Consider the following 60,948-nt stretch of genomic DNA (forward strand, 5'->3'; position numbering starts at 1 on the left):
CACTTAGGCCCACTTGCACCATCCCACTAACCCGCGGTTAACCGGTTAAACCGCGGCTCAGCGTCAAATCGTACTGGTAACCATGGTAACTCCAGCTATTATTATAAATTTATAATCTGTGATTGGACCCGGGTATGTCCTTAAACTACGTCCAAGACCACCGGTGGACGGGCAGCAGCGTCCCTCAAATTCGGTGTACTCGACTCCGATCGCCAACCCACCTGCCAAGCGTGGCGATTATGGCATTCACCCCCCAAAAAGGGGGAGGCCTATGTTCAGCAGTGGACGTCTTATGGCTGAGATGATGATGATGATGAATCTGTGACTCCAGGTTTAACCGGTTAACTCCGAGATAGTGAAATGGTTAGGTATCCGATTTCCGATCCAAAATTGATTGCTTGGGCTTGTAACGAACTTGTAACATGAACAACTGACTAAGCAGTATAAAGGTTCTTGAATGGCGACCACACATTACGCGTGGGCTGCCCGCGAGACTGACGATATGATTAAGGTCGTTTAGCCGGTAGAACCAGAAGGCCTACGACCTACGACCATATTGTTGATCAGAGCAGTGAACTTTTTTGTATAACAAACTGCTTTTGCCTTTTGGTTAACAGACTAGGGATTTATTTGTAATCTCCGTAAAAATCGTGTCCGTAGAAGTTTATAGGTCCTTTGAAGGCTTTAGTAATACTTGAAGGCGCCTGTTATAGTACCTATTCTAGAAGGAAAGTAGCTATCAGACAAAAATAGAGGTACCGTACAGCATATAATATAATTATCAGCCTCACGGTGAGTTAGCCGTCCATTGAGGTAACATTCGAATTGCAACCGCATTATTGGTGTTGGGGCATTACTGCTGCAGCCTTATGCAGCTGCTGGAACTGTCAATTTCCTTGAAAAAAGGAGTGACAGTCGTATTACTACCAAGATAAGAACGTAAATAAACTTATGTACGTTACTCAGTGCTCCACCATAAAACGTTTCGCTGCTACATTTCACGCTACTTATTGACTTTACGTACATTTAAATGATTATTTAACCTACATACTTAATACGGAAGTCCTTGGCGATGTTTGCTATCGACCCCCAAACGCATGCGCGAAGGCCAATGTTCACCTGACTTGATAATCCACAAAACATCTTAACCACAACTTTTTGCGCAAAGAAACGTCGACTCTACGATGAACTTTGTAAGATTCAAATTTATACGTCATAAAATGTGTCCATAGAACTTTTCGCTTGTCGCTTTTGACATTATTTAACTACTGTCTTTACGCAGTCGATATAAAGTTGGTTTTCGCGAATTGCATATTGATATCTCGACACTGAATAACGTATTAACATTTGTTTTGGTAGCTAATCTTAATTTAATTCAGGGACCGTTACCGGTATTCTGACTACAGGTTATTATTGAGGTATAACCGGTGTAATTTGAATTTAGGTATTTATATCACTTAAGCTCCGAATAGAGGTATTCGAATACCGGTATTCAATAGTGTTATCGGTTTAGCCAATTGACAACAAATACCACTATTTGATAGTTTACTCCTAAAGCTATTACCGGTAATAAGTAAGTCCCAATACCGGTTGTAGTAGTACCACGATTCGTTCCTTCGCTACTCGTCAAGGACGTTGTCCGGCCCGCTTGTAAAGTTGTAAATACTTAAGATTCGGATCTTAGAATGCCCGTTTTCATGTTGCTGATGAAATTAGCTGTTAGGTGATGATTTTGATGGATATATAATAGCGTTCATTTGATTCTTTGAATTGTTTTTTTATTGTTGATTTAATTGTATTTTACTATGTATGTAGTTTATAATCTCAAAGATATGAGCGCCGATTAGACATGCGCGCCGCCGCCATAAGGAGTCCGCGCGCCGCCGCCGCCGCCGGTAGTTTAAAATTCGCGCCGAATATTTTTTTATAAGACAGTATTATGCAGCGTTAAAATATGTAATAGGTTATAGTCCGATAAGAAATAGTTAAAATTATTGCGGGCGCCACTTCCTACGTAAATCTCACATTTTTGACGTAAAATACTTACTTAAAATGGCAATAATTACGTACTTACGGAATTTTTCTGGTTATATAATTGAATTTCTACTATTTTATGTCGCACCAACACCATACTAAGTCATTATTTGTAGTATTACAACGTAATGAACCAAATAGATAAAAATATTATTACGGATTTTTTTTCCTGTGCGTTCATCAAGACATCAAGAGACAGACCCGATTTCATTTAAGAAATTTCTTACGAAAATATTGATAAAATTACATGCATTATTGTATACCATTGTTCAGATGTTGCTGCATCCTACGATACCCCGCTAAGTTTGATTTAATGTTAATAAAATGACGCCAATGACTGGTAAAATTTTACCACCTACGAGCTATAAACTTTTTGGAAAAATATAAAAATAATAGGTTTTACTTTAGTTCATACGTTGACATTATCAGTAAGTGTATTTATAATTAAAATTCAATTATTCTATATTAATAAAAAAAAAACATGATATTGACAAAAAAAAACCTTATGCATATAAAGTACTGTATATTCGGCAACGTCCAAAATACTAGACGTCTTTTCATTATGCGGCGTATCTTTTTATTTACACCGAACCTGGCAACATCCAACATATTTGTCATACCTATGTTTTTTTCGAAACTATTATAAATAGATTTTTTTCATGATTTTTCTACAATAAACAACCACATACCTAATAAGATAATAACACCAAAAAATATACTAACACAGTTTTTAAGATATTTTTTTCCCTTGTCGATTTAAGGGTTAAGCATGACTTTTCATTATACGTCTTAATATTGAAAAGTTGAAAAATTCCACGCCGCCGCCGTGGATTTTTTGGTGGCGCGCCGTTGCCCAATTATTTTCGACCGGCGCGCACGTCTAGCGCCGCCCTATAGGCATTTAGCCGGCGACGGTTCGCCGGTCAAAATTGGTTGGCGGTGGCGGCGAATCGGCGGCGTAGCCTTGAAAACTTGGTTTATGCGAAGAGAATTTAAACCTTTTAATTTCAAGGATTATTTATTGAATTATGGTAGGAAAAAAGTTTTTCATGCCATGAACTGTAGATAAGCAGCACAATGAACATCTTTATATTGTGAGGTTACTGTTAATTGAATCTATCACTAATTCACTACACCTTATAAAACAAAGTCCCCCGCCGCGTCTGTCTGTAACTATATGAATGTATGTTCACGATGAACTCAAAACCTACTCAACTGATTTTCATGCGGATTTCAGCTATCAATAGAAAGATTTTTGAGGCAGCTTTAGTTTAGGTGTACAATTTGTTAAGGTTTTGTGTTATCCGTGCGAAGTCAGTGCGGGTAGCTATAGTCAAATATAATAGTTATTTAGGGTTATGTACGTATCGCCAGGAGAGGTGAATGATTACACACACTGCTCGCACAGAGTACCTACTAATCGCAAAAATAGTATGAATGAATCAATGAGTGAATGCGACTTAAACGTACGATATTAAAAGCCTATAAAAAAAACCTTCAAGAAACTTTTTTACAGTTGATATCAACTTGATATTGGTACGAAATACGGAAGCCTAAAAAGAATATTAATTTCAAAATCTCACTGTCATTACATGATTTTGTTGTTGTGTGCGTGACTTCAACTATCGTGCTCATACCTTTACATACAATTGTTGAGGATATATTCTGAAATAGACGTATTAGGTTAGACTCCATATCACCTATTTCTTATTCATTGACATTGCCTGGCCACCGAATCGCTAACTACTGCCACATGTTTAGCTTAAGCATAGACAAGAGAAAGCATGCAGTCTAATATATATTAGCCAAAAAATGTATATATCCGAACTTAATATAAGGTGCTAACAAATTAGCTACCAATATTTTTACAGCTGATAATACTCGACTCCTGGAATATATTAAAGTATGAAACATTTAGGTTTTATGTTTTTTTGAGAAAATTGGAAAACAAATTTGCTACGTAAAAACACCCTGTTAATGAGATAATTAAATGAGACCTCTTTTTAACTGGCCACTTCACGTTGATAAATGAAATGACACGTTGATTATAATGACATTTAACACAAACAATTGTTGACAAAACAGAAAGTGTTAAACATCTTGTCAGTTAAATCATAGACAAATATAGTAAGCATAGAGTGCTCACTCCGTACATCAGTTTTGGAGCAAAAAGACTATTATTTTCGTAGTTGACATTTAGCATCGAGTAGCGGAATTATCTGCCGCTACTTGATACTAGATGTCTCAAATCTCGCGACTCACGAAAATTGTATTGAACAACTATTTACAACTAATATTAAAGCAGAAGGAGTTGAAAATAAGTTCCAGTTAATCCTTGTTTAATATTCGCTGAAAGTTGTTGAGCATTAGACATTTCGGTCGGTGCAACATCTATTGTCAAATAGCAGTACTGATAATTCCGTTACTCGATACTAGATGTTGACTACGAAAAGAATAGTATTTTTGGTACCAAAACTGATGTATGGAGTGAGCATGAGCACTCTATGTATTTTTTCTTTATGTGGTTAAATGCACGTAATGATTATTTTTAATTAATTTTTTTAATATAATTTTAATTTATTTTTTTGTTCGGTAAATAAAACAAAAATATGATATGAAAAGTTTTCTTGATTTCTATTTAAAGTTAATTGTTTTTATATAATAAAGTACCATCTCTTAAAATATCGGTACCTAATTTGTTAGCACCTTATATAAAAGCAATAAATTCCCGATCAAACTAATCTGCATAGCATTTGCAACGACAACGTGTGTAAATATCATCGTTAATGTCAAATTTCTATGAAAATATGACGTTTATATTATAATAACACTCCCTCACTTTGTTCTGTTCAAATCGGTGCAAAGTTAGCTTAGACAGACTCTAGTATCTAACAAGGTCACGCCGATGCCACGGCGATAGCGCAGTGTCGGCAGCGGCGACGCGAAAATTTTGGCGGCGGCGGCGGCGCGAAAATTTTGATGGCGGCGGCGGCGCGCCGACGCGGCGCTCATATTTCATATGGAAATGTTTTCTGGGGTTAATTCTTTTCATTAATTCATTCATTAACCTCGTGCTTTGAAACGGTCGCAATTTCGAACCACTTGCTACGCTCATGATTAAATTACATATGAAATATTTCGCTTGTACAGCGATCAATATTAGCATGAGGACTTAACAAAAACTTTAACCTCTTGTCGCAAAGTTTTTGGTTACTCTTTGATCAAGTGCAATGAATACCGGTATTAAATACGATAACCATTACCGGTATACTGAATACCTGTTATTATTGAGGTATTAATGAATACCGGTATTTCATTATGTCAATTAGTGTAGTTTAGCGATAAAGACAAAAACGGAATGACAGCAATACCTCTAATTCGAATATAGGTATAACATTTTAACCGGTATTCGTTTGACAGTTTATATACAGGTATTTAATAAAACCGGTTATACGGTCCCTGATTTAATTTCGCTTTAGACTTTTGTGCATTTAATGAAGGCTTAACAGCTGTTATTGAGTTTGGTTATTTGGTTTCGTAAATTGAATTTAAAATGTATTGAATAAGACTATTAGGTAGAGTCCGTTTAATACAGCTCTACACCGACACCGACTATGTATTTTAATTTAAAAACGTTTAACCAAATTTTGTAAACGGTTTCAATAATATTACTTAAGTCTTTTTTTTACAGTTTTTGAGCCAAGATTTAAAAAAAATACAATATTTACAATATTAAAAAAAACTATACCAAGTGCTGTTTATTATTATTAGGTATTTTTTGACGATACTATTATGCAGAGAGTCCATGGATGATGTTTATATATCAACTGTTATTTAGTAGTTATTTATGTGTTTTAGATAATGTTCAATCATCTTTACCCATAGTGACCAATCAATAAAAGATGTATGTTATAAGTACATAGCATATGGCAAGCGGTCGGCCCTGGCGCCGGTTCTGACCCACATACACATGCGTGTGTTAGACCGGCTTAGGGTTTATATATTGTCTAATTTGTCATTATTAACCTGTTTTAGGGTTCCGTTCTGCCATTTTGTTTTGTCTACGGAACCCTGTCCGTCCGTGTGTATGACAAAAATACAGTCACAGAAATATGAGCGAATCACTACACCTTATAAAACAAAGTCCCCCGCCGCATCTGTCTGTCTGTTCGCGATAAACTCGTAAACTACTGAACGGATTTTCATGCGGTTTTCATCTATCTATAGAGTGATTCTTGAGGAAGGTTTAAGTGTATAATTTGTTAAGGTTTTGTGTAACCCGTGCGATGCCGGGACGTTTGCCTCCTAAATCACCTCAAAACCTAGTTTTATTCTGGTCTCTCCTACATAATACCAGTACCGGCATCTCACGGTAATGAGGAACATCGTAAATGGAGTAATGGATCGTTTCTGGTCTAATCTTAAAGGTAATTGAAATCAAATTATCATAGCTTTCACAGTGCTGTATTGCACTGCTAGCTATAACTGCTATACTTAGTTATCTGGTTTTATACTTAAAAGACAGCTGGATGGCGTAATTGGCGTAGAATCTACGCCGTAGATTATGAAGTGAAACGGCAAATGAAACTGTCAATTTAGTTCTACTTAGAATATTAAAAGCGGGAAAAATGGAAATGCTAAAGAGCATTTGTTTGCAAAAACTAAATTTTCGCACGCTAGTCACAGTATGTACGAGTACAGTCACAGAATTTGAAGGTTTGTCAGTTTTGAACCTTAACGCCATTACATAGAATTGAAAAGTGGCAAATCTTCAAATTTCGTGACTGTACAATGTACATAAAGTAGGTACTCCGTACTAAATTTTAAGCAAAATATCCGTTATCCGTGGGGACTACAGCCCAAAGCCCTCTCGCGCATGAGAGGAGGCCTGTGCCCAGCAGTGGGACCTTTATAGGCTGAAATTATTATTATTATATCCGTTTATGTTTATTCAACTTTCAACTTTTAATTTTCTGCAGTTATGCACCACACAACGACAACAAACAATCAATTAGCTACCGCCTATCTCGCACTACCGCACAAGCCTATCGCACCTATCGCCTTAATCGCACATTTACCTTATATATTTTCAAAAGGTTTTCTTACCTTCACACCATACATCCTAAATCAAACCTTATACCTATTGTATTAAGATATACCATGGAACGGCCACCTACACACTTCTACTACATTTTATACACAAATCGGTATAATCACACAGATTAAAGATCCAATTTCAAAAGATCTTAACTCATACATACTGCGCCTGTAAAATGAACTTTATGTACATCAATTTAAGGTTTGATTTCGAAATAAAGTACAAATGATATAAGTCGTTTTTACAATGTAAATAGTTCATTATTAAGGGTGGCGGAGCGCAGGCGCCGCTTTGACACGCCGCCGCCTGCTGTGCCTTATAAGGGATGCGGATAGGCTATTTTTAGACGTTTCCAGGAATTATATTTTCTGCATATATTTGTTTGTGTTGGTAGGCCTAGGTTAAGTGCCAATATTATTATATTTTGCTATGTATTATTATTTATTAATTTCAACTCAGTGTCAAGAATGAGAAAAATCTCAAGTATTTTATATCATATCATAAGTTACTTTAATTTGAACATACAGGTATGCATTCACACTAACTTAGCCGCCGCCATACAATCGAACTTACGCTCTCATATTAAAACGACATTCACTAATAACAAGCAATGTGACATGAACATTTAACTAACATATATTTCGCTATGTCTGGCACTAGTTTCCTTAAATTAAATAGTTAATATCTGGGAGACCGAGCTTTACGGAGCGGAAAACATAAAAACTCAAAAATGCGCGTTTTCCCAGAGATAAGACCTAGCTAGATTGATTTATCGCCCTGAAAACCTCCATATAGCAAATTTCATCGAAATCATTAGAGCCGTTTCCGAGATCCCCGAAATATATATACCTATATAAATAAACAAGAATTGCTCGTTTAAAAGTATTATATAAGTAATATTATTATTAGATTTAATATACTCTAGGACATGTGCAAATTTAGAGGTGCGCAAAGGTTTAATTACCTACTGGATTACAGCACTTAAAGTAATTTCAAAATTAGTAATTAAACTTTTTTTTGTCTTCTTCTAGCTATATATAGTCCATGAGAGTAGTTATTCATCGCGTTTAGTTACAGATCTTGTTTCCTAAACCCTGTGTTTTCATCTTACGCTAATTAGTCCTTTTTTGTTCCAGATCTCCTAATGACATTCCACAGATAATCGTAAGTATTCTTACATAACAGGCTCACTGCATTCCAACACAACAATGCTAGCTGCACCAAAAATGTATTCTAATCAGTAAAGTGGCGCTCAGACGATCAAGCAATATGCTTGACGAACATAGTGTAACATACGTATATTATACCAGAGTAAAGATTAGTCATTAATCAAGATGACAATCATAATTAAATTGCCCAACGGAGGTAAATCTCAAACTTAAATATGCGAGTAAGTCCCATTGTGCAATTTAATAATGTTTAAAAATCATGAAAGTTTAAATTAGTGGTACGATAATCATACATCGTCAAACGCCAAACGAAAACAACCGTTGTATCGGGATGACAGATGCTACGAAATGCCTCGTGATTTCCATACATTGTTTAAGTTTGGATGAGTTTCTATCTATCATATCAACCATTGTCTTGTTGGCTAGACTGATGTACTATTTGAAATCTGTTACCTCTTTTGTGCTATGAAACCTCAAACCTCTACGGCCGTAGAAGAAATAGTTAATTGTCTTTTACACATGTCATGTCAATGTCGTTCAATAAAATAACGTAAATATTTACATATGTTCATATTACATACAAACAAAATAATGAATACATAAAAAAAACAATTACAACTAAAATTCAACGGATTGACGTAAATCAACATTTTTGTCAAGCTTCTTCAATCACGCATGAATGCTTAAACATCGCTTCAAGCTGGGTGGTAAAGATCCATCTCGATTTAATTGTCAAGCCTACATGCTCGTCAAGCACGGTTGATCGTCTGAGCAGCGTTTAAGAAATTGTTCACTGGTGATCCTATAGTTTTATCGCCACAGAACAATGGCTCACTTATATTATTTTATTTATTGTTTTTCTTATGCTACTTCATGTATTTGTTTTCTTGAGTGGCTAAGAGGATTATAGATATCAGACTGTTTAATGTAAAACTTCTGTTTCCCACTTGTGTGGTTTTAGCAAGGGTGAAGAGACAATAACACAACTCATTGTCATGATTGCATCCTTAATTACTTAATGTATGTATATTAAAAAATGACATTTAATTTTAAAATTTATATTTTTTTTTTTGATAACAAAGTAAAACTTAAAAAACATAATAAAACTTACTATGTACAAAAACTTATAGATCAAAACTTTGGCCCAGATCGCCGTTAACGAGCTAGGTGCCCATAAGGCGAAGGCTGGCCGTAATTTTCATCACTGAATGGCGATACTTATGCGCTGTGCGAAATAGTGACCAGCCCTCTGGTCACCACAGCTAGACCTTATTGAACTGAAATAATAATTGAGAAATAAAGTGCAGGGAACGCACTCACAATATAGAAAAAATAAAAAAAACTAGCTCTAAAACATAGCTTTCTATCGCGTCCGGTAACGCATTTAAGGAAATAAATACAGTCGTTATATACAAGTCTGACATAAATGGTAGTTACATTACTTAAGTTTACAGCGGGTATTATACGGACATGTTTGTGCCTTATATGTCGTATAATGTGGCTTGTTCGCTTCCTTGATGTGGAGTTGTGGACAAGATGGATGCTGATGTATTGTGGTATTTGTCTTTCGGATTCCGTGTCTACTAACTATATAACCATTGATGTTGAAATGGCCTTTTAAAAGTCGACAGATTATGTGATTATTATTTTATACCTTATTTTCCTGCAGTCTGCGAGGGATAATTGATGAAAACTATTCTATGTCCTTCCTCGGGCTTCAAACTATATCTATACCTTTAATGTCAATCGGTTCAGCGGTTTAAGCGTGAAGAGGTAACAGACATACAGACAGAGTTACTTTCACATTTATAATATATTAGTAAGGATTAGTAAGGACCTTCCAAGCACCTGTCTTGAATCACAATATATTATTTGTCACGTGATGTACTTACATCGTTTTAAAATACCTCGGTACCTCGCCTAGTTTCGTGCGCCAGATTGTTTCGGGAAGGAGATTTTTCTTCATAAATCGATACACAACTTGAAAATTGTAGTCCCATTTTCTCTTAAATTTAATACGAAATTAAGTAACAGCGTTTTATTGTCAATAATTCAATTTATTTGGCAGCATCCCCAATCAATTTGTAAAAGAACGTAGTAAATTTACGTAATCCTACTAGTGGCTCCTACTGCATGTTTACGGGGAATTAGTGATGTTTGCTTAATTAGTTAATTGCTTAATTAGAGAAATGGAAGAACATTAACATCCTTCTAAGCAACTATTAGGTAATTGCTTTCGAAATTTCGGAAACAGTTTAGTAAAATCAGTTGGAAATAAGTATCTAATGTAGTAAAAATAATCAATAGTGACGTAAAAGAAATCAGGATAAAGAAGTGCGCCCAGAGCCAGCCTATTGAATAATCCTACCTCCTTGCAGTTGCAAGTTGCAGGGCTAATATCATCAACCTGTAAACATGAGGTACAATTAATTTTATAGTAGATGAAGAAATCAGGGCCTAGTATTGTAGCCAGCGGCACCTTCCTTAATAATCCTGCTGTTTTGTTTTGAATCCAACGCGTACGCATGCCTAAAATCATCAAAAAATAGGCGTCCAGTACAATGCGTAGGGATGAATATAAAATGAAAAAATCAGGACCCAGAAGTCTGCCTTGTGGCACCCTGCTTAATAATCCTACTGTTTTTAGTCCGACGCATACGCAGGCCTAATGTCATCAACCTATAGGCGTGTGGTACAATGCGCGCATCCGCCGCACTTGAAGTAGCGGCTTCCGGTTCGAGTCTAGGGTTGACGGTGCTCGTTTTTTGAGAATACTACGTGGAGCTTTTTCAAGTTGCCTTTGACTATTCGAAGTATTCGACAGTACATCAAGTCTTTCTATCTCTCGATAGAGTTGCTTCCCTTTTTAAGGGATTCGTGCCCTAAGGGTATTTTCATATTAGGTACTTAGACAGACATGTGTATTGTGTATTTTGTGTGTAAAAATAAGGAGAGCATATCATAGTTAAAAATGTGCTTGCAAGTATATGTCTCTGTGCTATATAAAATAAAAGTCGACATTTTTTACAGAGTAATGATATGATAACTCACACTAAACCGGGCCGGGGCAGGGCCGAAGCTTCCGCCACTTCGTTTTCTATGGAAAGTGATCATCGATCAGCCGTCAAAGAAAATGACATATCGAACGCCTCGGCCCGGGCACGGCCGGGTCTAACGTGAGTCATCCTTTAATCCAGGATCTTTCTAACCAAGGATTGCCAGCCCTGAACCATAATCAGGGCATAGACAATGCGTCGTTGTGGCCATCTACAGCCTGCCCAAGTGCGGCTAGTGAGGCATGTGTCATCCACGACACGTTTACTGATGCCTATGACGACCGATGAAAATAAATGACATGGGCTTATGAAAATATTGCAGGTCCGTTGCATAATGTTTAGAAACATATATTCATGGAATTTGCATATACAGTGTGGAAAGATATGTCGGGCCCTGGAGGGAATCTACCTTCTAATCTAAGCTGCCTCATTTTACTTAAAGGAGACAATCCTTTATTTTTAATAAGAAACAAAAATGCAATACTGGAATCAGTTATGTAACGCTGCCATACATGACCCAAAAATTTTTTATTAAGCTATGAGCTTCATCACATCTGATATTTGAGTAATTCTAAGCATTTCTAGCCTGGGAGGCAAAAAGAAGCGTGCGTCTAGTCGGGGAGGGTGGGGTCATCTTTAAAAAAAATCTATTCTGATCCTGGTGGCTACTAGGGCAAGTTTGGTATCATTTTCGTATAAACCAAAGACGTAGAATTCATTGCTGATATTTGTTTTTTTTCAGTTTCATAGTAATTTTACAAGAAAAACGTAAAAAGGTGAAAATTTTGGTTGAAGATTTTTGCAACGCGGTGCCGAAACTACAAAAGATAGAAAGTTGAAATTTGCACACTAGATTACATTTATAAAGTGTACAAGAGATAAGAAGCGATTTTGAGAAATTCAACCCCTAAGGGGGTTAAAAAGGGGATGAAAGTTTGTATGGGGTTCAAGTTTTATTTTAAGCTAGGAATTTGAAACTGCGTAAAACGATATATTATTAAAATACAAGAAAACTAATTTCAGCGTTTTTGAATATTCATCCCCTAAGGTGGTGAAAAGGGGGTTGAAAGTTTGTATGGATATCAATAAATTTTTCGAACGCGGGACTTGAATCTTTGTATTTGGGGATATTATTAAAATACAGGAAAAGTAATTTCAGCGTTTTGTAAAATTCATCCCCTAACAGGGTTAAGGGTTAAAAAGGGGTTGAAAGTTTTAATCCATTACAAATCCAAGTAGACGCACATTTCTTATTGCTTCCCAGGCTTGAAATGCTTAGAATTACTCAAGGAACATATGTGATGAAGCTCATAGCTTAATAATAAATTTTTGGGTCAACTTTATAATTGCTTCCGCTACAACTAAAGATTTTTGTTTTTGCTTCAATTTTACTTGTCTAAAAATAATCTTGAGAACTAAGAACTTATTCGATTTTATATTTTGTACGACAGACGAGTGTAAGACCTAATGTTTCTTGGAGAAATATTATCATTAACATTAACTGTATCGACTAGTAGAAAAAAATAGCGAGTGTTTATTTTTTGGAAGTTTTACTCGGTTCGATTCCCGGTCGAAACAAGCGAATTTAAAAAAAATCTTTTACTGCAGTTTTGTTTCTTTTTAAAAATAAAGGAATGTCGCCTTTAAGTAAAATGAGCCAGCTTAAGGATTTAAGGTAGTAGTTTGCTGATATAAGCTAACCTTTCATTATATATAGTGTGTGACGGTCAAACATTGTGAATTCAATTCTCAGTCGTGCCGGATAGAGAAGAAAAAATTTAATATGTTTGTGTCTCACGGAAGTTTTGTTAGATTACATCTTTTTCTAATAATAATCGTAAATTCATAGAGACTTGTCAAATTAACCGTTTCAAATGCAATAAGACTGCATTAAATTTATTTCTGGTACCGACAGCTCTTTACCCGTGATATGTAGGCTAGCTGTCAGCCGTGTGCTTGCATAATGTACCGGTTTCAAGGTCTGTGTCGGCCGGAAGCTGGTTCGAAGATACCTTAAACAGTATGTATTGCGATGGGATGGCCACCTACGTCTATGTGTAGGTCTACTCCCGGGATCCGTTTTTTGAAAGCTAACTAATAACGTTTCTCTATACATGTACTTAATAAGTAAAGTGTCATTCCATGGAACTTGCTAACTATGTAAAAAAATTGATGAATTTACTATGTAGTGACTTTTGTTTACATAGTTAACAAGTTCCATAGAATGACACTTTAACTGTTACTAAACGGACCAATTCGAACAATGCTTAGGTATAAAATGTCACACCGATACGATACCTATCTGTGAGCGAGAGATATAAGTTAAACCAAAAACTTCACTATTGGCACTGACGGATCGGTATCGTATCAGCCCATAGTAGAACCAAGAGCTAACGCTGCATAATATTCGCATTTTACTGAGTATGGCAATGTCATCGATAATGTCAAAGTTCTATGCAAATTGATGTTAATGTAAGGTGCAAATTTTGTTTAGACGGACTCTATATAATTATTATAAATTAATTATACACCGTGTTTTTATTGAATTCCGTTAACTTCGGGGTATGGTTAAGTACGTTTAAGAGAACTAATTGGCATAGATAATTTTCAAAAAAAATTACTTATGCTTTTTTTAAATTAAGATTAAAAAGTTATTAAATGTAGCATATAGCGTTGTTGTAACACGGGTATTAGGTACATTGAACTCAACCAAACAATTGAAATCTGTCACATATCAATGTCATTTCTCCGAACATCGATCGACCGAGATTGTACTTTAGTTTAGGAGCAAATGTATGAACTCATTCTAAACACTAATCAATATGTAAACCGGCCCTAAGGCAAGTGTACACGGTTGTAGAGGCCTTATAGGAAAAAAAATAATAATTGAATATCTCCGAAATGGAGTTAATTAGAATATCGGTGTCTTTGAGAAAGTTACTCAATTTAAGCTCAGGAATGCACCCTTGAAATTAACGGAAATCAAAAAACACGGTGTATAGGTTGTGATTAAAAAAACAACTGTCAACACTAAGTAGTACTGCTGTCAAATACAATCTCGATAAGGGCGATAACTAGACTAAATATCGCAAACATTTTTAACATAAGGATACAGTTTTTTATTCCCTGCTGTGACATGTTAGTTAGACATTAGCCACAACGGGTCGGTAACTTGATCCGCGAAGGCGCCAAAATAGTAATAAATAATAAATCAAACTGGTTTATTTTGCATAACGCCTTTTAAAAGGTTCCGTTACAATATAAAATATAAACTTTTAAGTTTGTCTTGGCCACAAATCAAGAGTAAGTGGACATAAAAACAAACTGATCTAGATGCATCTAATTAAGATTTAGTAGTTTTAAATGTGTAATATAAATCACATTGATATTGTTCCCCATTTGCCATTAAAAATTATGATATACCTACTCGTATTGTCTCGAATTTCATTCGTGCCATATTAAACGATTTATTGATTTTTTATTTAATTTATATGTTCTTTTTTATTAAGCATAACGTTTGCGACCGATACTCATCTCGGTATTTGAATACCTACGTAGGTATTCACATCGGAAAATATTGCCGGGAGTTAAAAAAAAATTGTATTATGTACCAGAGTAGTTAACTTTTATTGTAGACAAGCGACATTTTTTTTAAATATGTTGAGCCCAAACAGAAGAATCTCTACTACTTACAGCAATTAATGTGATATTTATACACACACACTAAAACAAAGCAAAGACCCCTAATACAGAGCAGACATATTAATTTCCATCAAGTTGATCCGAACAGACAGACATATCGTGTGACGGTCGTCGCACCAAGGAAGCGATTCGCTGAGACAAAAACTTGTATGTTTTGTTATCAAGTTCCAACTTATATTTATAGGACGTACTTATTTTTAGTGCCATTCGTAAAGGGAAAATATTAAAAACATGTATCGAAATGGCATTGTAAAGGCTACTTTGCTTCGTTTAAGACAACAATACAATCATAGGGAAATAAGGAAGTATAGAGTGCTCTCTCCATACATCCGTTTTGTTACCCAAATGCCTATTATTTTCATAGTCGACATCTAGCGTCAAGTAGCGGAATTATCAGTACTGCTACTCGACAATAGATGTCGTAAATTAAATAATTGTAAATTAAATGTTTTGATTAATTATCTCTACATCAGGTTAGTTTCTGCATGGGCTCAACTACACCATAAAGAGTCAAAGGAAATTTAAAAAATCTGAGAAACGTACTTCATTCCTTATTTATTAAAAAAAAAAGATTTTCAGGTATTGTTACTAAAGATAAAGTAGAAGATTTTAATACGAAGTAGATCATGGACATGAGTAGGTATGTGTTTAAACAACGAATATTTTATATAGATCTATAGGTTTTTGATAAATTATGGCAGGTACCTATTCTTTTGTGATTGTGTTGCAAGATTTTTATCAAGTTGTCTAAGTATTACTATCGTATTTTCTCTGGATGTCTACATACATTAACTCCACGTGAACTTTAACTGTGAAATATAAGTATCAATTTCCTTAAACGTCTTAAAATTGCATGTTATGTATATGCAAATTCTAAGTTCACACCTACATTTTAAACCTTACATTGTTGTAATATAAATCAAATTTGCATGTAATTCTGCAGACCTCACACGTCTAGCTCCAAAACTTAGCGTTTCGTAAGCGATTATCCATTTTAAGCCTTACAACGTTGCAGTAAGATTGAAATTAGCCAGTACATCAGACCGTAACGCCAAAACGTGACGTCCCACAAACAACATTTGGTTTTCAGCCTTACATCTTTCTAACACGATTCAAATTAGCTTGTCCATGAGATCGCAACGCCGAAACATGGCGTTTTGCAAGCGATATTCAATTTTCCCCATTCGGTGCGCGCGCAGTGAAAGCGCACGACCTCTGAACCGCTGTCTCGCTAGGTCCCTACCGGTTGGCCTAGGTTCGAATCTGGGGACTTAGGATTTAGGCAATGAATGACTAGAGACTTGCATAATATAATTTAGTTTTCGTTTATAAGCTAACTCTACCGACAAAGTGTAGCGTCATATTTGAATAGGAAATTGACTTAATTAGTGGTGCTTATACACTATCCATCGCTTGCTAAGTCGGTGCAGACTTTAGAATCTAAGTTAAGTATTAAGACTCTTTCTAAGCCTGCTCTCTCTCATCTCTCTCTCTCTCTCTCTTTTTTACTGTCATTAGGTATTTGTACAAAAACACTTAAACTGTCTTAGACTATCTTTTATTTGTGTTTTCTTAATCAAAATTGTTAGCTCTATTTATTGATATAATCTACATTGCATAAACGGCGAACTTAATGCTATAATACTTCCTCTACCAGTCAGCCTTCAGCCAAAGCAAATAAGTTCAATAGGTAAAAACCGGGCAAGTGCGAGTCGGACCCGCGCACGAAGGGTTCCGTGCCATAATGCAAAAAAAAAGGGAAAAAAAAACGGTCACCCATCCAAGTACTGACCCCGCCCGACGTTGCTTAACTTCGGTCAAAATTCACGTTTGTTGTATGGGAGCCCCACTTAAATCTTTATTTTATTCTGTTTTTAGTATTTGTTGTTATAGCTGCAACAGAAATACATCATCTGTGAAAATTTCAACTGTCTAGCTATCACAGTTCGTGAGATACAGCCTGCTGAAAGACGGACGGACGGACGGACAGCAGAGTCTTAGTAATAGGGTCCCGTTTTACCCTTTGGGTCCGTAATCCTAAAAACTATCTAGACCAGTCGCCCTAGACAATGTTTCTGAATAGGCGACGGTAATTGGTTATCATCAGGCAATTCGCCTGCTCGTTTGCCTCGGATATCATAAAAATAGTCCAGTAAATTTGCTTCTTAAAAATAAAACGACCTTTACAAGGACGTAAAAGCACAATATCTCCCGATTCGTCACCCGACCTCAACCTTATCTACTCGTACAGGCCGAGGATCAAACAAACAAAATGGCCACTTTTAAGGAAGCAAGGTGAATGGTAAGGGCGACACCCGTCTTACTTGTCTGCCCAAAAATGTGGGACCTTGAGTATTACTTACAACTGGCAAGTCAAACTGCTCTGCAAACCAGTATAAGCGTATTCTCGTATTGCTAAGCTGTGGAATGAACTACTGTCGCCCGCGGTTATTCCGGAACGATACGACGTCCAAACCTTCAAGAAAAGAGCGTACTTACTCCCCGGCAACACACTTGCAACCTCACTGGTCTTGCGGGTGTCCATGGGTGGCGGTAATTACTTACCGTCAGGCGATTCGTCTACGGGTGCCGGGTGCAGGGCCTTTAATGTCATTTAAAAAATGCACCAAAATTCCTAGGTAGCGAGCTAAATTGGTTAAGTACCTAATCAACGATCAAAAGTGTGAGGAAAATTTTAATGAAGAGAAGTGTTTTTGAAATTATTGAATCCAGAATAATATGTTTGATTTTTTATCAAAATAAAACCCACCGTATCTCAGGAATGCAGCTTTTCGTATTGTCCAGTCCGCTAACGATACGTTTTTGGTACTTTTGGGTTTTGGGTACATACCTATTTGAATGTATAGGTATTAGGTACCCAAAACCCAAGCGTATCTAGGCTACTATAAATAGAATCTCAACAGTGGTTACCTTTGTAAATTTGATGCCAGTACGTGATGGCTTCCCTTGTACACACTTTAAGCATCATTCTAGATATAGTATATGACTGTGGTCGCAGGTCATATTAAAACTGGTCGGTGTAAGAGTTGGATTCGTACGAGTATGTGTTCGGGAATGTTCGACCTTGTGACAAGGTTGGGTTTAGTGCTTAACTTGCCTAAGGGACTTTGGTAACGTAGTTGTTTACTCTTTTATGTCTTTAACGACTCTGTCCTAGAGTAAGCTTTTAGTTTTTAGTTATTAAAATATGCACAGTAAGTAGACACTTCTTGAAATTGACCGAAAATGGTTACTTTTGAATTGGGTGTTATACTTAAATTAAGTAAAAATGCAAGGGTAGAGTACTGTAAAGGTCTCTAAATCGATGCTACCGCTTTGCCTAAAATATAATATAGGTACCACTATACGTAGATATAACGACCTTTAGATTGTGGAAAAATATAAGTTCTTATACTACATATATTAAGAAAAATTGGTTGCATCGGTGTCATTGATCTCGTCTGTCTGCAGATACTTATGTAAGTAGGTACACTATTTAAATGAAAATGAAAATTTATTGATAACAAGGTTACACGTCAAAGATTACATAAAATTTGAAATATCATTGTAGATATTCTTATACGTATATTACACTTATTAATTATTAATACTTCTGTCGTAGTAAGTATACATGTTTATTTATTACAATTAATTTATTTAAATGAGTACATCATCAATTTTGCATGAAAGATATTCATAAATGTCATAAAACGGTGATTTTAGTAACCAACGAACGAGGTGGTTAAGTTTTCTCTATTGTTGCTAAATAAAATGAAGAATTAAAAGTATTCAGTTCCTTAAATGTCTTGTCATTAAGTTAGACGGATACTAAACCTTGAGGTGATTAAAACCATTTTACTAAAATTTGACTGACAATGAGTAGGTAATAGGTATTAGGTACCTATTGTATTAGGGTTTTTTTCTAACTACGAACAAAACTTAAGCTTACCCATACAAACTTGACAATATAAAGTAAATTAAATAGTACTTAATCAATTGACCATTTTTAAATACCTACAACTAAAGATATTGTTTAGCATGTATGTTAACGCAAATAAGTTTTTTACCTTCCTATTATTTGTAAAACATTTATTACTTCAATTAAATACATTTTAACGCCTTTGCCCACCCAGTCACTGCATTAACTTTTTACTTTACTGATGGCACTTAATTCAAGTTTTTTGCTGTTTAGGATTTAAATTTAATCCTTATAATTGGTCAACTGGTAGAGCCGTAACTTTTAGCCGAGAACAGGACGTGAAATTAAATTATTCAGAATACCCAATTACTTAAATAGACATCCATAACATCTGTAAAGTAGAGATTATTTGTGCTCGTCATAAAAAATAAGTTTTTTGCAAAAATTTCATTTTTGGTACAAGCTTTTATAGCTGACTGTACATTTCTTTCCAGGCAACTAATAATCATCGAGACAATTCTAAAAACCCCAATCACAATTGGGTTGTGTTGTTTTATCACAGAGTTCTCGATCAGATCAGCTCGATGGTATCATAATATTGCATTGTCACCCGACTTACATATGTATGAAAAATTTCAGCTCAATCGGAAACCGCGCAGTGGATCAAATTTAACTTGCAAGATTTGATTACAGACAGACAACGGGACAGGTGAAAGTAAAATTAAATAAAAGCTTGTAATAAGCCCTTCTTGAGTTTTGTTTCTAGGGTCACCATTCTCGCAAGCAACTAAGCCAAAAAAGCGGTCGAATGCGGCATATAAATTGTGTGGCAATTGTAAATTTAATTTTTGATTACCTATAGCTTCTTTTCTACATTAAAAGTGTCTGGTTCTGATTTATCCATTACCTAGACAATGACACGCCATAAATTTATTTAAGTATTGTTATCTGTAATGATGACAGGGTGTGAAAGGCGAAGGTCGATTAGGTTAGATCAATTGCTTACTATGATTGAATTAATCTTATCTTTTAATTCCATTATGTGATGTAATTATAGTCATTGAGTGTACGTATTGAAGTGATTGTTAAAACATATCATTATTTAATCAGGTTTGACCTACGCTTAATGAGTAATGACCATGATGATGACCTGATGGTTGTCTAGAGATTTTAACTTATCCATCCCATTCATCCCGACTTTTTGTTACGGTCTTTTTAGGGTTCCGTACCCAAAGGGTAAAACGGGATCCTTTACTGAGACTCCGCTGTCCGTCCGTCCGTCCGTCCATCACCAGGCTATATCTCACGAACCGTGATAGCTAGACAGTTGAAAATTTCACAGATGATGTATTTCTGTTGCCGCTATAACAACAAATAGTAAAAAGTACGGAACCATCGGTGGGCGAGTCCGACTAGCACTTGTCCGTTATTATTTTCTAGACTTTTTTTTTATATGAGCCATTTCCAACGTACGTCTAGATTGCCGAAAATCGGCGATTTAGTAATAATGTTCGCCGAAAATGATATGAGCCGCATCTCTAGTTGTGTTACCGTGGGTGTACAGAGTAGGTACATTTATAATATATCGATCAGCACAATCAGTGGCAAGGCCACGCGTGGGCACCGTCATTGAGTTAAGGTATCAAATCGGCATTTTGTAACTTTGACGTGTGTCGGTGAGAAAAAAATGGAAGTTGGGACGAGTTGCGAAATAGTACCTACGACTACTAATCGTTGTGAACGCAATGTCTTAGGTATGCAGAAATAATGTGATAAGGTCATAACTATGTCGAATTTATCACACATCGTAGGTACAGGTTTATATCCATATTCCTACTAAATGCCGGTATAGAAGTAATTAAATAAAGGTTTACCTACTAAATTAAATACATATATTGTGTTATCCATAAGTGGAAACTATTTTTTTTTTATTGTATGTGTAATTATATGCTGTTTGTTACCCTTTGCAAAAAAAACTTTGCTAATTCGCGAGATAATATGAGCTCCTATTTAAGTAAATACAAGCATTTATGCTTTCACCATCTTATTGTGGAATAAATAGTAGGTACAAAATTCGACACGTCGGAGGCATCATTAGGAGATGCTGAAGATGTTGATGTTATTGTTGTTGTTGATGTTCATGTTGTTACTATTCCGTTGCCAGACGCCAGAGGGTCTACCGCGAACACCGAAGTTCGCAAATTGCAGGCATCTTTCTTTTACTCCAATTAAGGCGTAATTAGAGAAAGATGCCTGCAATTTGCTAACGTGTTCGCGATAAGCCCTCAGATTTGACGGTCCCCTAGGAACTTGAAATGCACATAAGTATAAATAATTGCATTATAATGTTGAGATGCAATAAAATTCATGCGATTCATGCTTACGCGCAGTTCTCCGGAACACTCTCAGGTGTCATCGGGTCCATTCAGCATCGCCGGAACGCCCGGAACTCTGTCTTCTTAGAACCACCGGGGTTGCGGGAACGGAGATTCACATCTTGTTGTGTTGGCGATTCTTGAGATCTATATGGAATTCAAACAACTATAGTAGGTATTGGTATGAAAAAAATATATCTTCATTTTGAAGATTCTCTGCTCCAGGTATATGACTTCGTAAGAAGAAAGACAAGACTTTATTTTTGTTATATTATTTAAAGATCGTTATACAAGGTAACCCGGTAATTTTTATATCTCCCCAAGTACTTATTTTAAGTTTAAAAGTCAAAGTAATCAATCATTTGCTATAAAAACAAATAGGTGTCAATGTCGCAAAATGATTTGTTATTTTTTTACCCTAATCTGATGGTGAGTCACATACTGCCTAGATAGATAAAGATGCTTCAAAGTGTTTAAAAATGTTTTGAATTGCCTAAATAGGGCTTAAAATAAGGTTATCTTGGCGTAAAAACTTTTGAATTTGTTGAAATCAACAATAGATATTAAACGAAGCCTAAATCTCCCAACGACAGTTAAACAATCCACAAAAGTACTTAAGCTTGTAAGGACAAATTAAATCAACCATAATTGTACAAAATCACCTACAAGTAACATTTTAGAAAGACCAGGTTAATACATAAAGTACTAACTCCCAAAAAGGCTAATACCACAAATACTGCGGCGAATTTAAGCTGTTTTAAAACTAAGTGATAAAATTTCGAAACTCAGGTATTTTCGCGCGAAGTGGCATTTAGTTAGGACAGGCAGACAGGCAGACAAATGTTCGCGAATGTTAGTAGATCGCTGAGTGGACGCGGTGCGTGGGCTGACAAGCCTACTGTGTTGGGTTTGGTGTTTACGACAAGAATCTAGCGGATATATACGTTTGTCGTTATTAATGTCAGGGTTTAGGACTAGGAGCAAAAATTGCGATAAAAGGATTCCAGGAACCCCCAGACACAGAAAGGCTCCAGGAACTTAGATCCACCCAAGTTAATATCTTTCAAGAGTCCAGTGGGGCAAAACACCATTTTTTTTTGTTTAATTACTTTGCTTTGTCTCTAAAATAAAACATTACCTATTACTAAAAATGAACTGCTAAAGGAGGCATACGTACCTATATATTATAATTGTAATAACTAAGGATTTCCTTCAACGAGAAATATTTATGACAGTAACGGGTCATATCCATAACAAATTTGAATCAAATTCATAAACTATTATTACAATGGAAAAACACCTCCTGCCTCCTGGTGAGAGACAGGTCAAAACCAGAAGACGTGGAAAGTAGGGAAGCCTTTGCCCAGCAGTGGGACACTCTAGAGTCTCATAAATAATAAGTAAAGTAGTTGGGTAAAACACATTCCGTACGCTAATCCCTTGCACCACACCCGGCATAACTTTCCCAATATGATTCGGCTGACTTACAAGGGCGATAATGGATGAAATTTAGGAATTCCATTTGATACACGGCGACAATAGTTGGCTTATTTCCAAGTTTCCAACTTATCTCGAACGATTTATGTTTATTTGCTTTTTTCCTTGATGTATTTATTGGACCACAAGTTCTGGACAAATTAAATGGCGTTTTAAGTTATTTTGTTGTACGTGACATATTTGGAATAGTTGATATTCTTGCTAACTTATGTTTTCTACCGATCTTCGAGTCTATTTTAGTTTCCATTAGCAGCGGATCTGTCTCGTCTTTGTCTCTCTTCAAATTTCTTCTCAGTTTTCACACTTTGATCATTGAGTGGTATAATGTTGAAATCGTGTTAATGTCATCTATACTTTCTCTAATTATTTGACTCAACCCTGCACTTCAAAATTGGTAAAAACCTATATCATGTTTTCAAATATAAAAATCAATAAATTAGCCCGCTAGCTAGGAACAGATTTGAATGACCAATGGCATCCCGGGGAATAATACGTAAAGTGGTGTGTAATGATGTGTAATGAACCCTCGCGAACTTCAGTTGCCACACCCTAGGAGTTGAAAAACGGCAGCAGAAATTGTCATCGCAACCTATTTAAAACTTGGTCAAATTATATTATATTGTCAAAAAAAACATTATCCGGTAGTACCGCGATTTTTATTTATAGCATCTAAACTATCATCTGATCTACATAATGGAATAATATTATTTCATTTTAGGTAAAGTCTGGACCATCATGTATATTATGTTCGTTCGTTCATCGTTTAAGAACAGCATATCGAATAATTCTAAAAACTGCTGCATAATATTACGGAGCAGGCACACCATACAACCTTCCAGACCTTATCTGGGATTTAGGATCATACTTTTTATCAAGGCCATATTCATGATACCAAATCAAATCAAGCTTGCATCTCTATCGGTCTAAACATGATTCATTGATATTCGTCCCTTCGCTGCCCTTTGCACGCGTGCTCGCAGTATAATTTCACAATATTATACATGTAGTTACTACTAGATCTCGAAACGAACTCACCAAACCCTTACTGAGGACTGGCTTTTAACTGTCACCTCTAGCCGCCTATAGACTTATGAAATGGCTTCCATTCCATTGTTTTTTAATCTATTTTAACAAATCAAAATGTCTTGACAAGTTTTTATCGAAAGTACCTAGAGGTTAAGCATTATGCTGAGTTAGGCAGGTCCATTTCGTGATGTTAGACACCTTTAATTTCTATTTTATTAAGTTTGTTGTATTATATTTATTTGAATTTGTAGTTATTTTATAAAATATGTCGTTAACCCTGCTTATCTATCTATCTTTATTTAAATGTCAAATGAAACTCACGATTTCATAACTGTCTATACTTTCGGTAAAAAAACGCCAAGGTGAGATCAAAGTGCCAAACAATTATCATAACAATAAAATCAAGCCCAGAGTGGAATCAAAACTCGTATAAAATCAAAGTGATAATGCTAATAAAAATTATAGCAGCAATAATATTAAATATTTGCCGATATATTGTAATAAAAAGTATTCGGTATGCGAGGTATTCAATTTCGTAAAGGTCTTTTAGTGAAACGTTTGCTTGCCATTAAATGCCAGAGAAAATATTTTAAAATGTCTTATACCTTCATAATACTTCGTTTGCTTTTATAATATATGTAAGTAGGTACATATATAAAGCGAATAAATGCAACAAGGCATCTAACTGAAATGAATACGTGTAAATAATTGTTAGAGCTAGATGACGTAAGATTTAATATAGTGGAATTTAAGGAACGGTGTCTCCGAACAGTCCTAAAACGTTCGGATTTGGATGTTACCATACTCGTACCTACTCGTACTTGTAGTGTCCATCTATACTTACAGCCGTCTTCGAACAATGAGATACGTCAAATACTAGATATTGAAACGGTATGGAGTAGATATGTCAGTGTCAAACAAGTGTCAAAATTGACATTCCTTCAAACAAAAACGTCACTTTTGACACTTGTTGACATATCTAATCCATATCGTTTCAATATCTAGTATTTGACGTATCTCATTGTTCGAATACGGCTTTTACTCTGGGCCGCCTTTTCGGTGGGTACCTGAGTAGGCGTAGGACTGCCACTACGTATTTTCATAGTTCAATCGAATAAGAGGTTTATCTGCAGCGATTTTAATAGCTCTCGCAGTGCCATTGTTATTTATACGGCATAATTGCATAGAAGTTTGACGTTTAAAATAATACTTGCACTGCTTGGGCTATCAAATCCGCTGCAGACTTTTCTTAGTCTGACTCTATGTATTTTTTGTGAAATAAAGAAATAAAACGCAGTAGACCATCGAACAAAGTTTATACTAACCTAATCCATAGGCTTATTTTGTAAGACTGATAGTGATTTTGTATCGAGAACAGTTAGTAGCACACGTATCAATCGTATCGTGAGATCACGGGTCTTCGCCTTGACATTACATTGTCAAACCACATTGTCAGAGTGTGTCTAAAACGCGGGTTACATTTAATCAAGCCAATTGATAGATGTTATTGAGTTACCACAAAAAATGTCGATCACAGCTATATTTATGTTTCAATTGCACTCGTTTTGATTGGTTTATGTTATTTTTAAACCAGTTCTTTATCTGTGTATCATGTGTATGTCTGTTATGTAGGTATCTATGTATTAGGTAAGTTGATTGACCACACTTTTGCAGAATACGGGACGACGAATTTCATAGCATAGGTAGTTTATTATTATTATAAATAAAATAGTCAGATTTGTTTTTAATTGTAAGGTACCGTATGGTCCAGTTTTTAACGTTGATTCTTAACGAGCCTTTATGATTTTGTACTTATTATATTTATTTTGGAGCTTATATACACTAATGCTCTTTCTATATTATATACTCAACATATTTGAACAATACTTATACTCGTACATATTTTTCAGGAATTTGAATTTGGACCATAGTTGTAAGTCGTGAAGTTACCTGATTTTACGGTATATGTATTTTCCTACTTCTTTAAATTTGATTCAGTGCCTATAGTTTGTTATAGAACTGGAGATTATTACACTTTAAAAGTCAAGAGCTAAAACTAAAAATAACGACTTAATCTCACTCGATCGAAACACCTCGTCGTGAGATAGTATGAAATGTCAATGTCATCTTATTGAATCTCTTTTGCTCATCATCTAGATCGAATCTATAATGAGCACTTGGAAAATATGCAGGTTGATTGCGAAATGCTCCCGATAGCGGTAAAATTTTAGTTTACAATATGTATACCTATGACAAATTCTAACTAATGTCGATAAGAAACTAAAAACAAGACCGAAGTGATCCCATAAGTGTTCCGTAAACAAAGTTTTGTACGGAACACTAAAAATATATACTAGAAAAAAAAGAAACTAAAGAAAATAAAAGTCCTTAAAAAAGAAATAAGTGGAATATTACGATTTTTGACAAATCTGCAGTTGAATCTGCAAGTAGGTCAGCGAAATTCTTTTATAATGTGGTCCGACTGTTTAAAATTGATTGCAATTATATTGATTTTTTACCCGGCGCTACAAAAACTTCATTTGCTTGTCGCGAAACTTGTAGAGTTTCGGCTCGTGAGAATATCTTATCTTACTTGTAATAAATAAAGAAATAATATGTAGGTATATCTTCTTCTTCGACCTAGCGTTTTCCCGGCCTAGCGCCAGGGTCCGCTTTCCTGCTCAGTCTTCTCCAAAAATAATAATATGTAGGTACATAACTAAAAATATTTAAATTAATTCCACGAAATCAGCAAATTAATTTACCATATATGTATTTTTTTATGTCAAGGTACTTAATTATGTAACTCTAGTCTAGTTTAGTATCATAAATATTCGCAGAATGTCTCTTCTTCTTCTTCCGCGCGTTATCCCGGCATTTCGCCACGGCTCATGAGAACCTGGGGTCCGCTTGACAACTAATCCCATGATTTGACGTAGGCACTAGTTTTTACGAAAGCGACTGCCATCTGACCTTCCAACCCAGAGGGTAAACTAGGCCTTATTGGGATTAGTCCGGTTTCCTCACGATGTTTTCCTTCACCGAAAAGCGACTGGTAAATATCAAATGATATTTCGTACATAAGTTCCGAAAAACTCATTGGTACGAGCCGGGGTTTGAACCCGCGACCTCCCGATTGCAAGTCGCACGCTCTCACCGCTAGGCCACCAGCGCTTCCTAGGCCACCAGCGCTTCAGAATATTCGCAGAATGTCATTGTCTAATATATCGATCGATACATATGTATAAACTATATGTTTTACATCAATATCAACTGTTGAATAAATCATATGAATTTTATTGATGTAATAATAAATTTATATAACATTAACATAATTATACTTCCTATCCAAATCCAAGACAACAAATATAATTTACAAGCAGCAGTACATGGAATCATGCCGTCCTTGTCACACATTTTAGAAATATAATATTTAAAAAACAATTTCGCGCTGTTCCCCTACCTCACTACGCCATCGTCCCTCGCCATCCCACTCTAACCCCGCTCCGCAGATACCCGTCATTACATGTTTTTGTGTTAGTCCGAATCACACGTATTTTCGCCAAAATAGTGTTCCTCTAAAAATGTCTGTGTGTGTGTCGATTGATGAAGTTAGGGTGAGTAATTTTAATATGTCTATTAAGCGCTGAATGATAATTATAGAATCAAAACATTACTTGTACAGCCGCCGGCCGCCGTGGCCGAGCAACAAATGAATGGTTTTTCGGCACGGCAAGTCTAGTCTCGTTTGCAATACTTTACATGGCTAGTAATCTTTAATTTGAAATCGTATTTTCATTTAGCGTTATAAACTCATTACGTAATAAATCAACTAAGTAAGTAATCTTTGCTTCCGTACGAAATCACTTGTTACAACTACCTCCTTTTTAGAATAAAATAATTACGGATGAAATAAGTACGGAGCTATAAATAGATAAATCACTTTAACCCAGTTATATGACTAATACAAAATCCAAAGATTATAGTAATATGTACCATATTACTAACATTTCACTATGCAATGTTCGCTCAGTAAATTGTTTACGAATGCGAACACCATATTATTATATTATATTGACATACGTAGAGTGAGTACTTAGAAACTTAGGTATACTATGCAACGAGATGATCATCAAACAGGTAGGTAAGTACTCGGTATAAACCGTGTTACCAAATAAAAGTCAATGACAAAAGGAGAGTTTATGATATTGCACATTAAATAACACATATAAATTAAAATTCATATAGGATAAATATTTAGTTACAAACGAGAAGTCGAGGCAAAATTTTCCACATTCATTGTGTCGAGAGCTCCGCCTTCACAGCGTTGAGGTTATATTTGCCCCACTTTAATAGTGAAGAGGCTATCTTAACTCCACATTAATTGTGTCGAGAACTCCGCTTTAACAGCGTTGAGGGTAAATTTGCCCCACTTTAATAGTGAAGAGGCCATCATTACTCCACATCAATTGTGTCGAGGGCTCCGCTTTAACAGCGTTGAGGCTAAATTTGCCCCACTTTAATAGTGACGAGGCTATCTTTACTCCACATTAATTGTGTCGAGAACTCCGCTTTAACAGCGTTGAGGGTAAGTTTGCCCCACTTTAATAGTGATGAGGCTATTTTTACTCCACAGTGATTGTGTCGAGAGCTCCTCTTTCACAGCGTCGAGGTTGAATTTGCTCCTCATTAATAGTAACGAGGCTATCCTTACTCCACATTTACTGTGTTGAAGATTAATGATGATAATTGCATAATATCAAAAACTACATAATAATGGCTGACTCGCTCTTCGATTGCTTCGGTCATTTGGTTTATCGGTCGCTTTGCTCTTAGGCCGCTTCGCTCTTCGGATGCTACGCTCTTCGGTCTCTCCGCTCTTCGGATGCTACGCTCTTCGGTCGCTTCGCTCTTCGGATACTACGCTCTTCGGTCGCTTCGCTCTTCTGATGATACGCTCTTCAGTCGCTTCGCTCTTCGATCACTTCGTTCTTCAGTCACTTCGTTCTTCGGTCTTTACGCTCTTCGTTATGTTTGTTCTGCAGACGCTTTGATCGTTATAAAATGAGTCAAAGATATATAACCGTGCTCCACTGTAACAGTGTTGATGCCAATGTAATGTACTTGTCATAGTCTGCATCCAGACCTTTATGTTGCCTCCACTTTAATAGTGATGATGTGACTTTACGTATGTGAAATACAAAGCAGATTTTAGTTACGTTGAAGCAATTTAACTGGTGTTAATGCAGCCTAAAATCCTGTTAAGTACACCAACAGTGCTGTATGACGAGTAAACAATATATGGAAAGAGATATAAACCTTTAACCGGTTTTACATTCAAATTATTATACATACATATAACGAAGTTATGTGTTCCAAATAGCTTCAAACAGCATCTTTGACCTGCAGTCAAATATATAGCATCTCAACGAGCCCGATTTACCTACTCGTAACAAATCCAGTACGATTTGCTTACTGGTTATCTCAGCTCTAAACTTCAGGGGACCGTCGCCGCAACTAACAAGGGCTGCACCGTGGTTGATGCATATATCCCACGACGCGAAATCAGCGCTGGAATCCTTAGCTGAAAACCAATATGCACAATTGCACAACAATGCAACCAGAGTTAAATGCTGTAACCTGTTACATGAGTCGCCATCGCTAAATAGCTAGATTGACAATCGCAATAAAAGATTGATATCCATCAACAATAATAAAATTAAATATTGTCATTAATTTAAATGCTCTAGGTTGTCATATTATATTGCTGTACAGTTATAATAGGGTATTTTCCTACTACTACTACTACTACTACAAATCAGTTACCTTTTTAGAACTGTCAAAACGATTTGCTAACCTGGAATTTATATGAAACATTCGTGACGTCACGGTCAACTCACCTACTTTTTACACGACTGCCCAAACAAAAAGAGTGTATTGTTATATTTCTATCCAATTTATAAAATAGAACTTGTGTTTAAAAATAACTCTAATCTGTGTATTTTATGCATGGTGTAAAATAATTTATTTAAATACTTATAGTACCTATGTAATACCCTATTGAATGCTACGTAACACGAGAAAGCTTAAATAATTATTGTTGATTGTGTATCACAAGAATACTGTGCACGCTGCACAGTATAATTGTTATTTTTAAAAAAGGTTACTATAAGTTACTCCTTGAATGATAAATTTCAAGTAAATGCCTTATACACAAAATTATCATAATTTAAGACCTAACTACCTACACTACAATCTACCAAAGTTTATTTGCCACTTGTATCACGTGTAGTCGTCATCGGTCAGATACGTAAAGAAAGAAGAGTTATTTATTAATAAAGGTAGTCTATCTATATACATTATTTAACTATTTACATATCGTTTGAGAATGAGACTGTCTCATTTCAATCAAAGACAGAGAGAATCGTACTATCTTTGTCTTACGCCAGTACTAGCACTCAAAAGGAAAGGATGAGTATAGTTTTCCTGTTACTGACTGACAAATTGGTTTGATCAACTATATAAATCTATAATTTGAAGATGAATTATAATTGAAAATTTGAAAAATTATAAGTTTCAAAACAGCACCTACAGGCTTTTCTACTAGTCATTGTCCGGACTTAGTCTAAATGTATAGAAACTTGATTTCTATGACAACCTTACAATGAAGAAAAATCTCCTTTACCCACAGGCTTTGTATAGAAGAGGGTAATTATTGTTGTATTGGATCTTCATTGCAATCTGTCATAAAGTTATATTTTATTCTACTTGTCAATACTTAAAAAGACATACATTCATAGATTAATCAGAACGCAAAAAATAATTACATCCAGTGAGTGGTTGGTAAAATCTAAATGATAAAAAACAGCTTATTTAGTATGTATAGTGTCTGGCAGAAAACAACCTAAACCGTTGTAGTAATTATAATCTTGAAAATTAAAACAATGTATATCTTAGTTAAATTTAAATTCGAATAATATATAGTAGTATACCCTATAATGGACGTGGAACCAGTAATGGGACAAAAAACTACAATTCCTCTAAAATAAGTATCTAAAAGTAGTTTATAAACACTGGATATATTTTTATCATAAATAAGAGTCCTAGAGCTGTTTATGTTTCAATTTTTATTAAATTCGGTTATCTTTTAAGAAATTGGCGTCAACCCAAAAGTTGTCGTGTCACTGAAAAAAAAGACCACTACGAATTCTTAACAACTTCGCTAAGAGAGGTGAGTTAATTTATTAAATTTTAATTAATTAATACTTGATGAAAACTAGAATGTGTTTTGTTAATTGCATTTATCATGAGATAAGGTATACAAACACACTATGTTGTGACTCCACAGATGTAAAAAAAATGTGGTATTTGGCCCAATCCCATTATAGGAGCTATAAAACTGCATACCTCCTATAATGGGACAATTGACATAATGATGCTTGCCATGCCATAATATCATGTTTTTAAACAATACAGAAGTAAATAGTAGTTACGAAATATGTCAACCAGGAGGTATTCTCGGACTTCAGATAAATTAATATCGTTTTTCCAAACTTTTATTTAACTTGCCCTGTTAGTTAGTGTAGGTCAAATCTTGGTAGCTGAATTTGATCCACTTTTCGATTTCCGATTCAGTTGAAATTTTGTTTAAGTACGTAATTAAGTATGCAAATCGAATGATAATGCCATATTATGATAACATGGACCTGATCTGATGATGGAGACAGGAGGTGGCCATGGGAACTTTATCGCAATAAACCCTAACTAATTTTGTTTGGGTCTATTAGAATTGTCTGGATGGATCTAATACAATTATAATTGGCTGTGGAAAGAAAAATACATTCAGCAATAAAAGCTTATACCTAAAATTGATTTTTTTGCCATAACCCATTTCAATATTTTATACTGATAGAGCAATGTCCATTATAGGGGGCCCATTACTGGATCCACGTCCATTACCGGGGGCCCATTACTGGAGCTTTGGTGTCCATGACTGGAGAAAAAAAACATAGTTTTAATTTGTTAATTATGTGGAAAGTCCTTGCAGTATCTTTGATACAACATGCCTAAAACATGAAAGACGGATAGGACTTTCATCTTTTAACACGCTAAGCGGTTGACCATTTACATTTATAAGGGAAATATCATAAATACTTCAAATTTCCTCTTAAATGTCCCATGACTGGTGCTGTTACTATAATGGGTATAAAGTGCTATAAAAATTGGTTCAGAGCTATAACTAAAGATTGAACACACCTTTCAATGGTCTACATAAGCAAAGGCAAAATTACATTATACAACAGTTATAACCATAATTTTAAGAAGTTGTTTTTTAAAGTTATAGTTATAGTATTACAATAAAAACTAAGAAAGTTTAATTTATTTATGATTATTTTTTTTCTTTCACCAAAAAGGAATATAAAAGGTACCTAATTTTACCCGTTAATCAATGACGCTTATCATTATAATATACAATGCTATACTTATATAAAATTACATTTGCAGGTAAATCTCTTCAGCTGAAATCAGTCATATCAGTAACGGTATACGTAACTTACTGATTTCATATCGATATTTCATTTTATTTTCGCACCTGTATTTAGATACAAGGCTCTGAACATCTGCTTGTAAATTATATTTGTTGTCTTGGATTTGGATAGGAAGTATAATTAATAATCAAACGAACTTACCTGTGAAGTTTGATTACAATTATACGAGTATCCAAATCCAAGACAACAAATTCCCGCCCCCCAACCCCGAAAATTAAAATAAAATAGTCTCTGTTCATAACACAAAAAAGATCCACTCTGAAATAATGACGGGTATCTGAGGAGCGGGGTTAGAGTGGGATGGCGAGGGACGATGGCGTAGTGAGGTAGGGGAACAGCGCGACGCGAAATTGTTTTTTTAAATATTATATCTCTAAAATGTGTGACAAGGACGGCATGATTCCATGTACTGCTGCTTGTAAATTATATTTGTTGTCTTGGATTTGGATACTCGTATAATTGTAATCAAACTTCACAGGTAAGTTCGTTTGATTATTAATTATGACGAGTCTCAGTCCATTTAGAATATAATTAATTGACAAGAAATGCCATATATTTATGCCATAGTGGTGCCTTTAGAAATAACATACGTGATGTTATAGTTCGTTTTTTTTAGCATTAGAAAGAACTTCGCAGAAGTAAGCTTGTGGTTCCAAATCCGGCACTTTTATAATTTGAAGTAAATTATATGTATTGACCATGCTACATTAGATAATTCAATAGTTATTAACAATTAAAGAGCCTGATAAAAACTGCACGCTTGCTTCTGTGGAGTTCTTTCTAATGCTAAAAAAACGAACTATAGTAATAGTATTTGTTAACGCAATGCATAGGTAACATGTGGTCGGTTACCTAATGTAACATTAACCCTAATGTGTTATCATTAGGCCTAATACACCTCTTAGTTGGTAGGTAGATATGTACCATGTTTCTCTAATACTCTCCGTACCTACAAAGAGTTGAGAAACATTGTACCTACCTATAGGTACAAGTTATACGCTAGACTAGTCCTATTTTTTCGCCACAATTTGGCCACACCTGCACACAGACCAATTTGTCAAGCAAATTGATAAAATCATCAAACTATTGATCTTTAGCCAATTTGGAACTGGTCGGTTGCGAAAAGGAGCACTGTCAACGACTGGTCCGCTAGATCGATCACTGGACCATTCAAGGACAAATGCTAATTGTAAGCTCGTAATTATGACAGTTGCGTATTGGTTTATTTGATTCAATTATGAATAAGAACTTAAAGCATCGTGGCTGAGCTGTACGAGTAACTAGGTGTAGAAATAAATACTTAAAACCTAACTTCTTAAAACTTAACCGCTCAAAATTCAAATGAGTTTAATTTTCTAATATCTTTTTTTACTTTGTCGCAATGTAATGCTTATAAAAGTAGGTAAATGCAATGCAACATTGTATGTGAGATATGAACGCGACCAATCAAACTAATGTTTAATGCATTAAATAAAGCCTTACAAAAACTATAATAAGATTTGATAGTTTGAGAAAGATAATGCTACTGTAGGCACAGTACCGTCTTTTGCCATAAGAGCACACGGGGCCCGTCCCAAGGCCCCCATCCTTAGGGGGCCCCGAAGGACACCAGTAACAGTATATCGGATTACCCATAATAAATAGAAGACCATAGTAGAAAAATGTAAGTTAAATTAGCTTTCTTTACTTTCCAAAAGGGCCCCAAATTCGTACATATGTTCCCAAGGGCCCCAGCATAGTTTAAGACGGCCCTGTGCAGGCATACGTACAATAGCTGTAAAAAGGGGGATTTTATGAATTCACTGCAAAATACAGTTAAATTAAGTTAGTGAAACGAAACACATTTAGTGACATCGTTATACGTGTACCTATTCTTATACACTTAACGAAGTAATAAAAATTGAATCAAAGATTCTACTTCTTACGCCTATTTGTGTTCCTTGCAAGAATTTGATCAGAACTAAGCTTATTTTTCTTTATTACATTACTAACTCCTAACACGTTTATTAGTTATTATAAATAATTTATGTTACCTACACATCATCGCGTTCGCTAAAACATTTTATGTTAATCACGAAGTTTTTATAGACTCGTCCTTTTAAAGCGAACCCAGTCTAATTTGCAATGTCTCAGATTAAAAGTATTTTAATGGTTACGTATATGGTTATCTTGTGCTAATTTCACACATTAGAACAGTTAAGTAAATTTAAAACATGTTAAGAACCCGAGCAGATTTTAGAGAAAAAGAAATGTTCATCTTCATTTATACCTAACTTATAACCGACTTCAAAGTTTAGAAAGATAATGTTATCGATTTGTCGTGATCCTTTTTTTTGCTAGCTCAATTCATCTATATTGGTTTACTAATATGTATAACGGCTAATACGGCATATATCAATTATTGAAAACCCTGTTAGTTAGGGCCACTTGCACCATTCCACTAATCCGGGGTTAAACGGTTAAACCTGAAGTTACCTTGGTTACTAGTACAATTTGACACTGGGTTAACGGTTTAACCGGTTAAACCCTGGTTAGTGCACCCTTAGAATCTGTAGTAAAATACGCGAAAAACTGTAAATTGAAAAATATCGTCAATGGCTGTTTGTTGCAGCTGTTATGCGTTGTGTGCCAGTGTCTGGGTGTAAAATCACTACCATGCAATATACCTTAACAAGTATTTTCTTTGTTGCAGAGTCGGCATGGAGAGCCGAGTGGGCCTAGACTATATCGTCGAGCATGCAGAGTACGCCAGCAAGCTCGCGGCGGCGCTCACGTCGCCGGCCGCGCCTGTTAAGAAGCAGGTGAGTCTAGTAGTTGCAGTGAGATAGGTATAGAAAGAAGCAGATGAGTCTAGGAACGAAGCCAGAGGCATGGAGAGCCGAGTGGGCCTAGTCTGCAACATCGAGCACACAGAGTACGTACTGAGTGAACTACGGAACCCTAAAAAAAACTTTGTATCCTGAGTCTTCATCAAAACCGACCAGATTTGTAAAATTTTCGGCGTAGTACGATTATTTATGCTGATTCCACGCAACAAGTTTGAATATTTATGATACCGAACATTGTTTTTTTTTGTCCAGGTGTTCGAGCTGCTGTCGGCCCTGTGTGTGTATAATGCCGACGGCTACGCCAGGGCGGTTGACACTCTCGACCGATATAAGGTAAAGTCAATATTTTGTCTAGCGATCTAAATTCCTATACAATCTACAGATGAAATATGGAGAACCATACAATTAAGCGATTCTAGACCATTTATTGGTGGATTGATCGACACCTGAATTATGTGTTATTAAAATGTATTTATTTACACTCTTTTTTCCTCTTGGTGGTAAATGTCTAAATTTTTCCTTAAACATAAAATTTTTTAGTATCGCTCGTATCAGGTGTTTCTGCTGTTTGTCTTGAATTCAAGCTCTAACATTTCACACCTGACCATCTATTCAAGGAATAGGCTGATTTAAACACACTGTCCAATGTTTTAAAATTCATCTTTATAATCCATTTAATATCGACTATTGATTTTTCCTAGACTCTTAAAACTTGACAGATATCGCATTATCCACTCCAGTGCATTCAAATTTCTTCCTAACACTTCTACCGCAATTTTTAGGGTGGGTTTGCTGCACTTATATGTCAACTTAATATTGTGATCTTCCAGACTTTAAAGAACGAGCGCTACCGTCTCAGCGTGGTTGTGGAAGAGCTGAAGAATGCCAGCACCACCGACTACAAGACAGCCTTAGTGGCATTTGTCAACTGTCTCATCATCAGCGCACCAAGACTGCCAGAGAGGACTCGTGTGCGCAATGAATTCATTGGTAAGTTGGCGTTCCTCTGTGTGGTAATTGAGGAACTAAAAACACTTTAGTTCTATCTGTTTTTTAGGGAATAAGTAAGAATTAATGTATCTTTAAGTTTGAATATTGTATCTTAACAGTAGTTTACCTACTAGAGAACTCTCAGGAGACTAAATGACATTAAACCTCGAAAGAAAGGGTTTCCTGGGTTTCAAGCCAGTGAGCGAAAATTATAAGACCAAACAAAGTTAGGCATCTAATTTAAATAAAGATTCTGATATATTATTTTGATTTGTGGTCATAAGTTAATACCCTGAGATGTAAAAAAAATCTGACGGTGACCCTGTTAGGTTTTCGTTTTACCCATTTTTTTCGTAATGTGTTCCTGTATATAAACGCGCCATTTATCATAATCATACGCTTATCATTACACCGTTTTGGTCACAAAATTGCCATCCAATCTACAATATAATTTTGTTCTGTTGCAGGCTTGGGACTGCTGCCCACACTCAACAACCTGAGGTAAACAATCACACCATTACAATAAACACAAGGTTGTCTTAACCTTATACCAGCTCTGTATGTATAGCTTAGCTGTATTGTGGTAGTAGAAGAAGTAATTCAACTCCAAACAAAGGGCGTGGATTGTCCATACGCAATGACGTATTGTATTGTACGTAATTTGAGAAGCGTACTCAAAGTCGTTACGTAGGTAGCCATTTGTCCACTTTAGTGTTTATATTTATGAAAAAATATACCTTATGCACTTGCCTAAGGTTAGCATCATACGGTACATTTAGTTATGGAAAGAAACATATTTTTACATTACATTACAGTGTTATCAAAAAAATGGTTCGAAAGTTTGACAGCAATGGGTTTAGGCTGAACGTTTGAATAATACAGGGTGTAATTTTTTACGTGATACAAAATATGTTTTTCTAACTCCATAAACAACTAGCAATTGAATGCTCCTACTCTCGTTGAAATCAGACAAAATTTTTTTTAATTTTTTTTTTCGTGATATTTTTTGTACTTTTAAAGGATATTATGATATTAAAACAGCTTTAAAATGTAAAGTGAACTAAATTACTTTTCAAAGTAGCGTAAATCACAAGTCATTAAACATTTTTTGTGATTTATGCTACTTTGAAAAGTAATTTAGTTCACTTTACATTTTAAATATCTTATAAAGCTGTTTTAATATCATAATATCCTTTAAAAGTACAAAAAATATCACGAAAAAAAAAATGTCTGATATCAATCATTTTTTACGTGATACAAAATATGTTTATCTAACTCCATAAACAACTAGCAATTTAATGCTCCTACACTAAATTGCTAGTTGTTTATGGAGTTAGATAAACATATTTTGTATCACGTAAAAAATTACACCCTGTATAATGACCCAAGCGTAGCATAAATAATAAATACTTCGGCATAACAGCTAAATAACACAAGTAAAAAATAGTTAAAAAACACAGCAGAACAATATATACAGCAAGTTTTTTTTCTTAATGTTAGCACTTTTTGAGCGTAGGTCAAAAAAGTGTCATAGATGGACTACTTGTTTCCCTTAACTCTGCCTTAACTAAGGCTGTCTACACTACAAGTTTATTACGCTTTTTACTAGATCAGATTACAATCTAATCAATGACGCGTATCTAATACCAATAAGAATCTTTTTGCGACAAACAAGAGGGCAAAAAATGGGGCAGATCATGCGATATCTTCGATGACGAATGACTAGTACTTTGATTGAATCTGTGGGAATTGATGACGGCTGTCTGTCAATGTGATTTAATGTTATTATGTGGTTAAGTATGGCATAATACCATGGTCAATGTCAAGTTAGTAGCACAAGCGTTTTCTATACGCTTTGAGAAGCCGTTTTTAACATGCAAAGAAATACTGTTCGGAGAAGACAGGTTAGCTGTAAATGTATGGCAATTTACGATTAGTGTTTAGAATAGATACACGTCCGTGAACATTTTCCTACCTACTCTAAATCAGCGGTTCTCAAACTTTTTTGGTGACGGAACCCTTTCGGCAAGCGAAATATTTGACGGAACCCCAAATAAAAAAATTTCGTTCATCACTGTGGACCAGATGTACCTGTAGAAGTGCTGGTTTTTTTCTTTCTGGATTTCACGGGCCTATAAATCCCGGTCTTTTGATAGGCTTGCGTGGGGATACAGATCCAACACGTAGAGGCCGTTTGGAGAGCTTTAATGTCATGTAGAACGCCTGCTGGAACCCGTTCACAGGCGCAACAATAGACACCCATGAACCGGTCACAGCAGGCATTGGGACTATTGTAGAAAAAGTGAACAGCGTTCCGGTCTAAAATTTCGTTCATCACTGTGGACCAGATGTACCTGTAGAAGTGCTGGTTTTTTTCTTATTATTACAAGTATTTTTTCGCGGAACCCCAACAGAGGCTTTGCGGAACCCTAGGGTTCCGCGGAACACACTTTGAGAATGGCTGCTCTAAATGCTCCCTTTATTCATAGTATAGACAACCACTATAGTCCATGGCCTAGGCCCTGCTCACGCGGGGACCCTTAAAAGATTAATTGCCATGGTCAACTGTGATGCAAACGGAGTTTATAGGCCCCACATTTGATTTGAACTCAACTTCTTATAGTCAATTTAATTTTAATTACTAGCTTTACTTTTGTACGTAATTGCTTTGTTGTAACCGACTTTCAAAACGGAAGAGTTTTAGTTTTTTGTATGTATTTATGAACCGATTTCTAAAATGCGGTGCCTGATTTAATTTAATTATTAATTCCATTTAGATATATTTAAGTTACTTTTGTATTATTTCTAAAATTGTTTTTATATTTTAACTGTACAATATTTATAGTCCCAAATTGGTCCCGTCTTTGTCAAAGCCCAGTTCTGATGATGGGATCCATGAGGAATCCAAATAACTCCTCAAATCTTATAGGGAGACATGTAGTGATTTTAGTATTTTCATCAATAAACCGGGCATTTTCATCCAAAACAGTGGCATTTTATATTTTCAATACAACAAATAAAATACGAGTACAAGATGTCGCGAACCTTTTAACGCAAATAAACAAAGAGTTCTCGTAGCCGTTAAATTCAAATCTGCCGAACAAGTATGCAAATCAGTTCATTGGCTCATCCAAATCCGTCCAAACGTATCGTCTACCCTGTTAACTGAATATGAACCTTACTGCAAAAACATAAGGTCCATTATTGGTAAGTTAAGAGTGTTGCCTTTAGCACTTAATTTATTTATTTTGGATCCGTATAATATCATGTTTATGATCGCCATCAGCCCTGTCCTAATTTGGGCAACCGATTTAAATTAAATTGGTCCGTGAAATTAAACAGTTTTTTTGTTAAAGACTTCCTAATATTTTTCCTGGTTTTAAAATCATAATCAAACACCTCAAACCAGCAGGTTTACGAATTTTAAATTATAGTTTCGTTTGAAAGTGGACGAACGTAGGGGTAATTTTTAAAATAACAAGATCTTTTAAAAGGGCTCCATGTTAAAACTGCTGTTTGGCAAATGCAATCGTCATTGTACCTACCTACTGTAATATTCGAATTTAAACTGTTATGAGACATACTAACATTGAATAATTTTACGGTTTAGACTCACTTGTTTTTAGTCACTCGCTCGACATGTTTCGGAGAGCCTAGGTCTCCTTTCTCAAGCACACAAACAAGTAAGTCTATACCGTAAAATTATTCAATACTGTAATATTCTTGTTACCACTTGTTGTTGATTTTGTGGCAATTTTAAATTGAAGAAAATTGTTCTTTGTTCTTTAAGATTAACAGTCCGCCGGACGGTATCGGCCTGTCAGTTGTTTGGAACTGACAAAAATTTGTTCTAACTGTCAGGCCAATATCGCCCGGCGGACTCCAGACTGTTAATCAGTGGGACCCTTTAAATTCACCCCAGTTTACCAGCAGTATGCTATCCACGAAGAATGTATTTACCTGCCTATTAATACTATGCAATATTCAAGACTCTGCAACCTACGGCAAGCTGAAAACGACGTTTAGTAGGTACTGTATGATCAAAAATCGTAAGAAAAACAGGTTGTACTGTACCATTGTATGATTGATTTGATTTGAAAGCCCAGGATCAGTTTTTCGATATTCGATCATTCTAGGGTACCTACACATTTGTTCGTCAGCTCATATGTCATTCTATCTAAGTAATCATCAAATTCGATAATGTGACCCAAATCTCGTCTCGCGCGATTAATCGTTACCAATCAAGTTAATAAGATTGACATTTATATATTACATTGCCAATCTGATGAGATGCAAGATGCGATAAGGTGTAAGTTAATGGTATTGGTATCAGTAGATACCGTATAAGGATCTGGTTTTACCCGATCGTGTGGTGTGGACGTCACATTTTTTTCTGGAAAAACCGTTTTATCTCGCGTTCATTAGCAAACCTTTTTTTTAGTTAAAATAAATTTACTTACTTACTTACTCCTCTGGCGCGACCCAAAGTGCGTCTTGGCCTCCAACACGACTGCTCGCCACTTATCCCGGTCCTGTGTCGTTTTTCGGCAGTAATTTAAATAATTTAGTATTAAAAAAATAGCTTAGAGTCGGTTTGGTTGTATCGCCCGAATTTTACCTAATAGTTTTATCATATAGCAAATTCATCTCATCGAAATAGTTAGAGCCGTTTCCGAGATCCCCAAAATATATATACAATAGAGAATCGCTATTCTCTATTCTCTATCCCATAGCTTCCAAAAACGAAACAATTTGGAACTATAAATAATAATTGCTTCCAAGTTACCACTCCTACTGATAAAACGATCGGCGTTGATCGATCACTGATCCGTCGATTTGTAACACTGCATCAATTAATTACGATGACTTGACATTCGATCTACATCGATGGTCAATTGTTGTTATGGTAAAACCATGTATTTAATCATTATAACGACAAGTATCTTTCGAAAAATGGACCAGGAAAACCTTAGTTCCAAGTGGTTCCATTCCAAGTGATGAAGGACAGAAAGTCCTGGATTTGCAAGTATGTCCAGAAACGGACAAACTAAATACTTACATAGATAAAACGAGAAGTATACAATTTGGGGGAAAATTTAAGAATGAAATTTTTGTAGCTGTTTTTTTAGTAAGATAAATATTGTTAATAAATATTCTAAGGCAAATTGTTACTACGAGGATCTCTACAGGTTCATATTAAGCGAGGAACAATAGCTCACTTGCTTACAGCTACTGGGCTGATTCCTGGGCTTTATTTTGCGAGAACGCCCCAAATAAGGAGCATCTTGACAAGATTGTAGGGAGCCGTTCGATGGTGGTAGCGCATGACCGGTAAGATAAAGAGATCGTTCGGGGTGCAGTTTCCAGCAGGGTACTTCTTGCTGATATGATAATGAGGATGACTTTGTTTTAAACATAATTATTCGTATTGCCTTCAGACATGAAGCGGCCAGCCATCCAGATCTGGGCGTACAGCTGGACGTCTTCGAAGAACAACGGGAGAGTGACGAAGCTCAAGGCCCTGGAGGCATTAATCTCAACTCGCATCTGGATGTCTTCTACGCTATCCTCAAACAGGTACAAACAACAACACTTAACAGTCCATCGGTGGACCTTATGCCTTTTATAATAAGGTCCACCGATGGACAGTTAACTGTGTGGGCGGTGGTATGTCTTACACTTAGACATGAAGCGGCCGTACTGCTTTAATATCGTAGAGCCAATTGGTACACAACTTCGTAAATATCAAATTTGTGTAGTTGAATTTAGCGTGCAGTCGCTCAGGGAGGCCCTCGATATAAAGGTTGTAGAGAGTTTGTGGATGTTCTAAGCTAAGCAGTATCGCAGTTTATGGTGATCGATGGTAAAGGTGTATACCCCCAGCAGTGGAATCCTGTGACAGATCTGTGCAGTGGATCTAAGGATCTAACTACTTAATTTCAAATGGCGTGAGTTCTCAGAGAGACATATATCGGGAACTTCTTTTTTTATCAAAAACAATCAGAAGCTATTATGATTTTCTCCAAGAATTTATTAAATATATCCGCATATTATACTGATACAGGTGGCCGACACTCCTCAAGAGATCCCCTTCCTGAGCATTCTGCAGCACCTCCTGAAGATCGACCCAAAGGAGCCGGTCAGCGATATAGTGTGGGATACAGCGGAGACGCTGGTCCATCGCGCTACTCTGCTGGAATCAAGGGAAGATGCTGCAAAACTGCTTAGAGCACCTAGCGTGCAGGTTAGTTTTAAAAATGCTTTAAAGTCAAACACACTAGTAACTTTAACACCCATAAATAGGGGCTAGGCGCCCTAAGGCATAAGAGGATAGAACTGACCCCAAGAGCTGTCCGTCGAACTATTTTTAGCCCTATACCTAAAATATCATATCCACGGCTTTCTCACGTAGCTACCTACCCATATAGATAATAGCTTAGTGAGAAGTTTAAGATATCAAAATACCTCAACAATGTTGAAATGTAAAGGATATCCTGATTCCTGTTGACCTCTACAAGAATCCTATTTTTTTTTCAACCTTCCTTCATTATCTTCATTCCTTTCCACAGGCCAAGATGGGCTGCACGTGCCAGCACCGAGACGTTTCCAACGCGGGCAGAAAACAGAGTCTACAGAGGGCTCTGTCGCCGCCGCCGCCTCCGCCGGCACCGATGCCTTTTGCTGGTAAGTTATCCATTTCTACATTATGATTTCGTTCATGAAAATCGAAAATTTCGCATTTGCCATAGTACTTTTTTTCGTATACTGTATCATATTTTCATTATTAATGACTTGCAGCGTTTCGCTTAGCATAGAACATTTAATTGTATTACATGTGGCCAACGTTTCTTAATTTTTTTATTTATTTCCAGCCCCACCGCCGCCACCAATGATCCCCCCACCGCCCTGCATCCCGCCTCCGCCCTGCGGCCCGCCCCCACCTCCAGCACCCCCTAACCTATCAGCCCCCTCCCCTATACCGCCGGCGCCGGTCATCGACGTGAAGCTGCCGCAGCAGGAAACGCCGATTCCGAAGACCAAGATGAAGACTATCAACTGGAATAAGATACCTAATAATAAAGTAAGTATATACTCAAAAATTAATTCATTAGGTATCATAACCGTAACCTTAATTCAAATTCCTGTACCAAATGAAATGATCATGACCATGTGACAGGGAAGTAGGTAGGTAAGTAGGGGCCAGTCCTGATAACAACGCGTTGCAACGGGATCTAATCGTAAGAACTAACATAATACATTGCTTCTTACAGGTAATTGGTCAGAATAATATCTGGTCGTTGGTGGCATCAAGTCACAAACATTCTCCGAAGACAGAACTGGACTGGGGCGAAATCGAAGGACTATTCTGTCAACAGGTAATACCCAAACCCTTCTTTTATATCAAGGGTAAATTTTTTTAGTATACCTACTTTAGAAACATTCGCAGAAATTTTCCTACAAGTAAATAAAAATTATATAAAGCTCAGAAATTCATGAACTGAGTCTTGATTATAGAGGTCAAAGATATAACGATGATTGGAGTACGAATGACGTTGTGGAAGTATTTTAGAGAAGACCTTTGTGTATTATGCTGACCAAGTTAATGTTATGATGCTGACGATGGTGTGCCTTCTCAGAGAATCCTGAATGTTCCTATTACTATTTTATGAGGTATACTATTAATCTCACTTTGTTCATGATTTTCAGATTCAGCCCACCGGTTCGGCGGGTTCCTCCCCTCGTTTGGGTCGCAGTCCTATTTGCGACACCTCAGGAGAGCGGAAACCAAGGAAGGAGTCATCTGAGATCACTCTTCTGGATGGAAAGAGGAGTTTGAACGTGAACATCTTCTTGAAGCAGTTCCGAAGGTAAACAATTGAAATCCAAATTCAGAAGTTTTAGTCACGAACATGAAACTTAAAACCCAACTGCACGAGATAACACCCCTTTAGCACCCCTTGTGTTCATGTCACACACCAAACATCCAAAACACATGTTATAAAAAGCTGCGTCATTAAATTGACATTAATCATATAAACGCGGTTACCTATTAACTATATAAGTATTTTCATTAGCCTTAGTCGAGAGGTTGACATTGACTGTAATTTCAGCTCCAACGAAGACATAATCCAGCTAATCCGCGAAGGTTCTCACGACGATATCGGCGCGGAGAAGCTGCGAGGCCTGCTCAAGATCCTGCCGGAAATTGATGAGTGCGAGATGCTGAAGGCGTTCACCGGAGATGTAACTAAACTTGGGAATGCTGAGAAATTCCTGATGCAACTCATACAGCTACCAAAGTAAGGATATTTTCTATATTAAGAGCCCAAATTATGACACAAGGCCTGATGAAACAATGTACGGCTATTGTAGCTGACTCTAAATGTCTCTGTATATGTGTTTCAGTTACAAACTGCGCATAGAGTGCATGTTACTAAAAGAAGAGTGGGCCTCGACGGCAGGATACTTGGAGAGCGCCATCAATGCTATTCTAGTAGCTGGAGATGATCTGATGTCTTCAAGAGCTTTGCAGGTAAATATAAAATTAACAATGATTTTTTAAAGATATCATTATGTCATTTTTAGAAATATCCTGCTTCGATGCTAGTTTTCGGGGGACACATTTAAAAATACCATACGGGATACATTCCAGTGAATACTGGTGGTTATAATAAATCGGGTATTGCTGGTCACTTTCTTCATCATTCTGTTCATCAATTACAGGAGGTATTATACATAACCCTGATCGCCGGTAACTTCCTCAATGCTGGTGGATACGCAGGCGGAGCCGCGGGCGTGAAGCTGTCTTCGCTGCAGAAACTGCCGGACATCAGGGCCAATAAGCCTGGGATGAATCTCATGCATTATGTCGCCCTGGTAAGCATAGTTTTTATTCTTGCAAAGAAAGGTAGTTACTGGAAAAATTAGTTACTTGTATTTTTTTTATAAATAACGGTAAGATAAGATAAGATAAGATAATCGTTTATTTGATAAAACACTAGTTATAAATAAGATGTCAATATATACAAATTCAGTTCTTTACATGTCTGGCTGGAATTTCAATAAGCTAATATAAGAGGCAAAAGCTTGAGTGAAATGTCTATTCCATTGCATTTTAGCTCATATCTTTGGTTTCCGGATCCCTATAAACACACCGGTGCCGTACGGAAACCGCATTAGGGGGTTTTCATAAATTACGTCACCTATTTTTGGCGATTTTGCCCCCCGCCCCCCTTCCCTACTGACACCTTTTCCTCCTACGTCATGCTACCATCATCCGATCCGATGTCCAGCCCCCCCCCCCCCTAATTTGAAATGTCGTAATTTATGAATAGCCCCTAATTAGTGTGAAGACATCAACAAGATTTCAATATCTTCAGATTAAATAAATGCCCTCAGACTTAATTTATCACTGGTTTTACCAGGGGTGCGAAACTCCTCCCTTCGGGCAAATTCGGCTCCGTTCTGCTCAGCATTGCTCCGAGAAATTATTAGGGTTGACAAACTTGACGTCCCTTTGCATGCGGGACCACAGATAAGATAATGGCTTGAATTTTGACAACCCTAAATAGCCGAGAGGGATAGTGCCATATATTAGAAAGGGACAGCATGATTCAACCCTGAACTGCTGTCAAACTTCGGTTTTGTGGAAAGTTTTCTTTCTGTACGGAAGTAGTACTATTATTTATTTTGTGGCTTTACCAATCATTTAACTAATCCATTTATAAAATGAAAACGTTTATCCACAGCAAGCAGAGCGAAAGAACAAAGAGCTGACCCACTTCGCCGACGACACCCGCGTACTAGAAGAGGCCGCGAAAGCCAGCGTCGAACAACTTCATAACGAGATCAAGACCCTGGACAACCGTGTGGGGTTACTGAAGAAGGAAATACAGATGACCAACCAGCAAGATATCAGGGAGCAGATGGGAGATTTCTTGCAGGTTAGTACTAAAACTGATCATGGCGTTTTATAGTTGAATGGAGAATCATTTCAGAAGTAGCAAAAGTCAAACAGTTTCTCAAGAGACTACAGGTTTGTGACATACCTGGGGCCTGGAGTTGCCAGCAACAGGCTGTCTGCAATCTGCATGAACAAAAAGAAAAGGTTATTGCCATTCACTACTACTGGTGCCGTTAGTAAAACCTAAAGTCTTTGCAGGACAAATAGGACTTTTGTTTTCTACTGATGATAAAGTACCCATGCTAGGATTACTAGGTGTTTGCTTATGCCAGAGAATATGCGATTTAAGAAACTATCTTTTACTTGAGATTCATTATTCTAGGTTGCGGAGCGTGAGGTTTCAGCTCTAAAGAAGGATATGGAAGAAGTGGAGAGCATTCGGAAACAGCTTGCAGAGTTCTTCTGCGAGGATCCCGTTTCTTTCAAGCTTGAGGAATGCTTCAAGGTATGCTTTTCTAAAGGTGTTCCAAAACCCAGCAGCCCGTATGCAAGAAAAAATGGTTAACCATGAAGAATTAACAAAAGCATTGCTTACATGATCGTCCTTTTTACTCTATCATTATACTATTCCAGATCTTCGTGACCTTCTGCACCAAGTTCAGATCAGCAATAAGCGAGAACGAGCGACGCCGAGCCAATGAAGAACAAGCTGCTGCCAGGAGACGAGCGAGGGATGCAGCTGCCTCCAGGATAAGAACTGGTACGTTTAATGGCATGAGTTCACAAGTCATACTCCTTCTTCTCTCGTGTCGAGGTTCCCCTAAACTGTGGACGTCCAGAACGTGCAGCAAGCAGTGGTGCTGATAGCCCGGACCGTGGCGCCTCGCAGGTTAAATTCAGAGCAGGAATTGCGGGCACGCGGGGTAGTCCAACAGGTGCGCCATTGTTTACGGTGTTGGACATACGCCTTGAATGCTATTAAGCTAAGGGAGCTGGGGCCAGGAGAGGAGGGTAGGTAAGGTAACAATAACTAAGTACCTAATTTTACATACTGAATATTTCATGTAGACCTAATTACCACCGTAGGAAAATTTCATGACATAGGATAGATTTAACTACCACCGTAGTGTTAAGTTTATTTTATATACATGAAATTTTAGCCAAAAATATAATTCTCAAGCGGAAGATATTTGACGGGTAACAATTTTCGAAAATATTTGTACACCTCCATCTCCAACAACATAAGTTAATAGGTTCTAAATTAGAAAATTCCTCTTCATTACAGGTGGCAGCGTATGCAGCACCCCGGTGTCGGAGTGCGAGAATCTCATGGAATCCTTGCTCATAGACATCCGCAACGGATTGGGAAGGAGGTCTCTGAGGCGGCCCCATGATGCATCGCCATCTCCTGGTAATAATAACATTTTAATAGTTTTGCTGATATATGTCTTAGATGGGCATACATGGGTAGCCAGATGTTGATTAGCGAGCCTTTCTAATCTATGGAAAGTAAATGGGAAATCCCAATGGGCAGCACCCGAAGTTTTGGCAATACTAATAAAACTTGATTTATACTGATGTTAAATTCACGTGGACTTGGCCTTAGCAAAACATTAAAAATAAGAAAGAATGGTAACTCATCATGCTTTTGCCTTTTCAGATGTAACTCCAACCGGAAGCCTCCGTCGTCGCAGCCGCGCGAGTCCGGGAGACGATGAAGAAGGCCTACTGGAATTTCTCCGACATTCCTCTCCAGCGGCCAACGACCTCAGAGAACGCAGTGCTTGGGGCAGTCTTGGTGAGTGTTGATTTCTATGGGTGTAACTTCAGCGATCAACCGAAGTCAAAGACATGATGTCGTCTACGATATTTTTCTTGAACGATCTTTCGAGAGCGTGGCGGGGAAGTCTGGTAAATAGGTACGACCACTGCCTGTCGTCGCGACTTCAACGATTGGTGTTCAAGTCGTCAGACAGTACCTACCTATTTGTCGGCAGCTAGTTAGACCAAGATAACTTTGCAACGATTTTGATAGCACGTCTATACGACTTGAGTATACGTCTGCTATCAAAATCGTTGTAGACTTTTCTTGGTTTAACTCTAAAGACTTAAAGCCTCCTCCACACTCGCGTTCGCGGCTTCGCCCGCGATTCACGCGCATAGTCTGGAGGGTGCTTAAGAGATCGAAATGCTAAAAAAAGGGTTTATACGATCATCTTATTTTTCAAGTTGTTAATAATGTTGACTAACTTATCTTTTATTTATATTTTATTTACATACCTGCTGCTCATGAATTGGTTTGTTTGTCCATGAGCCGTGAGAACGTGAGAAAGATGATGATGAGACCACTCTATCTTTGCATTAGTATAATAGTTATTTGTTTTACAAGGGGGCAAAGTTGTTGTTTAACCGCTCGTGCTAATATTGATACCCGAGCAAGCGAAAGATTCCAAAATTGAACCACGAGCGTAGCGAGTGGTTCGAAAAATTGAATCTTGAGCGTTGCGAGGGTTTCAAAGCACGAGGGTTAAACAAAATTTGCCCCCGAGTGAAACATAAAATTTTTCACCACACCAACCCGAAGCAAATATTAAATGTAAAATATCAAACAAAACCAAACCAAATCAAATCCAAATGAATGTTATTAAATATTTATCATCCAAAATCATAATTTAAAAGTCAATTCTACCAGCAAACAAAAGAAAACAACTCAAAATTTGCATTTGATTACTTTGCCTCACATGTGGATAAAATGCAACTTTGCTATTCGTTTTTGAAGTGCAAAGTAATTCTTTCCGAGCTGGTGTGGTGAAAAAACTATGAAACCTTCCAGATCGTTCCTGGTCGCGACGCGGCGCAGTGCGCGCGCGCCTGGAGCTGCCCGCGCGCGAGCGCCCCGCCTCGCCGCGCGCGCCGCCCGCGCCCGCGCCCGACGAGCCCCCCGCCAAACCCAAGTGAGTACAGTCAGCTTCAAATAGATATTACCTTTATTACTGACGGTCGAGGAGGCCTAATATCGTAACACACCTTTGTTCTGTACATATCTGTAGCTGACTGGAATAGGTTTCTTTGAATACCTATATCATTATGTACATAAAGATGCGCAGGGTAACATTAAATACTAATCATGTTTTCGCTCGAAATGATTTAAATAAGTCACATTAATATATCCAGAAAGAACAATAGCCAACTGTTTTTTTTAGAGAATGGCGGCAAAAAATCGAATCATGGCTGCGCGCGAACAGCCAAGAAGAAAAACGAGACGCAGAGCTGCGCGAGAGAGCGCGGCGAGTGCAAGCGAATCGGCGGTCCTTGGAAAACGACTCCGGTAATATAAACCTTATTTATATACCTGTTATGTTGAAAATAGTACAAACAACTAAGAAAAGCAACAACCAAACCATATTATATGCACGTCGTCAATTTGTTAAAAAAACATCCGTCCGGGCGTTTTCATTTTGCAATTGTTTATTAAACCTTATTCGTACGTGATGTATTCCAGAGAGCGAACGAAGCACGACCCTCGACCCTCTGCCGGAGGGGCGCGCCGACTGGCGCCCCGCCGTGTTGCCCGACAGCGCCGTCGTCAAAGCCATCGAGGCTGTTGAAGGTACTTCACAATATCATACAAATATAACAGAGAGTTCTTCTGAAGAACACTCGGAACACAAGACCTGTGCACACAAAAATGCTGAGTAAGACACTGTAGCTGCTGCGCACATCTCCGCGCAGGATTGTCTGCGCGGTAAAGAAAAGTCTGCGCGCAACGTGTCATATATTATTGTCATTGAAAAATAAAACTCAATCTCAAGTAGATTTACATGGTTTAATTACGGCCCTAAACCAGACAATACGCACACACAAGCTAATAATCAAACTTGTTACTTCCAGACGTCCAACCTCAAACAAAAGACAACAGGGTACCGTGGAGGAAGACGGAAGAAAACGAAGAGATGCGCCGCCTGAGACGACAGCGGTCCCGACAGCAGATAGAACAGCCACTCGTCTCTATCACCGAGGAGGAGAAGCGAAAGTTGCCTGACATCAGGATCACCAGCCACAAAGACGTGAAAGACAGAGTCGAGATCGACTCGGACAACATCGAAACACCACCCGTCCAACGGAAGATGTTCAATCCTCCTCCAGAACGAGAGCCTTGCAGGAAATTCCAACCGTCACTCGCTAAAAATAATGACAAAACGGTTGAGATGAGAGATCTTTGTCAAGAAATTTTAGGAGACGGACAGTTTGATAGATTTTCCGCTGCACGAAGAACAAGGAGATACAAGAGGAATACAGATTCCAGCTCTCCAGAAGATGAGAAGAAACCGGATAGCCCGGCGGAACTGGTAGCGGAAACTCAGGTCATCAGACCTTCGAAACTAGATATTCAAGCCTCATACGCTGTAGAGACCCCAGAAGTAGCAAAGCCTGTAGAAACCAATAAAGACGACAAAGAGAATAGACTTAAGCGTTGGCAGGACAGACTTAAAAACCAAAGTACGGAGAAACCCACACCGACCAAAGAAACTAAACATCCTTACTCGAGGATGCGGCGACAGACGTCCATTAATCAAGAAGATGTCCAGAAAGCTATTAGAGAACTGAAGTCACCAACAGAGACACCTACAGGCGTCTGGTCCAGGAGCGCTTATAGGAAATCAATGACTGCTAAGAGCGACAAAATACCGACGGAAAGAACGACATCTCCAAGAATCCCCAAAGTCAAGTCAGAACATGAATTAAACGATGAAGGTTTTGAAGAAACTCAGAGTTTGAATTCTGAAAGCGCTTCCCAAGGTGCATCATCAGGATGCAACGTAGAATGTGACTCCCCCGTCCCTCTTAAGTCTAAATCCCCGATAGCTCCAAAGAAAATCACAACCAAAGAGTTAAGAACGCCTCCGCGAACGCCGATAGACCCGAAACGAACTGTTCAGAAAAGACAGAACTCTTTGAGAGTGGAAAGGTCAACTTCTCGTGCATCCTTGCGTAGTTCAAGGAGTTCTCTGAACAGTTCCGCATCTGTAGCCACTGTTAAAAGAGCTCCCGCGCCAGTCAAGCCTGCTCCAAAAGTAGTCCCTAAACCAGTGGTCAGAATGCCGGCATCGCGATCTTCATCGAGCGGCAGTTCGGTGGGAACCTCCAGGCCTCCTTTAAAATCAGTCAATAGGACATCAGGGTTCATGCGGCCGACACAGGCTTCAAAGGGAAGGGGGAATGTAGCTCCACAACCAACTGCAAGAGCTAGCTTCAAGTAAATACCAAATTACAACTATAGTTGGATTTTTGGATTGAATTTTGACCTTGTGAGTTTGAATGATCTAGCGAAGATGTCTTGTAAATTTTTAGACAATTATATTTTCTATTAAAGGTTCTTGTATCACTCGTCAATATTATTAAAGCAATGGCATCTTAATTAAGATCCTTTAAACTCATGAGATGTTTTAAAAGAAATGAAACGTCAGATATTCTACTTTGTTCAATGAACTTTCTAGAATTTAGCTAGACCGTTGGTAAAGCCAGCTATGTTTTAGTATTACGTAATATCAATGTAAACGTCAGATATAAAATATTATTGAAACTTTCAGATGACACAGACGATATTTCAACAATCTGAAGCTTTCAATGACTGATTATTTTTAATATTTAGTTAATTTTTTAACAGATCTGTTTAACTTAATTTAGATTTGACTTGGGGCCCGTACACACAGGTATGTCTACACTAGTGTGTTTTTAGGTTTCATAAATTTTCCAAACTACGTTTTTAAGTTTCAAACTACGGTACACTTAATGTCATACAAGACGAATTTTGATTTCCAACGGTGTAGACTTACCTGAAAACCCTTCACTGTTCAGTGTTCCAATAAAAAAAACTGTTAATGATTCCAAGAGATCAAGTTTTTAGGAACAACTGTACAGTAAAAGGTTAAAATTATGTACCGTGAATATAGTGCCACGAGATAGTACGGGTATTATTACCAGTTTATTTTAAATAGAAACTTATTTTGTGCCATTTTTATTCAGAATGGCGTATTTACGTCATGAAATGGATTTTATAAGTTATTTAAGATCGAAATATGAAACCGAAGGTGCACAAACTGGTGAATAAAAAGATAAAATAGAGGAGATTGGGACACTTTTCTAATAGTACTTATTCAGAAATATTTTCAGTAGTTCTAAAAGTGAACTTTACGAGTATCAGTATTGTCTAAATCGATACAAACATAAATTATACTTGAATCCCTATATTACGTAATGTTAATTAATTATCTGTTACTGTATAATTTTCGGAGACCAAAGTATTTTACAGAATTATACCCAGTTTCCTCTTTTTATTAAAAACAAAGAAACTATTTTCTTAGGAGAACCAATTGATAGAATAGATCTAAATAAAAATTAAATGATATTCGTATCTTATATTAGCATGCAAAAGTATTTTTATACCGTATTAGGTTAAATTTTGACAATCAGTCTTGAAATCCCAGTTAAGTCACTTATTTGTTTTAACTACTAATAAATGTTACGAATAAGATATATTTCAATGAATATTAAAATAAAGATTTCTATGTACTATATTAAAACAAAGACATAATGATCTGATCCCGAAACGTATGAACAAAATCTGATAAGAAGTATTATATCTTAATATTTTTAAAATTGCTATGAGAATGGATTTTAGAGACAACAGCTATATTTTTTACAGTTAGGTACGTAATACAGTTGCAGATTTTGCAATTTACTAGTGAAATCAGATTTTTTGAATTATTGTGACGACTATAATGGTTAAAAGGTTAAATATCTATTGTCACTCTATCTTCGCAATTTGTAAAAATATATCGCTATTTAAAACTACAAACTAATTGATTGTTGAACTGCTACAACATTTTTGAAATCCATAATAAAGGTTAAATACTTCTGGTCAGCCAAGTGTATTGTATTAATCAAAAACATCAAAATGTAAGGTCACAAATCTCGAATAGTATGCTCTTTATTATTATCATAAATTTAATTTAAGATTTAACAAATATGTTTTATTGTATGTGTTTAACTAAACAAAATACAATAAATTTTCATACGAAATATGTTGTCGTTTTTTTTATTACCTATCCAGAATAACCTGTTATAATATAACCTAACCTGAAACATCTGTTTATATTTTACTATAAAACAGGTATGTAAAGAAGTACGAGTATTAGTTTACGTTTTTTAAAGTTTACTAACTTATTTATTATTCTGCGATTTCGTCTGCTTTGTCAAAATATAATGTTCGCTCTTAAAATATTTTTATAATAATGGTATATTATTATAATTATTAGGTAAATATGTCAAATATTAAGGCGTTTCTTAGAGTCAAATACAATTTTAAACACTGACGCTCTGGTGAAAAAACTTGATAGATATTGCAGAACTAAACCTAATTAGAATTTCTCATTAGTCACTGTTTATTTTTCATCTAACTCTAAGTAAGTACTATAAGTATTCCATTTCGTAATGAGTCAAAATTTTGGAGGTAAGGCAAAAAATAGGAACTATCAACTTTTACTTTTCAAACCTGTTCAAATTAATGAAAACTCACCTACGAAAAATCACTCGTCTTCAAAGGAATCACCAAAACCTATTTGGATTTTATTGAAATACAAAGTTTGGTGCGGCCTGTAAAATTGTTAACCTCTGGTTTGTTATGATAAGGATATTAGGACCGAATTTTTAGTCATCTTTTTGAATTCTTTTTTTTTTATGGCCATTTGGTCGTACGATTGTTTAAAAAATAGTGAAACCAATAAATACCGTGAAATTTAATTTGAGAAATCGATGTAACATTCAATTTGAAACACTAATAATGCATTAGGTGTGTTAATTAATTTCTAATCGGCATCGGCATATAAAAACAATATCTACTCTCGTACACCATGGTATTTAAAAACCATCATGGTGGGAGCACATGTTTTGATGTGTGTTTGTGGGTTGGCTTCCATAGCCTCTGGTTGTGAAGACAGAGCAGTCACCAAACCACAACAGCTAAAAAAATTGAGATTACACCCTGAACTTGCTGAAGATGCTAATTTGAGAGTGGTAAATATTGCAATATTTTTGTTTTAGTGCTAAATCAGAAAAGTCAAACAAATTAAACCATTGAGCTCTGAATTAAAACATTGAAAATCGAAAACAAATTAAACCATTGAACACCGAGATTCTAGCAGCCCATAGCAACAACGTTAGGCAGTGTTGTGACGTACGATATCATTGAAGTTAGCCTTCATGCTTTCAAGTACCTAATAGGCTTACCTACATTGGTTCAAAAGCGCCCAAGATTTTAGCTTATAGGTATAGGAGTTGGTACAAGTAACATTTTTAAGTATATGATATGGCTTAGGATTGCTTTTAAAAATTGAATATGTCTATAACTATTGACTACATTTCGTAAAACTGTCCTACCTACAACATACGGTATGTTAATATTATGTAACATACCTATATATGCACAAGAAAATATTCAGGGCATGCAACTATCAACTCTAAAAATACAAGAAGTGAGTGGACTGGACCCACTTGTATTCCTGGAACGCTTTCGTCAGTAAAAAGGGAATACAAAGAGTAGCGAATTTGTCCCACAGATGCCATTGGTCTGGCTGACTTTATTTACTTTCTCATTTAGCCAAGTTTGGTCCGGAAGTATGGGTACCCACTGGAAGAACACCAGGTCACCACCAGCGACCTGTACGTCCTGACCATGCACCGGATTCCCTATGGACGATATAACAACACGAAAAGAAACAGGTGACATCGGTAACGTGATACCTACGATTAAATTTACGGTACCCCGGACCCTTTGCATAGGCACTAATTTATTTTTTATGAAAGCGACTCCTATCTAATGGTAGCTATGGAAGCCAACCTATCTGACCTTCTAACCCAGAGGGGAAACTAGGCCTTATTGGAATAAGCCCAGAATAAGGTAAAGCGACTGGTAAAATATCAACAGTTCAATATCAATATCACCTTGCCACAGGGGCCTTTTTTAGATTTAGTTTAGATTAGTTTTATTTTATTTTAGAATAGTTTGTATTTAGTTTAATTTTAAGTTTTTTATTTATTGTTTTTTGACTTGTTTTTGTACCATATATGAATAAAGTTTACGATTTAAAATATGTAAAAAAAAATATCAAATAATACGAGTATATCGCACATGAGTTCCGAAAACTTAGTGACACGAACCGAGGTTTGAACCCACTTCCTCCTGATTGAAAGTCGCACGCTCTTGTATAATATATGGCATTTATTGCTCTTGTGACTCGCGTCTCAATATCCTGCTACAGACATTAACTAAAAATATTTTGTTTACAGGCCGGTCGTCTTCATTATGCACGGATTATTATCTTCTTCCGCAGATTTTGTCGTGACTGGACCTGAGAAAGCATTAGGTAATTAATTAAGAAAATTAAACATATCAACACCTAATGGAACATGGTTTGTGGGTCAGCAATTTACATTTTAATTTGGATGATGAGAGTCACAACCAGAAATTAGGCTTCAGTTTCCTTAACTTTACTTTAAGGCACACAAGCATCCATTTTGTTTAATTCTGTCTGACGCGTACTATACTTACTCTGGCAAACCTTATTTTATTAAATTTTCCGCCTTTTTTTACTGGCGGAAATGGCTTGCCAAACTTTAGATAAGATTCACATAGCACTTCACCAAACAAAATGTATCTTTTAATTGATGGTGAGGTACAAGGCTTTATCCTTATTACGTTTATTCCAGCCTACATCCTAGCTGAGGAAGGCTTCGACGTGTGGCTAGGCAACGCCCGCGGCAACCGCTACTCACGCCGGCACGCCCACATTGACCCTAGGAACCCTAAGTTCTGGAAGTTCTCCTGGGACGAAATCGGGAACCTAGACTTGCCGGCCATGATCGATTATGTTTTGGGGAAGACGAATAAGAGGAAGCTTCATTATATTGGGCATTCACAGGTGTTATTCTGGAGTTGTAAAATAATATTACTCCTTTCCGTCCATTTTCTTTCTTCCTAGTTATAGCTCCTCTACTTTCGAGCCTAGGACTGACTTGATAGCTATTGACAACCTTGCCTGGATAAGCTCTTTCAATGTTTCCTTGTGCCATAATTATTATCAAATGATATTTCGTGCATAAAATCCGAGAAAGTCTTCGATAAAGGCCAGGATTAGACAAAATCCATATTAAATATTAGGATTGTTTGGTTATCATGAATAAAGAATAAATAAAGAATCATCAAGCCTTATGTACTGTTGATCTATACTGAAACTGTATGTACGGTAAGTATGTATGGATCAACCAAAAACAAAAAAAGGAAGAAAATAAAAGACCCTAAGAGCTGCTGGTTTAATCCTCACGTACGTTCAGGGAAATATAGGGTTTGTGAATACTGGTTATCGTTTTATATGTATTCTAGCCCTACTTTTTTTTTTCATTTTGTCCTTGGATATTTTCAGGGCACCACAGCGTTTTGGGTCATGTGCTCGTTAAGACCCGAATATAATCACAAGATCATCTCCATGCACGCCCTGGCCCCTGTGGCTTACTTGACCCACAATAAGAGTCCTCTCCTGCATGCAATAGCACCGTTTTCTAATGTCATCGCTGTAAGTTTTTGTTTAGAAATACCAAAAAAAACAAACTGAATTGGTGAAAAGAAAGTTGGGTGGGCCTCTAAAGAATGGGAGTAGATTGTTTAGTAAAAATCGTATGTGTAATAATCAACCAACTGAAAAACATTATTGTACGAATGTACGGGATGCCGGGACTCCTTTTGGGTCATTGCTTCAGCCGTCAAGTAGCTTTGTAGTTAAAAGTAATAAGTTGGCAAAAATTTCTTGTTTTGTACAAGCTTTCATCGGTGACTCTACTTATCTTTTCACAGGTAACTAATACTCATCGAGACTATTCTAAAAATTGTCTTATCACAGAGTTCCTATGGTTACCTCATGCCTAAATCATGAAATCAGCTCGATAGTACCATAATATAGCATTGTCACCCGACGTACACATGTATGCTGCAAATTTCCAGCTTCATTGGAAGTCGGGAAGTGGATCAAATTTAACTTGTAGGATTTGACCCGTACAAACATAATTACATAGATACATTGCAACTATTGCAAGTTAATGAAAAGCTTGTAAAAAATTAAAAATATTTCGGATTGGCTCTAAAATGCGGACTAAAAATTGATTGATTAATTGATTGGTCATGTTAATCTTTACAGAAATTTCTAACTTTAATCGGAAAAGCAGAATTTATGCCGAACAAGCTCCTTTTGAAATGGGCTGGAGCGGCACTCTGCAGAGACGGAGCTATCTTTCAAGAGCTTTGCAGCAACATATACTTCCTCATTGGTGGCTGGAACACTGTGGAGTTAAACAGGGTATGACTATAGAGCTAGACCAAGAAAAGCATGAGGCGTTTTTGATATCCCACGCAGTGCAAGTGTTATTTATACGTCATATTTTATTGAAGTTTGACTTTTCAAATAACACTTGCACTGCGTGGGCTATCAAAATCGCTGCAGACTTTTCTTGGTCTAACTCTAGAAATAAACATAATATTTAGTACTTAGATAGGAGATAAAGGTCTGTAGAGACAGGGTTATCACTGAAATCTTACAGCAACACAGCATCATTGGAAGGAACTGCGTACGTTTATGCTTTTTAAACAAGGTAGGTATGTCACTGTCTGCCTACGGTGCCCTAAACAGCTCCAAGCGTCTCTCTTGTTCATCTGAACCTCAGATCCTTCTCAACAGAGCGTCGGCAAATTTATTTTGCATGTTTTTCCCATTAGTGGTTGGATAAATAGGATTTGGCAGACTTTGGCGGATGTGGCATTATCAAGCATTCGAGAACTAACCGCACAAATCTGACACCTGAAATTTGATCCTAGTATCCTTTGCTCTCGGACATAGCGACAATTTTTAGAACAACTATTATTTTTTCCTGGTATGTTTTTCAGACGATAATCCCAGTAATCCTAGGCCACACCCCAGCCGGCGCGTCTGTCTACCAACTGGCTCACTACGGACAAGTTATGGCCAGCAAGGAGTTCCGTCGCTTCAACCACGGGCGTGCCAACATGAGAATCTACAAAAACAGGAGACCGCCACGATACGACCTCCACAAAGTTACAGCACCAGTTGTCTTTCATTATTCCCTATCTGATCCTTGGGCTCATGTTAAAGATGTCGAAAGATTGGGAAGGGAGATCGGTAATCTTAAAGCACAGCGGATAATACCTATGGCAACTTACAGCCATTTTGATTTTCTTATGGGAATGAACGCGAAAACTCTTGTTTATAATCAGGTCATTTCTGATATGAGGAGTATGGAAAGGAAATAAATAGTCTGGAATATAATTTTGGTTCTGTGTAAAACTAATGTCCCTTTTTTAGGGTTCCGTAACCAAAGGGTAAAACGGGACCCTATTACTAAGATTTCGCTGTCCGTCCGTCCGTCCGTCCGTCCGTCCGTCTGTCTGTCACCAGGCTGTATCTCACGAACCGTGATAGCTAGACAGTTGAAATTTTCACAGATGATGCATTTCTGTTGCCGCTATAACAACAAATACTAAAAGCAGAATAAAATAAAGATTTAAGTGGGGCTCCCATACAGCAAACGTGATTTTTGACCAAAGTTAAGCAACGTCGGGCGTGGTCAGTACTCGTACTTGGATGGGTGAGCGTTTTCTTTTTGCATTTTTTTCCCGTTTTTTTGTTTTGCTTTAGGGTACGGAACTCTTTGTGCGCGAGTCCGACTCGCACATGCCCGGTTTTTTTAATAATTACTGCTGCTGAGGCGCAACGACCCCAAGATCCACTTGGCAGTGGCGTAGCTAGAGGATATGGCGCCCGGGGCAGGCACTAAATTTGCCGGAGGGCCAGATTACCATCCGCATTTCACACTTCACAGTGGTGGTAAATACGACTGACGAAAGTATCCCTGCTGTGCCTTTAGCAAGGCGGAGAGGTAGTCTTTTGCCCATTTTGCCCCCCCCCCCCCTTGGACGGCGCCCGGGGCATGTGCCCCCTCCAACCCCCCCCCCCCCCTAGTTACGCCACTGCCACTTCGGGTCATAATAATAATTAACAAATAGGTATAGGAAAATTTTTAAGATATTCTGCTACAAAAAATGCCCATCGCCTTTTTGGATTCTGGCAATCATCATCATTAGGTACTGGACAGAAGTAGTCATTGGTACTACCACTTTGGTAGGTCTTAGTAGAAATATTATAGGTTACTTACTAACATATTTAGGCTAAAATGTTAGTCCACAACTTACAACTATGGTTCAAATTCAAGTTCCAGTAGAATATGTATAAATATTTACCAAATTATAATGACTATCTAATATACTCGTATCGACCCGGGTATGTCCTGACCCGGGTATGTCCTTAAACTACGTCCAAAACCACCGGTGGACGGGCAGCAGCGTCCCTCAAATTCGGTGTACTCGACTGCGATCGCCAACCCGCCTGCCAAGCGTGGCGATTATGGCATTCACCCCCCATCCGGCACATATGGAGGTCCAAGGGGGAGGCCTATGTTCAGCAGTGGACGTCTTATGGCTGAGATGATGATGATGATGATCTAATATAGAAAAAGCATTAACTAGTATATATCAAAGCAACTTTTTTACAAGCTTTTCGCTACTGGTCTGAAATAAAGTTTTTTCTTAGCTCCCTTCAGTTTATTTTATAGAGAGATTTATTACATAGATTAGGTTAGGTTTGTAATGATAATTTTAATTTAAACATTAAGGTAAACATACGGTGCTCGACGCGGTCCCAGTCCCAGTGCATGGCATCTCGAAACTTAAGTCATTATCAGACATAGGAATCCGCGGGGAAAAAGTGAATTAAGACTTTATGTTTGTGCACTTATGGTACTAATTACAACAAAATAGTTAAAAATTAGTTTTTAATTGCCTAATCGTTTTAAAACAGCCTAAATTTTGTTGTAGTTAGTAAGTACCATAAGTGCCAAACATAAAGTCTTAATTCACAATTTGCCCCGCGTATTCCTAATCAATAGAGGTGACAGCAAGGTGTTATCTATTGGGCATTGTCAAGCACTAGTACGTTTACCTTATACGATTTCGGAAAAAGTACTGGGATGGAATGGAAAATGTTTCTTTTGGATTTTCTAAATGAATCACTCTGAAAATTTACGCCAATCGGTAAATTATTGTATTCAGTTATTATATCATTCTGGTTAATTCGCACATATGACAGAATTTCCATTAGGTTATTCCATATATGACGCGTGCATTATTTTGAGAAGTTTACCTCAATCGGTTATGTGGTGTGATTACCTGAACAATGAAACATTTCAAGGAAAATATGTTATTAAACACCTAAATATATTATATTACACACTAGCGATTAATTTTAAATGCGTAAGCGTAGCTCCTAGCCAAGGTTTTCCCGCGGGCCTACAATGTGAAGTTCTTCAAAAAAGGGTAGGCAACGCGCAGGTAACTTCTTACCACCAGGCGGGTCGTATGCTTGTTTACCACCGACGTGGGAAAAGGATAAAAAATATAGATAGGTAATGAAAACGTATAGGAGCATGATCCTGTTTAACCATTTGTTCCGGTTTTGGCCATGTTTTGATATGACCATTCGCGCTGATTGGTTTGATCGAAATGAAATGAAAATCGTGGGTGAGAAGCGCACCAATCACGAAGACGATCATCAAGGTCGTGTCAAAACGTTATTAAAATCATAACAAATTGTAAAGTCAGAATGAGCCTCCGGGTTTTTTAA

At 36.9% G+C, this 60,948-nt stretch overlaps 1 protein-coding gene and 1 pseudogene across 1 annotated transcript; both read left to right on the forward strand.

Moving 5' to 3' along the window:
• The first annotated feature begins 8,253 nt into the window (after positions 1 to 8,253).
• On the forward strand, positions 8,254 to 53,232 carry LOC134669688 (inverted formin-2). Its single transcript, XM_063527367.1, has 23 exons — positions 8,254 to 8,296; positions 35,118 to 35,226; positions 35,506 to 35,586; positions 36,084 to 36,243; positions 36,711 to 36,744; positions 41,682 to 41,820; positions 42,308 to 42,487; positions 42,813 to 42,927; positions 43,116 to 43,324; positions 43,515 to 43,619; positions 43,951 to 44,111; positions 44,355 to 44,543; positions 44,650 to 44,776; positions 44,968 to 45,120; positions 45,993 to 46,187; positions 46,530 to 46,652; positions 46,781 to 46,907; positions 47,433 to 47,558; positions 47,808 to 47,945; positions 48,981 to 49,101; positions 49,351 to 49,475; positions 49,650 to 49,757; positions 50,039 to 53,232. The coding sequence occupies exons 2-23, from the start codon at positions 35,125 to 35,127 to the stop codon at positions 51,406 to 51,408; spliced, it is 4,188 nt and encodes a 1,395-aa protein (XP_063383437.1). The 5' UTR covers positions 8,254 to 8,296; positions 35,118 to 35,124; the 3' UTR covers positions 51,409 to 53,232.
• An 841-nt stretch (positions 53,233 to 54,073) lies between these two features.
• On the forward strand, positions 54,074 to 58,539 carry LOC134669751 (lipase 3-like; annotated as a pseudogene).
• Positions 58,540 to 60,948: the final 2,409 nt, after the last annotated feature.

The sequence above is a fragment of the Cydia fagiglandana genome, chromosome 1, assembly GCF_963556715.1.
Source record: "Cydia fagiglandana chromosome 1, ilCydFagi1.1, whole genome shotgun sequence".
NCBI lineage: Eukaryota > Metazoa > Arthropoda > Insecta > Lepidoptera > Tortricidae > Cydia > Cydia fagiglandana.

Excerpts from the sequence above, each read along its gene's own strand:
- LOC134669688 (XM_063527367.1), top strand. The coding sequence starts at position 35,125 with ATGGAGAGCCGAGTGGGCCTAGACTATATCGTCGAGCATGCAGAGTAC. Across the intron at positions 43,325-43,514 it reads ATAAGATACCTAATAATAAA|GTAATTGGTCAGAATAATAT; the intron begins GTAAGTATATAC and ends TGCTTCTTACAG. Across the intron at positions 44,112-44,354 it reads TTCTTGAAGCAGTTCCGAAG|CTCCAACGAAGACATAATCC; the intron begins GTAAACAATTGA and ends CTGTAATTTCAG.